Source organism: Coloeus monedula (genome assembly GCF_965178545.1).
Source record: "Coloeus monedula genome assembly, chromosome: Z".
NCBI lineage: Eukaryota > Metazoa > Chordata > Aves > Passeriformes > Corvidae > Coloeus > Coloeus monedula.
In genome coordinates this window covers 84,880,777-84,949,724 of record NC_138822.1, presented here as the reverse complement: position 1 = coordinate 84,949,724, position 68,948 = coordinate 84,880,777, and the positions used below count along the sequence as shown (strand labels likewise).

The 68,948-nt window shown below is 50.0% G+C and overlaps 5 protein-coding genes across 5 annotated transcripts in view; 3 read left to right on the top strand and 2 right to left on the bottom strand.

The window, feature by feature from the left end:
• Positions 1-1,549: 1,549 nt before the first annotated feature.
• LOC309585192 (phospholipid-transporting ATPase IC-like) lies at positions 1,550-14,220 on the top strand (the record flags this gene model as incomplete). The annotated part of the gene is made up of 15 exons (XM_082301725.1): positions 1,550-1,730; positions 3,843-3,940; positions 4,236-4,349; positions 7,052-7,242; positions 7,326-7,534; positions 8,016-8,059; positions 8,198-8,354; positions 8,929-9,117; positions 9,357-9,469; positions 9,701-9,865; positions 10,814-11,099; positions 11,708-11,931; positions 12,343-12,426; positions 12,761-12,952; positions 13,990-14,220. The coding sequence occupies 15 exons, from the start codon at positions 1,550-1,552 to the stop codon at positions 14,218-14,220; spliced, it is 2,478 nt and encodes an 825-aa protein (XP_082157851.1).
• A 1,153-nt stretch (positions 14,221-15,373) lies between these two features.
• On the top strand, positions 15,374-23,000 carry LOC309585349 (asparagine--tRNA ligase, cytoplasmic). Its single transcript, XM_082302016.1, has 15 exons — positions 15,374-15,431; positions 16,070-16,152; positions 16,337-16,402; positions 16,510-16,602; positions 16,775-16,864; positions 17,020-17,098; positions 17,443-17,513; positions 17,775-17,861; positions 18,703-18,924; positions 19,029-19,228; positions 19,400-19,535; positions 20,478-20,591; positions 21,049-21,180; positions 21,373-21,504; positions 21,650-23,000. Exons 1-15 carry the CDS (start codon positions 15,389-15,391, stop codon positions 21,779-21,781), a joined length of 1,680 nt encoding a protein of 559 aa, XP_082158142.1. The 5' UTR covers positions 15,374-15,388; the 3' UTR covers positions 21,782-23,000.
• A 1,694-nt stretch (positions 23,001-24,694) lies between these two features.
• On the top strand, positions 24,695-37,587 carry LOC309585213 (ferrochelatase, mitochondrial). The gene is made up of 11 exons (XM_082301813.1): positions 24,695-24,797; positions 26,554-26,659; positions 27,769-27,888; positions 28,242-28,390; positions 31,246-31,380; positions 31,635-31,741; positions 32,452-32,550; positions 32,662-32,769; positions 33,107-33,271; positions 33,677-33,736; positions 34,008-37,587. The coding sequence occupies exons 1-11, from the start codon at positions 24,749-24,751 to the stop codon at positions 34,140-34,142; spliced, it is 1,233 nt and encodes a 410-aa protein (XP_082157939.1). The 5' UTR covers positions 24,695-24,748; the 3' UTR covers positions 34,143-37,587.
• Positions 37,588-49,954: 12,367 nt separating this feature from the next.
• LOC309584890 (one cut domain family member 2-like) lies at positions 49,955-60,918 on the bottom strand (the record flags this gene model as incomplete). The annotated part of the gene is made up of 2 exons (XM_082301206.1): positions 49,955-50,241; positions 59,757-60,918. 2 exons carry the CDS (start codon positions 60,916-60,918, stop codon positions 49,955-49,957), a joined length of 1,449 nt encoding a protein of 482 aa, XP_082157332.1.
• Positions 60,919-68,301: 7,383 nt separating this feature from the next.
• LOC309585419 (alpha-N-acetylneuraminate alpha-2,8-sialyltransferase ST8SIA3) overlaps positions 68,302-68,948 on the bottom strand; it is a gene marked incomplete at both ends in the record, with an annotated part of 3,724 nt that continues 3,077 nt past the window's right edge. Inside the window, 2 exons of the mRNA XM_082302124.1 lie at positions 68,302-68,584; positions 68,795-68,948. The exon at positions 68,795-68,948 is cut by the window's right edge and continues 404 nt beyond it. Coding sequence (XP_082158250.1) covers positions 68,302-68,584; positions 68,795-68,948 — 437 coding nt within the window. The remainder of the gene's footprint in view (positions 68,585-68,794) is intronic.

The following is a 68,948-nucleotide window of genomic DNA, read 5'->3' as shown; positions in this document are numbered from 1 at the left end:
CGCATCTGTAATGCAAAGCAAAAGCAGCATGTTTTTGATATCTCATCTAACCTTTCGCATGACTAATTAGTTCATTAATCATTAAGCAGTTAATCAGTAAAGATTAATAGACTGACAGCTGAATCTCTGTGTGCCAGGGATATGAGCTTGTTTTGGTTGCTGTAGAGTGAGAGCCAATCAAAGATCTGACGGCATTTTGTGTTCTAGGGACTGTGCATGTGAGGAACTTGTTTCCCTCAGCAGTCTCCATGAGAGGTGTTAGCAGGACAGAAAGAGCTAAAGAGCCAAAAAGAGGAGAAATAAACCAAAATATCACAGTGAGGTATTCAGGGGCCTGAGTTGGAGCTTGAGATGTATTCCCTAACTCCAAGGCTATTTAGGAAAACATGATCTGTCACAGAAGTCTCAGGTTCCACACCTCTGTTAGTGACCTGCTGTCATACTTCTGGCTAATTCCATCAGGGAGAAGCCTCCAACAGCTTGGGTGGGTCTTGGGAGAAGTTGTGTGGATTCCTGTAAACTCAGCCTGGTGAGTTTGGTGTATTTTGTGGGCTGTCAGTCTGTGCTGGGCGGGCCCTGCAGCGCTGTGGCTTGGGAGCATGGCCTGCCTTGGGCTCCTGCCAGCAGCCTGTCACCGGAGCAGCACAGTCAGTGCTCATGGAATATTCATCTCACTCTTATAGGAGATATTAGGGAGGGGAGACGATTCAGCTTTGCAAAACCAGAGGCTGCGGGGGATGTCAGCAGGTTTGGTGCTGGCCCTGCTGGTTGCTGAGTTTGTTAGCAAAGGCAACGCCACGGTGGTGAGGCAGGTCGAGGGGCAAGCTGGGGAGCTGATGTGTAGTTCAGGATTAGGATCACACCCAGTGATGGCTGGAGATGTCCAGAGTAGAGGCACAGCAGAAGGGCACACGGGCATGGCCACAGCTCAGCTGGAGACCATCCCTCCTCTGATACAGCTCAGGGCTGAGCCAAAATGTCTCCATGTTGTCCTCGGGTGTTCGGACACCCAAAGTGTGGGATCTTTCAGTGACAAACACTGATGTTCAGCCCATGGGAAGAGAGAGGAAGCGAGGCTGATTTGGGTGAGGCTGGGCAGGCTGGAATGAAGGACCAGCTGTGTGACCCGAACCCTGGATGTCTGACCTGGTGCTCGGTGCCCGGCTCTGTGTCCCAACTGTGGCCAAGCAGAGCTCCAGCTCCTGTGGCTCCTCAGGCCATGCTGTAATGGCCACTGGGAGGCACGTGTTTGTGGGCTCCCCAATTCCTATGTCCTGTATTGGGAGCACAGGGTGTTCCTGGGGCTGCAGCGTGTAATTACACGTAGCAGAACAGTAATGAAGGGCTGGCTAGAACAAGAACTGCCCTCTGACTCTGGTCTGTGCTGGAAAACCGAGCCTGTGCCCTGTGCTGTTCTGGGCAAACTGGTTTCACATGTGGGGTTTGGTGACCAGCACCAGCAGAGTAAAATTAGAGATGTGGTTTCCAGCACTTGCTACGTGAGCTCTTTTTCCTAACTTGTCCAAAATGCTGGCAGGGTGCTAGCAGCATGATCTTGGAAAGGGATTCAGAGACCACCTTCGAGGAGGATTCCCAGCCCAACGATGAGGTGGTGCCGTACAGTGATGATGAAACAGAGGATGAGTTGGATGGTCGGCAGCCTGGGGCTGAACCAGGACTGAACCAAACCAGCAGGGATGCCGAGGAGAGCCGAGATCCTGGGAAAAAAGGTAACATCATGAACTTGATTTGGTGTGTACATGATCCTGGATGCAGAGGCTAAGCCTCAGGGAGTGATTGGACTTCTGTGCTTATTTGTCAGGTAGGGTTTGGAATGGCCTATCTGACTCTGGAAGAGTAATTGATGGCAATTCAGTTTAACAAATGTCAGAACGAAACTCAGCTTCATTCCAACCTGCAGCCCAGTTCTGTGCCACTGCTCCTTGCATAATGAGCTCCATGGTGACCGCCTCTTAATTAAGGCAGGCCCTGGATGTACACGGCCTTTGGTCTGGGAACTGTTCAGACAGACCTTCAGGTACTTGTTGACCCAATCTTCTGGAAACAGGCTCCAGCGCAAGCATTTTGCTGTGCTCAGTCGGTGTTTTCCCTGGATTTCTGCTTGTGCAGAGCAGATTTCCACCTCACTGCACATTTTGTAGCCTCATGAGTTTCCTGAAAGGTAAAAAGTGAGTAGGAGGAGCTCAAAGGAACCGGCAGGTACAGGCTGTGGCTGCCGCCAGCGTAGCAACATCAGTGGGAGGAGCCTTTCTGGCATCCCTGTTCTGAACCTCTGCCCAAGAAACATCTGTAGCTCCCTTAAATTCCCTTTTCTCAGTGCTGCAACATGAGTATTTTCAATGTAACCAGAGCCTGTTTAATTTATACAGATTTCTTCCTGTTTGTGTGGGAACAGTTGATCACCTCTCGTTTCATAACCACCTGTTATGTGTTTTCATTTTACAAGCGCCTGTCACATGTTTAGTCTAAGGGGTTTTTTTTATAATGAAATCCTTTAAAGTTGATGAATTACCAAAGCAGCTTGCCAAATATTAGGTGCTAGCACTACAGTTTAAGGTAGTTTTGAGGCGCTTCCTTCCTGCAGGTTTTACCTCAGACCTAATTTGCCAGTTTTCCATCATTTTTATCAACACTGCAATGTTTATGGAATGTGGTAAAGAAATGTTTATTCAGACTTTATGTTTTCTTTCATGCCCTGTCGTTTTGACAAAATTTAGTAACTTTCTCAATTCATGCTTATAATCTTTTAACTTAAAACCTGGTTATTCAAGATAAATATTTCTCTATTTTCTTCTGGGCTTGTAACCAAGGTGCTGGAAATGAAAGTTGTGTAGTCACAGGAAAGGTCCAGATACGTCAGTCCAGAATTTACTCTGTGGTGGGTGGAAAATAAAAAGTCTTTGCACTTGAATTTGGGTTTTGAAGTGTTAGTCACAGCCGTGCCAGGCCCCACGCCTCTGCCGCTGGGAGTTTCACCCCATCCATGGGTGAAGAGGATGCCGTGAAACCAGGAAGAGCACCCATTAAGGACAATCACTGTGGGCTGGAGGAAAGGGGGAGATGCTTGGCCGATGAGTCAGGAAAGCTGCATTTCGAAATCCTGCCTGCTTCATCCTTCCCAGGCAGGCAGAGCTCCTGGGAGCCGGCTTCGAAACGTGGGGAATGAGATCCCTGGATGTGGGCAGGGCCCGAGTGTGGCTGTGAGTAGCAGGGTGTCTGTGCTGCAGGCTTGAGGGAATGGGAGCTGAAGGATCTGGGAGGGAAAGGAGTGGCCTGTGAAAGAGCGGGCACAGAAAATTACATGATGGATGCAATTCCTGTTCCTGGGTTTTCTCACAATCAAACAAAACTGGTGGCTGAATAAATAAAAGGAGCACTTCAGATTTGTACTTTTTTATGGGTGTGAATGAAAACCATGGCACAGCGTGGTTAAATCAAATAAAAAGGTGAACTGAGCTCTTCGTTTCCGGAAAGACAGACATCCGGGTTGGAGTGCTTAGCGCTTCGCTGGTGTCACAGAAGCAAACCAAAGGAGGGGAGAGAAGGGAATTCAGCGTGAATAAATGTTACTCTGCAGGCTTCCCACAGAACTTTCATATGTTAAGCAATGCTTCTTCCTACCTCTGAATATACTTGAGTTGCTAATAAAGACAAACAGCCCGGAAATGTCTTGAAAAGTTTTTCTTGGGGATATGTAAGCAGGTACCAGCCTTGGTTCAGTTGAAAGTACCTTTAAAAGATGGAATTGAGAGAAAACCTGAAAGTGGCAGATTTGTTCCCTCATGTTTATAACAGTTTTTGACCCCTTTTGTCCCTTCCAGACTGCAGCTGGCAAGTTAAAGCAAACGATCAGCGCTTCTATGACCAGCCGGGCTTCAAGAGAACAATCTTCCTGTGCTTCAAGAAAAGCAAATACGCGGTAAATTGTCTTATCCCAATGAGGTGCTAATTGTCGGGTGAATGTTTCCTTAATCCCCGTAAGATCTTTGGGACGGCTGGTGAGTGGTGTAAAAGCCACCGTTCACAATTCCTCAGTGTTTCCAGCAGAGGTGGGGGGGAGAATAACTGGGTTGGGGTTTTGGAATGGAAAATCAAGGTATCAAGAGACGTATTTAAGGTGAGATGGAGAATTAGGATCTTAAAAATATGCACTGTACATTTGTGTTGGAAGGAGAAGCTCTGCTGTGTGACTTACGTTTGGATTTCTCCCACAGGGAAATGCAATTAAGACATACAAGTACAACCCCATCACTTTTTTACCTCTGAATCTGTTTGAACAGTTTAAGAGAGCAGCCAACTTCTACTTCCTTGTTCTTCTCATATTGCAGGTAAGCAAGATGGAGAATACTCACTGTGAAGGGAATTTGAGCTCAATAATATTTATGACACAATTCAGTGCTGTCCTGTCAGGGAATTGAGGGGCACTGTCTGAACTGCTGCAGAGATCAAACCCATCATAACAGAAACCTGCAACAAATATGGATTAGCTGGGATGAGCTATGGCAGAGTTCTGGGATGAGCAAGTTGCACAGTATTAGAATGAACTCGTTGTAGAGCTCATGAATTTCATGAGGAAAAGATGTTTCTTGAGTTCATGTCATAAATCAGAAACACCAACGTAATATATGAGCCAGTGCAATTGTTAAAGGGAAGCTGATTCCAAGGTAGGGTAACAGCCAAACTCTTCCCACAGAATTTTGTTCATATTCACAACCTGACGTAAAATTCTCTCTGATATGTTGTTTTTTTTCTCTAGTCAGATCACTTTGAAATATCCCTGAATTAAGTTTGATTGATGATCCTGTACTGAACTGATTTTATTGGTCTTTTGTAGTCGATTCCCCAAATAACTACCTTGTCATGGTACACAACACTGGTGCCCTTGCTCTTGGTGCTGGGAATAACTGCAGTCAAAGACCTGGCAGATGACATTGTAAGAACCATGTTCTGTTACTATAAAAAGCAAAACCCACTCAGTGTAGCTCATTTCTCCTGACACAGAGCAGGGAATACATTCTTTGCTCTGGTTTCAGGCTCGTCACAGGATGGACAATGAGGTCAATAACAGGAAATGTGATGTCATCAAGGATGGAAGGTTTGTGTGTTCCCCCCTGAGCTCTGTAAGTGATGATCGTTGCCCTGTTGCTAAGCTTTGTCACAGCTCTGAAGCTGTAGATGATAGGAAAGGTTCAGCTCTGTTCTCCACTGCCTACCTGAAAATCTAACTGAAGCTGGAAGAGAATTGCTTAAAGGAGTAATTTAAAGTTACTTCTCTGGCACTAAATCCGTGCTAAGAGCAACTTCTTTGGAGAGAAGGACAGGAATTCATAACTAGGTGAAGTGGGAAGAGAAGAGGTAGGTTGACTCCTGAGCTGTACACCCTCAACTAAATTGCAGTTTCCCAAAAGCAAACCCACAGCATACCAAGAGGCCAGTTTTTTTCTCCTAAGGGGAGTTTGGTATTTTAAGGTTTATAGAGTGCACAGTGTTCTAGATTAAAGAGTAATAATTATTAAACTATCTTGATATTAGGTTCAAAACCACAAAATGGAAAGATATTAAAGTTGGTGATGTCATTCGTCTGAAGAAAAATACTTTCATTCCTGTAAGTGCTTCAGATATATTTGTTTTATGTTTCTGGAGACTTCTGTAGGAATCTTGACCTGGCTTTCTTTGATGTCTATTTATTTGTTTTCTAGGCTGATATTTTGCTGCTGTCCAGCTCAGAACCAAACAGTCTGTGCTACGTGGAGACAGCTGAACTGGATGGGTAAGGTTCTACTTAAGCATGTCTTGGAGTTAATTTGGGCTGACTAGGAAAAGAGCAAGGATTGTGTACGTCAGAGTCTGCTTGTTAAGCCACACCTGGGGAACTGTATTCAGCTCCTGATTCCCACAATTCAAGAATCATTAAAAATTGTCCACTGGAGTGCTACAGACACATCAAAACTGTTGGAGAATGTGACATAGGAAGAAAGGGGGAAGGACATGGATTTATTTTTACTTTAGTATAGGTTGTCCAGAGAAGTAGTGGTACCTTAGGTTAATTGTTTTTAAACTTCTCTCCTGTATCCATGGTTTTAATAAAATCACCTTTTTATCCTTTCTTCTTAGTGAGACTAACTTAAAATTCAAAATGGCCCTAGAGGTGACACACAGACACCTTCAGGAAGAAAGTGCCTTGGCAGACTTTGATGGTTGGTACAGTTCTACACCTAACGCTCTTAAAACATAGCTCAGATTGTTTGCAAGTCAATAAAAGTAAAGCTACTTCTATAGTGGGTACAAATCAATGCATTTGGATTTAACTTGTACATTAAACACATTCTCCTTTAAATTTTCTAGGTCTGGTTGAATGTGAAGAACCCAATAACCGGCTGGATAAGTTTACAGGAACATTATCTTGGAGAGACTCAAATTATTCCCTTGATGCTGACAAGATTTTGTTGCGTGGCTGTAAGATCAGGAATACGGACTTCTGCCATGGAATGGTCATATTTGCAGGTATGTAATATTTCTGCATTAAAAGCACACCTGTAGAGTGAAAAAGAATCTTCATCCTATAGACATCAACTGTATTTCATGTCCCACTTTGGTAAAACTGTAATACCGACGTGTTTGCTTATTCTATCTTTCCCTTTTTTAAATTTTTCACTCTTTATTTTTAGGTGCTGACACAAAAATAATGAAAAATAGTGGAAAGACAAGATTTAAAAGGACAAAAATTGACTCCCTTATGAACTACATGGTTTATACTGTAAGCCTTTTTGTTTAAAATTCACATTTTAAGTGAAGAGCGAATGAAAAGTTAGGCAGCTTCTTCCTGTGTGTGTGTAATAAATATGTTTCAACATGTTCTGGCCTGCTGAGCTGGGATGGAGTAGGAGGAAATCTAAAAGGTGCCTTTGTGGGAAAGGTTTGCTCCATTTCTCCTCACAAATACCTGTCATATTCCATTTGGAGCATGGGGATTGGGATTTAAGTCAAGCAAATGTTTCTGAAGTGTGAGAGGCCTCTCTGTGCCCTGTAGATCATCGTGGTCCTTATCCTTCTGTCGGCTGGGCTGGCCATCGGACACACCTACTGGGAGCAGCAGATTGGAAACTCCTCCTGGTACCTCTACGACGCACAGGACTTAAGCCCTGCCTACCGGGGCTTCCTCAACTTCTGGGGATACATCATTGTCCTCAACACCATGGTTCCCATTTCCCTCTATGTCAGGTAGGGCAATACCTGAGGAGGTGTCATTGTGTGGAACTGTGAGCTGCAGCTGGGAGTGAGAACATTCCTCCTCTTTCATTTAGTGTGGAAGTGATTCGCTTTGGCCAAAGCTATTTCATCAACTGGGACCTGCAGATGTACTACGCTGAGAAGGACACGGCTGCCAAGGCCAGGACCACCACGCTGAATGAGCAGCTGGGGCAGATCCAGTACATCTTCTCTGACAAGACTGGAACCCTTACACAGAACATCATGACCTTTAAAAAGTGTTGCATAAATGGGCAAAGATACGGTAAGTCTGTGCAAAGCCTGTGCAAAGAAGGAGGAGGAGAAATTTTAATGCCTGTCGGAGATCAGGTGCATACAAGTTCTCTTAGTTCCAACTGAACTTCCGCAATTCAGACCTGGCACATAGGGTTGAATTGTTGGGGTTTTCCCACTTACAAAGTGGAAATTGAGGAACTTTAGTGGGAACTTCCCAGTTTTCAGAAAAACTGAAAATCAGTAATTGGCACAATTTTTTGTGCAAATTATTTTATTATTTATTTATTTTTATTATTTATTTAATATTTTTTTATTATTATTTTTTACTTTCACTAGAAATGCTTTGGGGACAAAGTCTAGAAACAGACAAGGAGATTTTAGTAAGAGCAGCAGTTTGTCCTTTTCCTTTCCTTCCAGTCCTAGGGCCATACATGTTCTAGACATGTTTTACTTTGTGGTGAAAGCTTTGTTGTGCCTGGTCCCCCTGACTGTGGGTGCTTGCCTTGCAGGAGACTGCCGGGATGCAGCGGGGCAGCTCCAGAGCCACCCCGAGGTAAGTTCATCCGAGCCACCGCTGCATCCCGGTCTGTGGAATGGGAACATTCCCTTGCCAAGGTGCGGAGAGGTGCAAGTGGGAACAAAGCAATGGCACCATGGTAACTCAAACTCTCTCCCCCTGTTTTCTAAGCAGCAAGTAGATTTCAGCTGGAATGTGTATGCAGATGGAAAGTTCTTGTTCTATGATCACTATCTGATAGAGCAAATAAAGTCTGGAAAGGAGCCAGAAATCCAGAAGTTCTTTTTTCTGCTTGCTATTTGTCACACAGTCATGGCTGACACTTCTGATGGTGAGTATTGTTTTCCCTGTGTAGCAGGAAACAGTAATTCAAAACCAGTTCCACAAGGGAGAGATCCACAACTAATGCTGATCCCATAAGGGAGGAGTGTTAGGCCGCCCTTTTAAATGAAACAAAACTAAATGCAGAGGTAATCAGCTATTGAATTCATGGATATGAAACAGAGGGTTGGAAGATTCGATTAAAACACGGAATATTAATATTGCTTTACTCCCATCTTTGTAAAATCTCTGTGAAACCAACAGTGTCCTGTCCTTTCTTGCTCCTAATGTTTTTGGGGTTGTTTCCACTCATTGCATTGGTGTCTCTGGCCAAGGATTTGTCTTTTCGATCTTCTTTTGAAAATATTTAAATGACTGGACTAAGAAATTAAGATATTGAGGCAGAAAATGCGGAGTTTTTGCTTTAATCCGTGGAGGGAAGCAGGCTGAGGACTGGTCCCGTTTGGGAAGTACATGTAACAGAATGGGGGGGTCCACGGTCCCTGTTCTTTTGTGCACTGCTGTCGGGTGCTGCAGCAGTGTCCAGCTGTTTCCTCAGGTGTGTCCTGGCTGCAATCCTACAGGTCAGCTCAATTACCAGGCAGCTTCCCCGGACGAGGGGGCCCTGGTGACGGCCGCCCGGAACTTCGGGTACGTTTTCCTCTCCCGAACACAGAACACCATCACGATAAGTGAGATGGGGGTCAAGAGGACCTACGATGTCCTGGCCATACTGGATTTCAACAGCGACAGGAAGCGGATGTCTGTCATTGGTAAGCTGATTGCCACCAGCCTGCATGGAGAAAGTCACTTGTATTTCAGGGATGAAAAGGGACGTGCAAGGGAAGCTGGAGTCAAGAACTAACAGCTGTGTGACAGTCCTGGGACGCACTTGAGTCCACTGAAGAAGAAATGCCATCTTGTACTTTTGGTTCTTGGCAGTTGGCTGAAAAATCCAATCTGAAATTACTCCTTTATGTAAGTGTGCCACCTCTGCTGTTTCCCTCCACAGTAAGAGAATCTGGTGGCAATATCAGGCTGTATTGCAAAGGGGCTGATACGGTGATTTACGAGAGGCTGCACCCCAGGAATCCAAAGAGAGAAGCCACAGAAGAAGCACTCGATGTATGTTTGTATTTTGTATGCTGTTTTTAAAACAAAAATGGTTTATTTCTGACAATAGTGTTATTAATTTCCTTTTCCTAAGATATTAACACAAATGAAAACCTGCAGTTGGTTCTGAAAGTTGGACTTGTTCTGTCACACTTGTCAAATGCTCATGCTCTTACTCTCATGTTTGGATTGCAAATGAAGAGTTTTCTTTTGTGGGTATGTGTGGTTTTAATGATTTTTCAGGTCTTTGCAAATGAAACTCTCAGGACACTCTGCCTGTGCTATAGAGACATAAGCCAGGATGAATTTGAAGTGTGGAATAAAAAATTTGTGGAGGCCAGTTTAGCTACAAGTCACCGAGATGAAGCTCTGGACAAAGTGTATGAGGAAATAGAAAAAAACTTGATTGTAAGGAGCTGTACATTTTTAGTACATTTCAATTCTTATATTGAAAGAAACATATTTCAATGCTACTAACCACCTGTATTTCAAATCCCTTCCAGCTGCTTGGTGCAACGGCTATTGAAGACAAACTACAGGATGGAGTTCCAGAAACTATCTCCAGACTCTCCAAAGCAGACATTAAAATCTGGGTGCTTACTGGTGACAAAAAAGGTGGGGTTGCTTACAGCCAAAGAGCTAAAAACAGGATTTTTTTTCATGTTCGTCTACACTGTGGTATTGAAAGGGAATTCTCATACTGAAATGTAAATTGAAAATTACTTAAGAGCACTTGAGGTGCTTCTAGCTGCTCCCAACAATTACTTGTGACAGAACTTTCAGTAAATACTTTCTTCTCTTAATTTTTTTTGTAGAAACTGCTGAAAATATTGGATTTTCTTGTGAACTCTTAACAGAGGAAACAGCCATCTGCTATGGAGAAGAGACCAGGCAAGTGAAAACACAGAGGAGTTCATTTTCAGGATTTTCAGTCTGGGACTGACCTAGCTTAAAGTTTATCTTTGACTTTTCTGTAATAGTTTCCCCCTCTCTTCCAGTGCTCTCCTTCAAACGAGGCTGGAAAACCAGAGGAACAGGGCTGGATCCAGTCCACATTCCTCTCTCAGAATGAACGAGCCCTTCTTCCAGGGCAGCAGAGATCGGGCTCTAATCATCACTGGCTCCTGGCTGGTATGTACAAAGGCTGTTCTCCTGAGTGTTTGAGATTTTGGGGCACCACCAGGATACAGTGTCCCTCACTGAGGACTCTGTTCCATTGTCTGCACGAGCAGTTCATTAAAATGCCAGAAATGGATGCTGGGAGCATAATGACCTCAGGTGTGTTGTTAGGCAGTGCCTGGAGTAGGACTGGAAATGGTGCAGAAGGGAACATAGTAAGTTTTTTTTCCCCCACAGAATGAAATCCTACTGGAGAAGAAAAAGAAGAAAAAGAAACTTAAACTGAAATTCCCCAGAACAGCAGAAGAGAAGAAAAAGCAAACTGAGAAAAGGAGAAGGGCAGAGGCCTACAAGGAGCAGCAGCAGAAGAACTTTGTGGATCTGGCCTGTGAGTGCAGGGCTGTGATCTGCTGCCGCGTGACGCCCAAGCAGAAGGCCATGGTGGTGGAACTGGTGAAGAAGTACAAGAAGGCCATCACCCTGGCCATCGGGGACGGGGCCAATGACGTGAACATGATCAAAAGTAAGGCAGCTATGGAGCTCTCTCGCTAGGACAGATCTCCTCTGGCCTGCTCCTGCGGTCTCTACACTGTCCCTCTCTGTCAGAAGACTCTTCCATCTGCTTTGCTGCCATGGGGCTTTTAGCTTCTGTGCCTGTTTCCCTTTCTGAGGAAGAACTTTAGGAAATGGTTAGTGGTTTTTCTGATCTATTTTATTTTTTTCCGTAGACATTCCCTGAGCAGGGACTCAAATCCTGTCTGTTCTCATGCTGTGCGTTACAGAAGTGTAATATAAAGACCAAAGCAGTAGCTTGGCTGCCCCTTGCCTGGTGGCATTAGCCACCCTGGATGGTACCTGCTACTCTTTGAACAGCTTCCCAAGAGATCCCAGTGAGAAAAAAAACATCTGGGATAGGGTTTATGTCCTGAGGGTGTTTGTAAACTGCCTGGCCAGTTTGTTTAGGACTTTACTTACTCTGTCTCACTGCTTGGTTCTCCTTTGGTTGAATTTCCCAGGTGCATTCTGACAGAACAAGCACTGAGAGAATCCAGGTGACATAGAGATGTGGCCCCAGTCATGTTCCTGTCCCTTTGTCCAACCTAGTGTGTGGTGTTTGTCTCCTTCACCCAGCTGCCCACATTGGAGTTGGGATCAGTGGCCAGGAGGGGATGCAGGCTGTCATGTCCAGTGACTACTCCTTCGGACAGTTCCGCTACCTCCAGCGGCTGCTGCTGGTCCATGGGCGCTGGTCGTACATCAGGATGTGCAAGTTTCTGAGATACTTCTTCTACAAAAACTTTGCTTTCACACTAGTCCACATCTGGTACTCGTTCTTCAATGGCTTCTCTGCCCAGGTAGGAAGGTGTGCTTGTGTGGGATAACAACAAGCAGATGCTTTTGTCACTGTGGAACAGCAAAGGCTTAACCTGCAAAGTGTCAGGAACGTGAAGTTGTCACCAGTGATTTCTGCAGGAGGATGTGATGAGCACTGAGCGAGTTAGTTACAAGCAGTTGGGTTTGATTCCAGAGCACTAGAGTCAGGATTGTGGTTGTATGGGGAGGAAGGTTTGGAAGGAGTGGGGCAGCTTCTCACAGACTAAAGAGTTTCAGCAGAGCCTTGAGCCAAGGTGCTGCTGCCTTTGGGTGAACACCAAGACAGGGAACTTAGAGCTGTAGTAGAGCACATGTGAGTTTTCTCAGGAACTGGAGGGGAAGGATGTAATAAAATGAAATCACTAAGTCCTGCAATTCCCCCTCTGTTGCAGACAGCCTATGAGGACTGGTTCATCACGCTGTACAACGTGCTGTATTCCAGTCTCCCGGTCCTGCTTGTCGGCTTGCTCGACCAGGTATCCCCACGTTGTTAAAACAGATGAATCCAAAGGCATCTACCACCAGGTCTTTAAATTACACTGGTTGCCTTGTCCATGAAACAAGAGGGGCTTGGTTTTGTGGCTTTTAAGAATGCTTTCCTTTTGTGCTACTCTGTGCACATCAGTGCTATTGGAAAGAGAAAGGGATCTGTCATTCCCGTTGGGACACTGTATAGTTCAGCTTCTCACTCTTCAAAGCTCATGTTGAGAATAACAATTCACAACAACTTCCTTTTGCTTTTTCCTCTTTATTAAGGACGTGAGCGACAAACTGAGCCTTCGGTTCCCCAGACTTTATGTTTTGGGCCAGAGAGATTTGCTTTTCAACTACAAGAAGTTCTTTTTAAGTTTGCTCCATGGAGCTGTAACTTCACTGATCATCTTCTTCATCCCATACGGAGCCTACCTTAAATCTATGGGGCAAGATGGAGAAGCCCCTGCAGATTATCAGTCCTTTGCTGTCACAGCAGCATCCTCTCTGATATTTGTCGTCAATTTTCAGGCAAGTAAGCTTGGTTTCCTGAGCTATGGTGCTCTGAGAACGCTTTCTGCTCACTGTTCTAAATTTCTCTGCTATAAAGGTAACAACATGCAGAAAGTAGTTGACATTATTTGGAATTAATGAACTCATTTGGCATTTTTGTTTGCTTTTAGATTGGCCTGGATACATCTTACTGGACTTTCGTTAATGCTTTTTCAGTATTTGGGAGTATTGCACTTTACTTTGGGATCACATTTGACTTTCACAGTGCTGGAATCCACGTTCTCTTCCCTTCTGGCTTTCAGTTCACAGGTCAGTCCTGGTGGTTTGTGGTTCTCAGTCCTGCCTCATGTAGCTTTCTCATAAACTTTTATGTTTAAGACATATAACTTTTGCTCCTTTTATTCCCAGGAACTGCTCCGAATGCTCTGCGACAGCCATACCTTTGGCTTACCATGATTTTATCCATTGCTATTTGCTTACTGCCTGTAGTGGCACAGCGCTTCTTATCCATGACAATCTGGCCTTTGGAGAGCGATAAAGTGAGTGAAATCTGTGTCATTTGGATGAATGGGGCAGGTGCTTATTTACAGGGGCTGGTGTCAGTGCTAAGGTGTAGGCTAGTGGAAGGTATCCTTGCCCATGGCAGCGGTGGGATGAGATGGGCTTTAAGGTCCCCTCCAATCCAAGCCATTCTGGGATTTTATGATAATGTTAGAGACAAGTAAGTGATGGTGGGAGAGCGACACAAGCCTGGCTTGGGTCCTGTGGGTGGAGGAGTGGCGCAGGGCTGGCCAGAGCTCAGTGGGGACTGTTTCCTTGCGTGCCTGGCTGAGACCCAGTGACCCCACCGAGACCCCGTGAGGCTGCTGAGGGCCCCAGTCTGGGTTTAATTTAGGCTGGGCTGGAGGGCCAGGGTTACATGTCAGAGTGTAGGGGATAGGTTTGGCTGTTTCTGCTCTGCTTTAGCCAGCACGCAGCACACAGGTATGAAAACAGGTCAAGCTGTGGTGATGTTGTCCTAATGCATGACCCGATGTGTGATTGCGTGCGTGCAGATCCAGAGGAACCGTCGGAAGTACCTGCTGGAAGAGCTGCAGTGGAAGCGGCGGCAGAGCGCGTTCCGCCGCGGTGTCTCCGCCCGCCGCTCCGCCTACGCCTTCTCCCACCAGCGCGGCTACGCCGACCTGATCGCCTCGGGGCGCAGCATCCGCAAGCGGCGCGCCCCGCTGGACGCCGTGCTGGCCGGCAGCGGCACGGGCTCCGGGGACACGCGGGAGACAAGCTGATGGACTGCCTGGTGGGGAGGAGCTGTTCGTCCCAGCGATTGCACAAAACTGTTCTAAACAAACTCAGGATCAGGATCTTCTTTAACCACGTGGCATAAGGATGTGAAGATTTTTATGTTTTATCGCAGAAGTTTCTGGGTTAGGACATGGGAACACAGAAAGGCCAAGAAGTTCTCCGTGGAGCTACCGATCCTTGTGTGACTGCTCTGTGTGACAGTGAAGGATACATGTGCTGGGAATGGAAACCCAGCAGTGTCGCTTTTTAGTGATACCTGGAATTGCAGACTTTTCACTTTTTAATACTATGTTGGTATAAAACTGCATCTACATTTCATATTTGTCTCTGAAAGCAATTTCCCTTGTGTGCTCCATTTCATTAACTTCTCAGACAGGATGGCACATGGGGTGTTCAGCCCTGGAGAGGGCCCTGGATGCTCCCATCCGAGCTGTCACAGCTGAGCTGAGGAGATCTCTGGCAATAAACTCCAGCCAGTGTCAGATTATATTAGGAATCAGGATAGATCTGGGCTCTGGAAGCTGCCCCTGGAGCTGGCATAAGGTATTCATTTCAGTTCTGGGTAGAGTCAGTGATGGATAACTAGAAATCAGTCACTTTCATTGGAATGTATTTCACTTGCTGGTGCCTCAGTTCTTACAGTGTAAAAAGTGTTTTTATGAGTCTCCTTACATTTGCACATTCTTTACTCAAGTTGAGGTGTCTGAATGTTTCACTTTTATCTACTTCCCCCTCCCGAACTAAAGCTAATTATTGAAATGGTTTTATAGTAAAAATCATGACCTACAGCTCTCGTTCAATGGAATGTACATTTCAAAAGTGTAATGCTAATAAATATCCTAAAGTCTACGGCTTCCCTTGCAGTGAGTCCGGGGGTTAAACTCGACCGCGCCGGCGTGTCAGCACCTCCGGGGGAGGAATGGCCCGGCCTGCGCCCATGGGAAGGGAAGGGAAGGGAAGGGAAGGGAAGGGAAGGGAAGGGAAGGGAAGGGAAGGGAAGGGAAGGGAAGGGAAGGGAAGGGAAGGGAAGGGAAGGGAAGGGAAGGGAAGGGAAGGGAAGGGAAGGGAAGGGAAGGGAAGGGAAGGCTGGCTGACGCAAGGCGGCGGCGGGTTGGCTCAGCGGGCCCGTGATGCAGTTCCGGCGCCGCGGCCATGGCGGGGGATGTGCTGGGCAGGATGGCGACGCTGGCCTTCGGTGAGAGCCCGGGCGGCCCCGGTCCCCGCACCCCGGCACCCCCGCGTCCCCCTCATCCCCGCATCCGCCGCGCCCCCCGCCTGTGCCGGTGCCCCGGGGGAGCCGTGCGGGGCCGGGCGGGCGGGGCCGGGCGCTGCGGCTGGCGGGGCGCACCGGGAGCGGCCGCAGCGCCGCCGGGCTCGCCGGGCCGGGCCTTTCCCGGGCACGGGCAGGGTCGCTGCGCTTCTCATTTCGGTTCCGGCCGTGGCCGAGCCGAGCGCTGCCCTGGCTGGTCCCCAGGCCCTCTCTCCCTGCTTCCCTGCACAAAGCTGTTCCCAGGAAGGGCTGCTCCTTCTGGTTCCCGATGTGCAGCCAGTGGATCCCGAGGGTTCGGTACCTCGGGAGCCCTTGAGCCTTTAGCGAACGCACTGCATGGATTGATTTTTTTAAAGTGAAAGATATTAAATAATTCTTATCCTGACTGACCAGATGGTGCCTTTGAAGGTTTATCACTGCTGATAACCATCAAGATTTGGTATAATAGAAAGGTTTGTGTCGGGTTGGAAGAGGCCTTTAAAGGTCATCTCATCCAGCCGCCTGCAGTGAGTAATTCTCAAAAATTTTTTTGAGTAATTGCTCTTATTTATCATGTATCCCAGAAGAGCTGTATGTGTCTGAACGAGAGGGCAGCGACTCCACCGGTGATGGGACGCAAAAGAAGCCATTCAAGACTGTGTTGAAGGTGAGTGTGGAAAACACCTGCTTTGTTTGGAAGTGTGGAATGTGCTTTGGGGCAAGTGACGGCCCTTGTATTTTTAAATGTGAATTCCATACCCATTTTTGCAACCTGAGCAGAAGCAGGATGCCTGCTTAGGCTCTGTAAGGATGACTTTGGCTCACTTTGATTATTTTCCCCCCCTTTTTAGGCATTGATGACAGCAGGAAAAGAGCCATTTCCTACAATTTATGTGGATTCCCAAAAAGAAAATGAGGTGCTGTGGCATTGAAGGGTTTCCTAGTGGGAATTATTTTAGTGTTTCTTGATGTGAAGTAACACAATGTAATCTGCTGTGCTTTGGTCTCTCCTTGAATTCTTTAGAGATGGGCCATCATTTCCAAATCACAGATGAAGAATGTCAAAAAGCTATGGCACAGGGAGCAGATGAAAAATGAAGCTAAGGAGAAGAAGGAGGTAGGCTGCAGAAGGAACAGAGCACCTTTGTTTTCTAAAAATATTATAGTGTTATCATCATTCTTGCCCCTCCAAAAAAGCCTCAGCTTGTTCCTCACTGGTGCTGTTGTTTCACTTGTTATTTACAACTGGCCTGGTCACAGCTACTTAATAAATTACTTTTTCAAACCAGGCAGAAGATCTTTTGAGAAGAGAGAAGAACCTGGAGGAAGCTAAGAAGGTTGTTATCAAGAATGATCCCAGTCTTCCAGAACCCAAGTGTGTGAGTATGATCCTGTGCCTTGGCACATGGCCTGTGCTAGGGCATCTGGTCAGCACAGAGACTGTGCTACTCTGGGATGGGGTCTGGATGAGCTCTGTGCCTAGGAGGTGGTGAACCATTCCCCTATTTGATGGCTTTTATTCCCTGCCTCACAGGTGAAGATCAGTGCTCTGGAGGCTTACAGAGGGCAGAGGGTGAAGATTTTTGGCTGGATCCATAGGTTACGGAGGCAAGGTAAAGCACGAGCACTGTTGAGCCTGTGCCGGGAGATAGAACAAGTACAGTGTCCTTCCAAATTTGGACACAGAATGAGTCTGACAGCACCTGGTCTCAAAATTTTAAACCATCGGTTAGGTGCCCTCTCTGGTTGATCTCCATGGTCACTGCAGCAGTGACAGGTACCCCTGATGTGTGGGCATACAGACATTTTTTAGTTCAAATCCTACAGGATTTTCAGTTTGGAGGCTAGTCCTGCGGAATTTCCTCAACTTGTTCTGTGTTTTAAGCTAATCCTGCCAAATGAGGAGCTAACCAGTACCTGCTCATAGTGAAACCAAATTCCTTCTCTTTTTAACTAGGGAAAAATCTGATGTTTATTGTCTTGAGAGATGGCACAGGGTTTCTTCAGTGTGTCCTTTCTGATGAGCTGGTAAGTTGTGATGATTCTGTTTTGTCATTAATTGAAGAGTTCATAACTTAACTGGTGTTCTCTTACATAGATGTTGTTAAGTTCTCCTCAACCTACTGACTCAGTTGTGTTACTGTTAACTTGTATGTCCTCCCAGTGCAGTTTGTCAATGTGAGAACTGTTTAGAAGTGACTGTGAGCTAATCTGTGACTCCAGCAGATGCGGTAGGAAAGTTAGGAATAAAAACTTAACTCACCTGTGCCTTTGTGTGTCTCGCTGCAGTGCCAGTGCTACAACGGGCTGGTGCTGTCCACGGAGAGCAGCGTGGTGGTGTACGGCACGCTGAACCTCCTGCCCCAGGGCAAGCAGGTACAGGAGCTCATCTGGCTTCTCCTCTCTCACGGGTCATCGGTGTCCTGAGGGAAGCAGAGGTAGAAAGAATCATTGGATTATTTCAGATGGAATTAGGGCTAGAGAAAGAGCAAAGCTCCCAAAGCTGTGCTGTCACCCACCATTCGGTGTGAGACACTGCCTGAAACGATTTTCCACTGATAGACAATTCCTAGAGTATAATGTGCAGAACTATGTTAAATAAATGACATGGCTTCATTTTCCTTAGCAGGTTTATTCAGTTTTTATTTTGTGAGGCTGAGAATTTTTTCACGTCTCTTTTACTGAGATGTGTTTATAGGATTGACCCAAGGCTAGGTAATGTGAGCATGCACCATTACATTTTGGTAAAAATCTGTGGGTTAGCCTTTGAAAGAAATCCGCATTTCTACCCTGAAAATGCCCTGACTGAACTAAAAATGCCATTTGTCAGGGGCGGAAGGCAGCTGTGACCCACACGGGGGAGCTGGTGAGAGCAGAACTCAGTCACAGACTCTTTGGGTTCGAAGGACCTTATAGCTCATCCAGTCCCACCCCCTGCCATGGGCAGGGACCCCTTCCGCTGTCCCAGGCTGCTCCAAGCCCCGTCCAGCCTGGCCTTGCACATTTCGGGGGGTGAGGCAGCCACAGCTGCTCTGGGCAGCCTGTGCCAGGGCCTCCCCACCCTCACAGGGAAGAATTTCTTCCTAATACCCCATCTACCCTCCCCTCTGTCTGTGGGAAGCCATTCCCCCATGTCCCATCACTCCAGGCCCTTGTGAAAAGACATCCAAGGGGCAAGCAGTGGACTTTTTCCCCAGTGTTTCTCTCCCACTGGCAGGCTCCAGGAGGCCACGAGCTGAGCTGTGATTACTGGGAGCTCATTGGCCTGGCCCCGGCAGGAGGGGCTGACAATCTGCTCAATGAGGACTCAGAGGTTGATGTGCAGCTCAACAACAGGCACATGATGATTCGAGGCGAGAACATGTCCAAAATCTTCAAGGTGCGCTCCATGGTCGTGCAGGCCTTCAGGGATCACTTCTTTGCCAACGGATACTATGAAGTAAGTGTGTGTTCCCTGGTCAGCAGGTGACTGCTCTAGTGCCCTGAGTCTCATCCATGTCCTCAGTTCTTCACTCAAGCAGTGACAGCCCTGCTCTCCAACAGGTCACACCACCAACCTTAGTGCAGACGCAGGTGGAGGGAGGCTCCACCCTGTTCAAGCTGGATTACTTTGGTGAAGAGGCATACCTGACCCAGTCATCCCAGCTCTACCTGGAGACCTGCCTGCCAGCTCTGGGAGATGTCTTCTGTATTGCTCAGTCCTACAGAGCAGAGCAGTCCAGGACCCGCAGGCACTTGGCAGAGTATGGACAGTTGTCCTTGTTTTTTTTAAACAGCTTGATTTCCTTTACAGTGTGGGAGTAAAAGGGGGTCAAAAGTGTGTGTTTGGGTTGTGGGTTTTTTAAATGGGTTTGTTTCATAGCTAAAGACGTGTTGCTTGTATGTGACTTTGCGATGGTGTGGCTCTGTTTCAGGTACACTCACATTGAAGCGGAATGTCCTTTTATAAGTTTTGAGGACTTGTTGGACCGCCTGGAGAACTTGGTGTGTGATGTCGTAGACAGAATCCTGAAATCACCTGCAGCGAGCTTACTGTATGACCTCAACCCGGTAGGTAGCAATGGGAATAGCCAAGAAAATAGGATCTTAAACCTTTGCTACTCAGCACATTCCTTTGGGAGATGCAGGGCATGGCAGTGAGCTTAGTTACTATTTGTAATGATAAGAATATGAAACATAGTAAGAATGAAAAATCTGCAAGGCTGGTAATGATGAAAGCAGGGAACTGTGGGGGAAGATGTTCCTTGCTAGCACGCTCCAGGAGCCAACAGTGTGCCAGGATTTATGGAAGTGTGTGCTGTGCCAGTGGAATAAAAACCTCCACCCCAGAGATCGTGTATCGACCAGCTGGTGCTTGCTGATGGAGCATGAGGGAACAATGAAACAAGTGGGGTTTCAGTTCCTCCCTTGGAACATGGAGCCCTGAAGCTGCTCTCATGTGTAGGGCCCTTTTGTCTTCTGCCTTTGCAGAGAAGATTTGGCTTTGAAAGACACCTGATCTCCATTACGGAGCACGCAAACTCGCTCATCCCTGGGGTTTTGGCCTGTTTCCTGATAAACACTGTGGAATGTTCAGTTTTAGATTTGGGCTGAGATGGGTCAGGAGGTGGGATGTAGCAGAAGCACACCTCACAGAGGAGGGTTCTAAAGCCATTCTTGAGCACCGGGAAGAGAAAATGTCCTGTTGTGGCTCTGCTCATGTAACCTTTGCTAGCAGCTCAGTTTGGAATACCTCCATGGGCAATGAATTCATACAGAACAGGAATCAGTTCTGGAAATACTTTCTCCCTTATCTTTCCTGCCAGCTGATCTGTGAGATTTATTGGGCTTGGAACAGTTGTGTTTGGTTCTAATGTTGTAGTACTGTAGTACTTTGATCATTTGATAATTTGATGATGTGCAAGCTGGGAAGGGTTGTGGACGTGCTGATCAGCTAGAAAAGTACCCCTTTTAAAATGGTGCTCCTCCACCTGTCTTTGCTCTTATCCACAGGGTTTCCAGCCCCCCAGACGTCCCTTCCGACGCATGAACTACGCTGAAGCCATCGAGTGGCTGAAGGAACATGATGTGAAGAAGGAAGATGGCACTTACTATGAGTTTGGGGAGGTAACGTCCTGCTGGGAGGTGGAGTAATGTCATCTAGGAATGCAGCTGTGGGCTGGGAATTGACCTGATGTCCTTAAACACTGGAATAAAAACCTGTGTTGTCACCTGTCATCAGTTCCCTGGCCACACTTCTCCAGCATGTGAGACAGTTGTTTGAAGGAGCTCAGGAGAACCTGACAGCATAGCCAGGATTTTTTTTCCCCTCAGTTTTCTGTCTCATATACTGGGGAGACTTAGATTTTAATTGAACAGATTTTTTTTCCCCCAGACATGTGTGTTTTTATATATAAATGTATTTCTTCTAAAATAAGTTTGTTTTAAGAATTTAGGTACATTAGGATGAAAGTGTGGACACGTGCAGTCTGAACCTGTCTTCCTTTTATGCCTGCTTCATGTGGGACTCAAGTATGGGAGTTGTTTTGGTGCTGCATATTAATAAAGCCTTCTCTAACTGTAGGATATTCCCGAGGCTCCTGAGAGACTGATGACAGACACCATTAACGAGCCCATCCTGCTGTGCCGGTTTCCTGCAGAGATCAAGTCTTTCTACATGCAGCGCTGCAGCGATGACTCGCGCCTCACCGAGTCTGTGAGTTGTTTTACCTGCGGGGGTAGCTTGGAGCACTGGGGGGATGCTGCTGGGCACGAGTGCTCCAGGAAACTCCTTGGAGAATCCTTGCCAGGTTTTGTTCGGGGTGCCTTGGCGTGGCTGGCTCGGGCTGTGTGTGCTCCCCTGCTGTGGCAGCGTTGCTGTAAGCGGATGTGCTGTGGTGCCTTGCAGGTGGATGTGCTGATGCCCAACGTGGGTGAGATCGTCGGGGGCTCCATGCGCACCTGGGACAGCGAGGAGCTGCTCGAGGGCTACAAGAGAGAGGGCATCGATCCCACACCGTACTACTGGTACACGGATCAGGTCAGTACAGCACACGTGCTGCTTGTCTGAGACTAGAGTTGGGGCTTTTCCCCTCTTGCAGGGCCTGGTTGGTTTGTTTCTGGTGGTATTAGTGCAACTATAAATGACAAGGAAACGTGTAATATCCCCTTCCTGAATTTCACAGAGAAAATACGGTACATGCCCTCATGGAGGATACGGTTTGGGATTGGAGCGGTTCCTGACCTGGATTCTGAACAGACACCATATCCGAGATGTCTGTCTCTATCCACGCTTTGTCCAGCGCTGCAAACCTTAGCCATCCTTGGGAAAAAGTCCTGGAAAACTGAGCATCTGATGCTTGGGAAAGAATGATACACACTGCTGTACTACAGCCTATCTGACAACAAGACTTCCTGCAACCTGTTGCTAATTCAAATACCAATTTAGGATGTGAAAAGGAAAAAAAAACTCTTTAAAAAAAATGCTAGCAATTAACTGGAAGAAGCCTTAGAAAAATTGTTTAGGTGCATTTATGCTCTTGAGTCATCACAAAACAAAGATCCTGGTAAGCTGTCATTTAAAAAACAAGATACACTTCTGCTTTTAATTTCTGTGACTTAAAATATGCTGGGAATTTGATCATTTTATTTTTAAATTTGCTTTAATTTTAATCTATTTTCTCTTGGGGTTTCTTGTTGGGGAAGTCAGGAGTTCAGGCTGTTGAAATCCCCTAAGACTGCCCTCTGAGAATGGTATGGAGAGACATGAGCAAAAGATAAAAATGGGAATAAGTATCTTGAGGGTTGCACGTTTTTATTTCCTGCTGATTTTAATGAGGGTTCCCTGAGTTGATTCAGTAGCAAGGTGTGTAGTGCAGCGCACAGAATTCCACTGCGAGAGAGGTGGGTTGGGTCTGGGGCTTTGGGGTTTTTTCCCAATTATTTATTGCTCAGCAGTGCTGAGGCTTCTGGCGAGGCAGGCTTTGCTCCCTTTCCCAAGAGCTGTGGATGAAGCGCTGCCGTGGGTCCATGCACACCCAGCTGGGCGTGTCTGATGGCTCCTGGGCATGGGGGGGTTGTGGTACCTTTTGCTCCCTGTTTGCAACCAGAAATGGCTGACTGAGACCCAGAGGAATGGTAACTGAAACACGCTGGATTTTCAGACTGTAGTCCCAGCAGTGCTTTCCCACGTCACGCTGAGGTGTGTTCATAGAGCAGCTCCCTGTTCCCTTGTGCTACTGCGGCTGAGCAGCTTCCCTGGCTGTAATCAACTTAGCGAATAGGGGTAGTGGAATACTTCATGTGTTGAGTCGTCTGTATGGTTTCTAGTCATAAAGCAACTCCTTTACCGAGAGAATAAAAGAGGTATGTGCATCATCTGGCACCTGCACTGAGACTTGGGCTGGATTTGCCATTCACTCCTGGAATTGTTGAGCTGTGGATATCCATATTTTTGTAATAAGTGATTGGTTTTCTTCATCTTGCATGTTATATAAACTGGTCTAAATCAGTAACCAATAAATTATGGCAACAGAAGCTGGTGTGCAAGACAGTACTTGACATTAATGCCTGTTCCTTTTACTGAGTCTTTGGAGCTTGTTGCTTGATACAGTGTGTACAAAAACCCAGGAAAAGGGAATTTTCAAGTGCAGTAAACATATCCCAAGAACTGCCATGAGTTTTTTTTCCTTTTTAAAGTAAATCCCCGTTAATTAACTTAAAAGTATGAATTTTTCTAATTTGGAGGGACCACCTCAGCTGCCCAGTGAAACATCCTGGAAAGAATAAATGAGAATAAATGTGTTGCTGAGTAAGAGGTTCCTGAGGCAGTAGTGCTGCGGGAAGCAGCCTGAACTTCTGGCACCAGGTAAAGAACTTTATAAAATACTTCCCTTCTAGTGCCTGAAGTGATGGGAAGGAAGTGTTGGGAATAGATGCTTTTGAAAAACATCACTTGTTTGGGATGAGTTTTCAGTCCTGAAACTTGACAGGGCTGAGCTGCTCTGAAAAGGTTAAAGATCTCCTTATCAGGGGAGCTACTAGAGGAAGGACTGAGGACTTAAGAAGTGCTCATGGAAGAGGCAGATCAGATAAGGAGCTTAAAAGGTGACTGGAATGAAAGATGCTGTGGAACTTACCAGAGACTGCTGTGCAATTCCCTTGGCAGCTGGTGGAGAGAGGTGGGGTGGGATCTGGGAAAGATGCTGCAACTGCTTGGAGCACAAGAGAACTTGGGGGTTTTTTTATTAGGAAGGAAAAACAAGCCTGCCAAAGAGAAGAAAATGTGCAATCAGAACTTGGATTTCTCATCTCACTTTCATTTTTCTTCACAGTGTCTCCACACAGTCAGATTGGTAATTGGATTGGGAACTGGTAAACTGGACTGCCAGCACTGGCTCCAGGACCTTTCATCCTTGTCCCTAGCAGCTTTGGGATGACTGTCCTGTAGCTTTGATTAGATTACCTCTCCTTACATGTACTATTTTATATTTATCTATGTTCAAGCTTACCTTGACCTGCTTTGTAAGGCACTTTTGGGGAGAACACATTGCTGCCAGCCTTCGGCACCAAGAGCTGGCTCTGCTGCTGTCCAAAACTGCTGCTGAAGAAGCTTGGGATGCAAACCACCCACATGTGCAGGATAACTGCTGTGGTGTTTGTTCCTTTGTGTTTAAATGATAGTATCATTATCATAGAATCATCAAGTGCAACCACCAACCTAGCGCTACCTCTGGAATTCCTAAACCACTTAACCACATCACACAGTGCCAGATCCATATGCCTCTTGAACACCTCCGGGGATGGTGACTCCACCAACTCCCTGGGCAACCTTTTCCAATGCCTGAATTCCAGTGCTGAGTCTCTACCGGGAATGGAGGTTACCAGGCAAGCTCTGTGCTCCTGCATCAATGTGTCTGATGGGACGCAGAAGTCGAACCCTCATCTCTCATGAGGCGCCCGCTGAGAAAGACCCCAGCATTTTTTACAAAAACATTTTAAATCTCTTTTAAAAGATTTTGCAGTTTTAAAACGTTTTGCAGTTTAGAGCGTCACTTCAAACCGGGAATCGCTCGCCCTTGCTCCGTGGGAGTCCACGGGGACTATGGAGCGGAGCCGGGGCAGGGCCACCTACGGGACACCCGCCTCGGGACCGCCGCCAGCCCTCCCCGGATCGCCCCCGCTGCCGTCGGGTGCCGGGGCGGTGCCGGGGCGGTGCCGGGGCGGTCCCGGGGCGGTGCCGGGGCGGTGTAACGCGAGGGGCGGTGGCGCGGCTGTCTGAGGGAATGCGGGCGGCCAAGATGGCCGCTGCTGCCGCCGCTGCCGGGCGTCACTGTGAGTGTGGGGGCGCCGCCGCGATGGCGGGAACGGGGGGCCGGGGGCGGCGGGCGGCCTGAGGGCTGCCCGGACACCGCGGGCGCTGCGCGGGCGGGAGCGCGGCGGCGCCGCCGGCAGCGCCGGCACCGCGTTACACAACGCCCGAGAGGCGCCTTTCGTAACGCTGACCCGCGTTTGGGCCGGCGGGGCTGCTGCGGCGGGCGCCCCGGGGGCCGTGCGGCCGGCTGGCTTACCGGGCAGGACGATGGCGGTCTCCCGCCCAGTGCGCCGCGGGGTCTCCTCAGCCGCGCGCGGGGTCTCCTCAGCCGCGGGCTGCGATGCTCAGGGTCTCTCCACCCGAGGCAGACGTGCCCCTTGCTCCTGTCGGGCTCAGCTTCTCGTTGATTTTCTGTATTGTTATATATTTTACCCTCTGTGGAATTCAGTTTGAAACGAGCCGCTCTCCCGTTTGAAAGCGTTTGTGTGGAAATGCTGCCTGTGTCGCAGTTCGCCGCAGGTGCGGTGGGAGGTGTGAGCCCTGGGCGCAGGGCAGGGTCACCGCTGTCCTCCCGCTGCTCACCCCTGCAGCGCTCACATCGTGTCCCTACCGAGAGGCACCTGTGTGCTTACCCACCCCAGTTTTCGCTCTAGAGTTTAATATCGTAATGCCACTTCTAAAACATACGAAAGAACACTTACTAATGTTCCGTCGAGCTGGGATCATCCTCGTTGTACATCCCGTTCTGCACTATGTCCTTCATGATGCAGATGGAAACGTGCATAAACCTCACTTTAAATTATCAATTGCAGAATGTCCTAGGTTGGAAGGGACTCCTGGTCATTGATTCAGCTCCTGGCCCTGCACGGGACACCCCAACAATCCCACCCTGTGCCTGAGAGCATTGTCCAAATGCTCCTGGAGGTCTGGCAGCCTTGGGGCTGTGCCTGTTCCCTGGGGAGCCTGGGCAGTGCCCCAGCCCCCTCTGGGGCAAGAACAAATGCGTTGTTACAGTGCAGAAGTATCAATGCAGCCATTGAAACTTCTGAACTTATTGTTTTCTATAATTAGCATATAGTGTCAGCCCTTCAGAAAGTAATAACCTAAGAACTGGAAGTAAAAAATAATATTTGAAAAGACTCTTTCAGGCATCAGTGATGCTTGAAGTTCTTTAGTTTGCAGCTTTTTGTATAAGTGCAGATGCAGGCATCCACATCTATGTACTCGTAATCCCGAGTAAGAGGCTGGATTTGCAGGATGTGTTTCGTTGCCATTGATTTCAGCAGGTTTTGAGTCTGTTCAGCATCCGTTCAGGAGGTTATTAGAGAACTGTGAGCTGTAAGATGCTCTTCCCAGAGGGTGGGTCGGCTGCTGAGGGACTCTGTGCTATTGTGTCTGGGGTGTGCCCAGGTGTGTCTGACCCACGAGGAGTTACACAGTCTGATGCTTATTCCTTAGTGTCAGCCCCTTGTTTCTGCTCTGTTGTCACCAGTTATTTTGGAGTTATGATTGGAACTCACAGATTAGCGAGGCTTTGGTTCGCTTTTTGGTTGCTGCCTGATATCTGCAGAGCTGTAAGTATAACAAGTGCTCAAAGGAAGGCAGAAGCTTGCGATTTCCTGACTTTCTTTGATTTCAGGACCTGGCGCTTGAGTGAGAAAATGCTGAGCTCGCGGTGCTGTGAGTGGGTTTGTGTGGCTGTGGAGGGATTAGCACTGTGCTGGCGAGGGGCCCCTCGGCCTGGCGCAGGTTATCAGAGCTGTTATCTCTCCGCAGTGCTGAGGAGCTGCAGCCAGCTGCGGGTGCCAGTGCGATGGAGAGGCCAGGCCACGGCCGCCGTGGTGACGGAGAGCACCAAGCCCCAGATCCAGCCCCAGGAGCGGTAGGTGTGCGCAGCAGGGCGGGGGCTCTGTGCCCGCTGCCTCTTCCTGATAGAAGCAGGGCAGCCACGGGGCTTGGTCTGCTTTGTGAGTGTGTGATTGTTTATCTGCCTGGCTGCACTCACCCAGCCCTGTGTTCTCCGTTCCACAGGGCAAGGACAGCCTTGTTCCTGCAGAGCTCCGTGAGCCCGGGGCCCATGTAAGGCCTGAGGCAGTGTAGGAGCAATGGAAGGACATTCATTATCATTATTATTCGAAGTTCTGGTTCTTGCTTCCTGGGTTTTATTCAGCAGCCTTCTGATAAACACTCCAGCAGAAAGGGACTAGAAGCTGAGGTCCTGAAACACTGGCGCAGGCCTGGGCTCCTCTCAGTGCCCTGTTGTGAGACTTTGGCTTTAATGAGAGGAGGGCAAAGCTCCCTGTGCAACCTAAACCATCTGCTTGGGAAGTGAGAGATCCTGGTCTGTGGGCTCCCTTGGGCAGGGGAAACAATTCCATGGGGAAATTGGGTGAGAGTTGTGATCAGCAGCCATTCTGTAAATGCTGATACCACCATCTGTGCTGCTGTGCCGTATGGGACGTCATCCTTACAACAGTGTGCCAGACCTGCACCTGGATAGAAAAGCCACTGTGGAAAAACCCAACCCAAACACAACTGGCCCTGCATGAATTTATGTGTAGAAAGGCTTCTTGCTGCTGTCACTGCTGCAGGAGATGAGATGTGTCCCCACAGTAATGAAGACAAAGACTTGTGCGACTGGCTCATCTGTTATCCAGGGAAGCTGCTGCTTGGTTTGGTAGGAATCCACAGCTGAGACCCTGTTTTATAACCTCCCTTAGAGCCTGCAGCTGCAAGACAGCTTTTTTAGCTCGTTTCCAGCTAAAGTCTGTTACAAAGCGGTTACTTTTTAAAAAAGCAAAGATCGTGTAGATACTTGTGTCTGTCTATTCCTGTTGGTAAACCAAGCGTTTACATAAGCAGGCGGAGCCTCTGAATAGGAGCTGCCTTTGCAAAAGGCAAATGCAGGGAGGATAAACTGGATGTTTTGTCATAATAATAAAAATAAAAGCAGTAGGTCCCTAGGATTTGAAACCTCTCTTGATTCCACAGGAAACCTAAAACCGGAATCTTGATGTTGAACATGGGAGGCCCGGAGCGGCTGGATGATGTCCACGATTTCTTACTGCGTCTCTTCCTGGACAGAGACCTAATGACCCTTCCGGCTCAAAAGTGAGGAGCACTGGGATCTCCCGTGGTACAGGCGGTGTTGGGTGTTGCTGTCTGAGCTGTAGGCTGTGATATTTACCTTCTGTAGAGAGCAGCATTCCCTAAGACTACTTCATCTTGGGAGCAGTCAGTGCAAGAGGCAGTGCTAGAACGCTCTGGAAGTATGTTTGCCATGGTTGTTCTCTTCTAATTGCAGATTGAGGTGTGGGCAGGGTGGTGGAATATAACATCAAACAAACCATGCTGCTTTGCTGTAATTTGCGGAGATTGCCGCAGAAAACCTGCTGCAGCAGAGCGCTGGGGAAGGGCTGGTGGTTTGGGTTGTGCTATTAACACGTCCCTCTTGAATGCTTCAGTCAATTAGCACCGCTCATTGCCAAGCGCCGCACCCCAAAAATCCAGGAGCAGTACAGCAGGATCGGCGGGGGCTCCCCCATCAAGAAGTGGACAGCGGTGCAGGGAGAGGGCATGGTGAAGCTGCTGGACAGCATGTCTCCTCGCACTGGTACTGCTCTGCTCAGCCTCCTACGGGCTGCCTTTGCTCTCTGTCTTGGAACTGTTTGCTTGCAAAGCAGCTTTGGCTTCTTGGTTTTCATTGTGGGGTGCTGTGGATCTCAGCCCTGCTGGGAGGTCATGGCAAAGACAGTGCAGGAGGGATTCCATTCACTGTAAGGTCGTTATTGAGGGCTGGGCTCAGGGAGTCACCTCTCTGTCTCTCCTGTGCTCATGGGAAGATGACTGTGATAGACAAAGTGTGTTATTTTCAGGTGTCCAAAGGCAGGTGCCAGGAGTCTCCCTTAGTGTGTGGCACTGCAAAGCCACACCTGCCCTGTAAGCCCTGCTTGAGCCTGAGGAAGCCTGCACTGAAGACAAGTGGTTGAGGCTTAGATGGGAAAAAAGGGGAATGTATTTCATGTGAACAACTAAGGCAGGTGTGGCAGGAGGGGTTCAGAGTGGCGTTCTCAGCAGCTGTTTCAGGGCTGAAAGGAGGACAGTTGGAGAAAAGACAAGGCTTTGTAGATGAGCACTGCAGGGCATGGCTGAGCGATAGCAGTGAGCCCCGCCCGGGGACACAGCAGGAGATAAGGCTGGACAGTTTGGCTGAGGTGGAAGGAGATGCTCTCTGCCAGTCCTTCATGATGAGAAAACTTCAGACATGAATACAGCCTCCCTCCCCTCTCTCTGGATCACAGAATCCCTCTAAACCTCACTCCCTCCCAGCAAGGAGTGCTGACTGGTATGGGGTAGCCTGTGCCACTCTGCCCAGTAGCCTGAGTGTGATGGGAAATGGGTGCAGATGCTTCTGGGAATGTCCTTCCACGCAGGGCTATTTTGTAGCTTTTTGTGGCACTTGCCTCAGGCTTGGCTAGAAAAGGGCTAGAGGAAAAGGACTACTACAAGGGTCTGGAAGGTGAAAAGCAACATTCTTGGAAGGCTAGAACTAAATTTATTTCATCCATTCAGAATGCAGTGTGTCACTGGTGCCTTCATTCAGGTGATGTTCAAACCTTTCTCCACAGATGTGACTCCCTAGCTTAGTTCGAGCTGTCCCTCGAAGTACAGTCCCTGCAAGTACAGTCAGAGCCTGAGGCCTGCTGTGTCACCCAAGGCAGGAGTGATCTTGGAGCAGGAGCCCCTGAAGGGTCAGGCTTGCAGGAGGTTCTGGAGCTAAAACTTGGACGGTTTATCTGCTATTCCCAGTGTCCCACTCCCACTTGCTTTTGTTTGATGACCACTCTCTGTGCAGTCACACCCTTCTCTGGGCATCTCTCCCACCTGATAAGTCCTTTGGAGACTCCTTTTTTACTTGACAGCAGCTGCAGTTTAACAATAGAATGTGCTGAGCACTGCCAGCCACTTCCTTCATCATCCCAAGTGACCTTGCAGAGCACTGTGTTCCTTCCGAACAGCTTGGAACAGCTGGATGTGCTTCCAGACAGCATTTGGGAATGTGGTGTGCTCACAGGTAGCACTTTGGGAGTGCTGAGCCCTCTTAATGAGTAACTGGCAGGAGGTGCTGGTACCATGTGAAACGTGGCAAAAAAGAAATAATTTCAGGGTCATTTTGCCTTGATCTGGTCTGGGCAGCAACTGAAACCTCAGTGTGTCAGGAAAACTGCTCTCCTCCTAAATTCAGACACAGCACTGTACCAGCTCCTAGGAGGGGAACTAACTATCCAAGCCAAAATCAGGACAGGATGTCACTCTTATTTAAGTTGTCTGTATACAGACACCAGCATCTCCCTTTTGCTGCCCATGGTTCTGAATAAAACCTGACACTGTGAGGGTATTGCTTCCAGGTTGGCAATGTTTTGAATGTCCTTTCCCAGGTTAAACTCCTACAGTCCCTGCTGTGGTTAGTCAGACTTTTGTCTTCAATGCCATTCAAAGATGTTAATGAGGTTACTGGCTCAAGGGCTCCCGAAGTTGGGTCATTATTTGCTGCTGCTCCCAGCTGGGAGCTCTCATGCCTCCTGCAGAGAACTGGGGCTGTCTAAACCTGTTTTCTGAATCCTGCATAAATGTATGGAGTGGAGCCCAAGCACGGGACATCTGCTTCCTTCAGAAACCTGCTAAATGTTATTTCAGAGCCACTGACCCGGAAACCCTGAAAAAGAAACTTTGCTTTTGTTCTCCTAAGAACCTCTGTCCTCCACTTAAAAAAACAAAACAGCAAACCTCCCCTGCCTGCCCCCCGTCCCCTAACCAAGCCGTGCTCCCAAAGCTGACACCCAAAAGATTAGAGACAGAAAATGGAGAAACCTGAGATGTCCTCGGGGAGAATCATATTGCCTCCAAAATTAGGTGTTAAAGCCATGAAGCTTTTTATAAAACTCCTCCAAAGTTAGAATGGGAGAGCATTTATCCCTGATTCACTGCTCTGCTGCCCCAGACAATAGTGCTGGTCCTTGGGGTTTTGGTGCCCTGGGAGCAGGCGTGCTGGGCAGGGAAGGCAGCTGGAGCTGAGGACTGTGAGGACATTGGGGTGTTCATTTAGCTTTTTGTAGTGACACTTTTTTATCATTACATCATTAAAATTAGGACTTGCCCAGTGAGACATGAGGGCTCTGTCCAGGCTGGGACCCATGTCTCTGCTAAATGCAGGAGAAGCAGGCAAGTGATGTTCCTGCAGAAGCAAACCATGATATAAATCACTTTTAAATTCTAATTACAGCCAAGTGAGGTACCAGAAAATTGCTTGGCCAAAGAAAGGGTTTAGAAAAGTAGCCAGAAAATTATCGACAAGTTTACTTCAGCAGTTTCAGCCTGCCTGTTCTTGTCTATTTGAAATATTAATGATGTGTTACTGTGAGTTCTCACCTTTTCCTGCACTTTCTCTTCCTGTGCTTGGGCTGGCAGCGCCTCACAAGTACTACATCGGCTTCCGGTACGTGCATCCCCTGACAGAGGAGGCCATTGAGCAGATGGAGAAGGATGGCATTGAGAGGGCTGTTGCCTTCACCCAGTACCCCCAGTACAGCTGCTCCACCACAGGTGAGCCCCCGAGCAGAGCAGGGGTGCTGTAGGCACGTGGCTGTGAACGTGGATAAATCATCTGAACTTTGATCAGACTGGTGCATTGTATGAGCTTGGATATAATTGTTCCCATTGGAGACTCTCAGCTCTGATTTACAATTGCATTTTAATTATGTAGCATTTAAAATATGGTAATAGCTTGCTGCAAGGCTGTTTCAATCTGACAGGTTGCTGATGGCCTGGCTGAACTTGTGTTGTCAATTCTGTTTCAGGAAGCAGTTTAAATGCCATTTATCGCTACTATAACGAGAAAGGGGAGAAGCCAAAGATGAAGTGGAGCATAATTGACCGATGGCCCACACATCCCCTTCTTATTCAGGTGTGGATCTGAAGCCTTTGGGGTTTATATATTTTCTTTTAAAATATAGAAAAAAATACTGAGGAAGGATAACAGGAAGGCTTCAATCTGAGGGTGCATTTTAGTTGTGCGATGAAATGAGTCTTGTCTACCATGTCTGAAATTACAGGAGAAGGAGGGTTATTTCATGCCAGATGCTTTGGCAAGATAAGGTGTGAAAGTGACCATTGTGCACATCCTGTTTTAAAAGCTGAATGATGTTACCCTAATGGTGGTGGCTGGAAGGAACCTCTACAGGCCATTAGTCCAAATTTCTGCTCAGAGCACGTCTGTGATCAGCGCACACAGAGATCATGTTGGTTTGGCAATTCCCCTCCGGCAGCAAAGAGTAATTCCTGGCTGTGGCAGGAGCAATGAGGGAGAAGCCTTGCTGCTTTCTTTTCAGAGAAAATGGCCCTTTGGTCTTTATCAGGGAGCTTCTCCTTTTGTGTGGGTTTGCAGTTTCTCTGGTGTGCTGAGCAGATGAAAAAAACACTGAAGGCAGGCAAGGTGGAACTGCCTGTGCTGGGTGACATTCCCTGGACACACTGCCTGAGTGTTGTGCACACTGAAGGGAATTTGGGAGTTCTTAAGGCAACAAGAAACATGGGAGCTGCCTGTCTGGATCACTAAGAGCAGGAATGTCTCCCAGTGTTCCTGATTCAGGTCTTTGTTTCTGTTTCTCTGAGCAGTGCTTTGCTGATCACATCCAGAAGGAACTGAACCTGTTCCCACCAGACAAAAGGAAAGATGTGGTCATTCTCTTCTCGGCCCACTCGCTGCCCATGTCTGTGAGTTACCTCAGGGAAGGGTGTGGGGACAGCTGTGGAAGTGCCAGGCAAATCTGGTCCTTCCCCAGAGTGTTCACTGGATGACAGAGGTGCGGTGTGTTCGTGGTGCAGGTGGTGAATCGCGGCGATCCGTATCCTCAAGAAGTGGGAGCTACTGTCCAGAGAGTCATGGAGAAGCTCAACTACTCCAACCCTTACAGGCTTGTGTGGCAGTCCAAGGTACGTGCTCAGGGAAGCTGAGCAGGTAAACCCTGTGCAGGGTTTTACTGAACTGAAAAAAATACTCCTTTATTTGCATTTTCAGTTATTTTAATCAGTCTAGTTCAGGCCGGCCCAGGTTCTGTTCCTTTGAGGTGTAATGGTGGGAAGTGTGTCTCCATTCATTAAACAATTAATGGAGAAAGTGAGAAGTACAACCAAAAGCAGGGAAATACAAATAGCTGTTTCCATCCCATCCATAATCTGGTCTCTGTCATCCTGCCTAAGGAAATGTGGGTGTTCTTTGTAAGAATGATTTAATGAGTGTTTTTCCTTTATTTCCCCTTTCTTCTTCCAGGTTGGACCAATGCCTTGGCTTGGTCCCCAGACAGATGAGACCATTAAAGGACTGTGCCAGCGAGGAAAGAAGAACATGTTGTTGGTCCCAATAGCATTTACGAGTGACCACATTGAAACACTGTATGAGCTGGATATCGAGTATGCCCAGGTTTTAGCCAACGAGGTGAATGCTCTGTGGGTTTGGTCTTGTTTGGGTAGTGCTGCTCTGAAATTATTTCTCCTGGGGTGCAATTTGGTTTGTAGTTGCTTCTTGCAATATGATTTGGGATGAGCTTTATTTTCCTGTAAATCAAAAATTAATCTGAACTGGCTTAACCACAACACAGGTGCAAGTTTGTCTTTCTGGTATAAAGACCATTACAATTATTGCTGAAAAAGAATGACTTTTGGCAGCAAAACAAAATGTTGCCCCATCGTAATTTTTGCTATACTAAAAACCATGATACTGCATTTAATCCTGTCATTTTGGGGCAACTTCTGAATGAAGTAGGAAGATTTTGAAGGCTACCCAGTGAAGGATCTAGCAGATTTAACAGATCTAACTTTTTCCTCCTTACTTTTGATTCAGTGTGGAGTAGAAAACATCAGAAGAGCAGAGTCTCTCAATGGAAATCCACTCTTCTCCAAGGTATCTGCTATGTTGCAGTGGCTGTAAAGGTTTGCAGTTGTGTTTCCTGCTGAGCATGGATGTTTTCAGGTCGTTTTAACGTATTTTGAGTTTAAGAACAGAAATGGAGCCCCGCGTACCTCATCTGTCTAGCGCAGAGGGGTTTCCTGTACCGCAGTTGGTGTGTTTTTGTCAGAAGGGGGCACAGGCTCAGCAGCCCCGTGCCGGGGCTAGGGCGGGGGGTTTGCACAGCTGGATTTGCTCCCTCTGACCTTTGCCACCTGCCCTGCAGGCCCTGGCAGACCTGGTGTGCTCCCACCTGCAGTCCAACGAGGTGTGCTCCCGCCAGCTGACCCTGTGCTGCCCGCTCTGCGTCAACCCCGTGTGCAGGGAGACCAAGGCGTTCTTCACCAGCCAGCCCCTGTGAGCCCGGGAGCCGCCTGCATCCCTCGGAGCCGCCTGCGGAGGGACACTGCCCCGGACCAGCCCTCCCGGCACACACCCACAGGCTGGTGCTCTCAGTGCTGTTATCGCCCACAACAGCACAGAGAACTTGACTTTGGTTTAATTTTTCTTATGTTTTCTTTGTTTGAGAAGAGTTGTAGGAAGTAGGGAAATGAGGGCGTTTACGCTGTCAGGCGTGAGGAGATCTCGTGTCATCCGACCCCGATCGGACTTGGCGTGAGCCTGGCAGTGCGCACTGAAAAACTTACACAGCTTTTTTACAATTAGCTTCTATTTCTATGCAGGGATTTATTTGTATGCAGGGTGGTCATGAGTGCATTAACTTGCCAAGTCAAAGGTACAATTATTTTGGTTTTGCTTAAGGTGCAGTCTGACCAGCACAGTCTGTTGTCTGTTCTGAGAGGGACTTTGCAGATGGCTTTGGAGACTTTGGAGATCAAGTGGCTTCTAATGCTTTTTAATAATGTGTGTATACATATATATATATATATATATATATATATTTTTTTTTTTTTTTTTTTTTAGAACATAAAGATAAGGCTTTGTTTTGTTTTGGTTTTCTCCTGCCAGAAACTTCCAGTGAAAGCTTAGCTGGGATAGTAGAACGCACAAAACTTGTTTACATTTTTTAGAAAAAACATTTTCATTATCTGCAGGAAAGCATTTGAAGAGCATAAATTGAAAGGAATTAGCCTGCTTAGGTGATACTGGAGAATTTGATCCTTTGAAACTGTGTGTTTCAAGCCTAGCAGGAGCATGTGTGGAAACATGTTGGCTTATCTTAAGCAGAATGGCTTTTTAAATTATTATTATTTTTATTAAAAAGGGCTTTCTCTGTTTGGTGAAGTAAATTTAGGAAGTCAGGCTTGTTCTCCAGGAGGTCTATAGATCCACTCTGTGCTTTCTACTGTGCCACAGTACTGTGTTTTTGTGGGATACCTCTGGAGTGCCATAGGTAGGATTGATATGGCTTCATTGCTGTTATTTAAATGGAGATGATCAGCCAGGAGTAATTTACAGTTTTACATTGCAGATGCCTGAGAACAGGCTGCCCCGTGCTGGGGCTCTCCTGAAAGGCTGCCAGCCCACAGCAGAGCTGAGCTGGGCAGGGCCCTGGCACTGAGTGTCCCCCTGGGGAGGCACAGGGGCCCCTCCTGCCACCGGGGCGGGAGCAGAGCTGTGACCGTGTCCCGTGGCACTGAGCTGTCCGTGTGGTGGCCCAGCTGGCACCTCCTCGGGGGCACACGTTTACTTGATGTCTTTAGCACTGAAACGCCAGGACCTGGGCACTGCAGGCTGGTTCTTGGGAATTGCTGGTGTCTGGGAAGCAGATGCCACGCTTCTCAGCCATGTTGATCTGCTCAGGTAACCATGAGGCATGAGTAGTTTGGACCTCTGATCTTTTGAAAACAGGGTGTTTAAAGAGAGAAAAGGCCTCTTGTGGTATATCAGGGGTTTGTCTTGTTCTGTTTTGTTGGAAGAAGTAAAGGTGGGGTACCAAAGGAATGGATGGATGCTGTGTTGAGCACCTGTGGAGTGGTGTAAATCCCTAATACCTCTGGAGAGTTGCTTGCTCCACTGCCATACCTGCTTCCCAGGGTGAGACAGACTGAGATTCCTTCAGTGCCAGAACCTCCTGCAGCACCCTGTTCCTCGCAGAAAGAAGTCTTCCTTGACCCTTCATGCCTGTGCCTGTTTCAGTGGCAGGGAGCCAGAAGCTTCTCTTCTCCCTCTTCTCCCTCCCCTTGGTCTCTGCTCGCTGCCTTGGCAGCAGAAAGCACATTATATCTGGGAACACTGGCCTTACGTCTCTTGTTGGACAAAGAACTTTCTCTGTTCCACTTCTCTGCGTGACACTTCGGGGTCAGTGGAAAACAATCTGGTCTGTCAAATCTTCCAACTCACTCCTGTATCCTCACAGCTGACCTTCAGGTGGTCCAGGCTGTGACCACCACATTGACAAAGTGTGGAAAGCAGAGGTTAATTTCCTATGAACTTTGTGGTATTATAAATACAGATGGCTTTTCATTTTCATACTGGAGAGAGTCCTAAAAATCCTAGCTGGCACTGATTCTGAGGCATTACGTTTGTCCCCAGTAATAAAAGGTACTTAAAATTCACTTTTGAGTGTTCTAACCACAAGTGGGATAATTACTCTGTTGCTGCTATTAGACCATAATGTAGAAATCACTTAATTTTCCAGCTTTTAGCAGATGGGGCCTGTCTCACGGAGCTGGTGGTACTGGTTGCTGTCAAAGGGTATTTTCATAGAGGTTTCTGAGGAGTTCCTCATCTCTCAAGCCAATGCCCAGCGGGTTGGGTGAGTGTCTGCCCCAAGGAGAGATGAATCCCATGGTGCATGTGCCTTCCTGAGCCCTCCTCAGTGCCATGTCCTGCTGAGTTTGCAGCTCCTCTGCCCCGTAGCTGTTCCGAGTGCCCCTCTGGTGGGCTGGAAACCTCTGGTGCTACCGGCTCTGGGCCTGGTGTGCCCGGATCTGGGAGGCTCTGGTCCCTGGACAGCAATCCAGCTGGGTTGTTCTTATCAGTGACACTCCTCTTGCAGCACTGCAGTCACAAGTGTTGCTCATGCACATATCCCTGACAAGAACAGGCAGTGGGAAGCTAGCCTGTGGGATGTGAGGCAGCGCTGCATCCCAAGGTTTCCTTGGTGAGAGCTGAGTCCTCAGGCTGGGCTGGAGCTGTGGGGGGCTTTGGGGATGGCAGGGGGTCACTGTCCTCCTGCCCCAGCTGGGGTGGCACCTAAGTGCAGGAGTGAGCTGGGCAGGGGATCTGCCCACCAGAGCTGCCAGCACTGTGGAGCTCTGGCCTCAGGATATCGACTGGAAATTGAGGAGTTAGGAACAGCCTGTGGTGTCCTGAGGGAAGAAATGGGAAGTAGTGGGGTAAGGTTGTTTTCCTGCTTTTACACTCTGCAGTTTGGCTTATTTTTTCATTACTGAGTGAATTTTTCTCTTTTGAATTTCTTTCTAACCTGTCCCTTGGTCCTAGCTGCATTTCAGAGAAGGTGGAAGCTTCCAAAAGGTGCTGTGGCACCAAAAGGTGTGTGGATGGTGTCGGAGCTGGCCTTCTGCCATCCCCTGGAGAGGAGGATGGCATAGCTGAGTTCAGTGGGGCTAGGGTTTCCCTAGGAATACCTAAAAGTTCAGTGAATTCTCCCTTTCCACCATGGACAGAGAGCTGGGGATCACCATGAAGTGTATGCTGCAAGAGAGAGCAGCTCCTTTGATTTTGTTAATGCCAGATGTGTACAGACCCTTGCTTTTAGCCCAACATATGCATTTCAGATTGACCAAGGACTTCCATTTGATGTAACACAGCGAATTTGGATAATCTTACTGTGTGTCATTTGCCATAAGGATGGAATTCCAATTAAAGGTTTTTTTAAGAAATAACGGAGCTGTGTGTCTTTGTAAGAGCCCTTTATGCTGGTGTTTGGGGTTCTCTGCACCTCTGGTGTCAGGCTGAGGTGAGTTACACCCCCTAAAAAGGCTGGAGAAGATGGTGAATCAGGTATTTGCCCTGGTTTGGGATCCCACCTGTGATGGATATTTTATTCTGTTCCCTGTTAGCGGTCTCTGGGCAGCTCCTTCCTGATCTTACTAATTAAGTGCTTGATTGATTATTTTCTAGAGCAGGGATTGGAGCTGTTGGATACTTAAGCTGATCCATTAGTGAGCTCTTGTGAGCTGGGTTGTGACAGGGGAGAGAGCAAGATGCAAAACCAACACAATGGAAGGTGGGATAAATGGAGGAGAGCAGTGATAATTCTTTTCCTGTGGAATCTCTGGCCAAGCTCTGCTGGTTTACTGTCGAGTGGGGATTTGGCTGTGTGAGTGTGGCAGAACTTCAGCAATGTCATATTTGAATCCAAAACCGTGTCTAACATTGTGGAAGCACTTTTCCTTCCTCCTTCTTTCCAAAGGGCTCACTCTCCACCTGCTTTCCTGCTTGGCAGTGTTTCTCTCATCCCATTTAGAAGTACTTGTCTCCAGCAGCACAACCTGGGGCAGCGCAAGGGATTTATTTGTAAATCAGCAATTTCAAGCCCTCAGGAGCAGGTTCTGCTCCTGCCTGTAGAGCATGGGGATTTGCAAATTTGGACCAGGTCTAAAACCTGCCTTCTATTTTCCTGCTGAATTTGTTCTCAGCAGTAATTGCCGGGAAAAGGTTATTTAATTTGAGTCCATTGGCCTGGCTGATGGGCATCCTTCCCATGACTGCACAGAGATGGATTGTCTGTCCAGAGAGGGATGAGCTCCGAGACGTGCGGCCTTTGATCCTCTGGGCTCAGAGGTTGCTCCAGGAGCGGCTGCCCGGTGACATCTGAGCTCCAAAGGCCAATAGAGCACAAGGCCACAAAGTGGGGAGGAAGTGCTCCTTCCCATCACTGGAGCTGTTCAGAACCAGGCTTGGAGCACTGGTCTAGTGGAAGGTGTCCCTGCCTTCCAACCTAAAGCAGTCTGGGATCCTGTGAGTCACTAGAGGTGTTGCCTGTGATCCCATTGCTCACGGGGCAGGGAAAGGGACCGTGGAACTGAAGCCTGGCAGTTCCCAGAATGATGGAGAGGGAGCTGTCACGGGGAATCCAGAGCACTCCATTCTTCTCCTGTCATTTTTAAGGATGATCCATAATGTGTGAACATCACCCGCAATCGAGGCCTAATTGTGTTTCTCCAGCGAGCAGGCAGCACTTCCAAGGAAGCTTAAACGAGCACTTAAGGGATAATGCTCGGAGCAGGTCCGGGGGGGCTCCGTGCCCTGGCCCGGCTCCTCACAGCCAAATCCCCCAGCGCTTTTATCCTGGAGTTATTGAGCCATTATGGGCTATGGTTGTCTTTTACAGCCTTGGATTTCTTGTGCTGTCAGGCGGGAGGGGAGGGATGTGTAACATGACCCAAAGTGGTCTTGTTTGTTTTAATCTGCTGGTTTAATATCTTATGGCTTCCTGCCATTATCCCTTTCGGAGCCGGACCCTGGAGTCGCTCCTGGAGGTTTGCTGTGTGCAGAGACTGAAGGCAGCTTCCAGTGGGTGCAGCTTGTGGCTGGCAGAGCTGGCCTTGGCTTGTTCTCTGTGTGTGGGGGCACTGGTGACAGCTGTTCCCACCTGATGATCCCACTGTGGTGTCCTGCCACACTGCCTATCCCAAGGCTCTTTCCTCCTGGTTGTTCTCTTTCAGCACCTCCATCCCACATGTGCTGAAAATCAGTGGCATTGCAAAAGCTCCTGCTGTTTTCCTCCAAAAGAAACCCACCTCCCTCACCCTGACCTGCTGTTGGTGTGCAGCTTTCCCTGCAGGCTGCATCCCAGGCTGTTTCCTGAGGGAGTTCCCGCAGGGTTTCAAGTGGTGCGGAGTGTCTGGATCAGAAGAGCTGCCAGCACTTCATCTGCAGTCAGGAGGGACCCGCGCCGTGATCGCTGCGGGTCCCACACGGCACATCATTACTGTCAAGTTCATCCTGACGGATGCACTGCCGTTCCCAGCACTGCCGTTCCCAGCACTGCCCGAGGAGCGGGAGGAGGAGGATGGGAGTGTGGTGTCTGCTCCTTGGGGCTGGGCTGCTCTGAGGGTGAGTGCTCCCTCCGGGGAGCAGGGACACCATCCAGCCTGGCTGCCACGGGCTGTCCCTGCATCCCTGGGATGGAAGGGCTGTTTTGGTGCTTCATTTTTTATCATTGCTGACAAAACTGAGGGGGTTTTATAGCATTTTAACCTGGAATAATTGTGATTCTTGGCAGGGTTGGGAAACAGTGAGTTGAGTGGAATTCACAGGAGTGAGCTCCATGGGTATAGAGTTGGCCCTGGACCTGAGCGCAGGGGGCATGGCCTAGCATTGGGAAAAGCTGATGTTGATACAGCATCCCAGCCCAGCTGCAATCCTGCCACACACCCAGCTCATCCTTCAGCTTTTTCGGCAGCTTAATGAAATGGTCCCATTTCCTTCTTCCAGCTGTGCCCACTGCTAAGTGCCTGGAAAATGCATTCCCGGGGGAACAATCCTGCAAGTGAGATGGAAATGACCTGCCGCGGCTGCATTAGTCTTGGTGTCATCGCTTTTGCCTCTTTGCTGTTTGAGTGGTTTTTCCCTTTCCATGCTCAGCAGCCATCCTGGTGGCACTGGCTCCTGTGGTCCTCACCACCTCCCTGCATGGGAAGGGGGCTTAGGAAAACACTCCTCACCCAGCCTGTTTGCTCTGGCTCAGCCCCGCGCCCAGGGGCTGCTCAGGGGGCACGGAGGGCTCAGGGCCCCCCTCCTGTTCCCTGGGAGCACCTTGCACACCCCAGCCAGGGGAGAAGGAAAGGAGGCTGGAAGAGCCACGTTCTGGGCTCTGTGATACACAGTGCTGAGGAGGCAGCTCTGCCTTTATCTGCACCCGTGGCCACTCAGCAAAGTGAAATGAAGCAGCGTAAATTTAATTAATGGCAGAATCTGGCCCAGTGTCGAGAGAGGGACACGAAGAGAATGAGCATGAAAACAAATTTTTCAGTGAGCTTATTAACCCCAAGGTTAGGCACTGGTGCCAAGGTTAGATCCTAGACAATAAACCCCCAGTGCCTTGTTACTGTTCTGGGGCTGGGACATGGTGCTGCTTGGGGCTCTGAGGTCCTCCCGTGCCCTCCCCAAGCTGACCCTCCTCCAGCTGGGCAGAGAGGGATGGCAGCTGGAGAGAGGGCAGGAAAGGGCTGCTTTTGTTTGGTTTTTTAAGAGAGAAACACAGGAAAGTGTTTTTCTTGTGCACTTTGTTTTGTTTTTTTTCACAGAGACAAAACAAACAAGACTTGCCCACAGCTAGGGTAACTGACTAAATGAATGAATGAATGAAGGCAAACCTGCTACATCCTCCTTGCCATCGAATTTCAGCTCCAGGAACCTCCTGCCTCCTCCCGTAGAGCTGCTTCAGGGAATGAAAGTGCAATTAATTACAAAATTTTATAATTTTATGGTAATTACATTGCATCATGTAATTCTATAACTTACATAAATACAAAGTGATTTATCCTTTAATATCACAGCTACACGAGCTGTGCTCATGGGAGAAGGTGCCAGATCTTTTTCCAAGTACTTTTTGCTCACACTTGGCCAGGCCCTCAGTCCCAGGTAGCACTTTTGGGACATGGTCCTACACTGGGTCCTGCATTAGTCTGGCTGTGCTCAGCTCTCCTCACCCCTCCCTATCTCTGAGAGAGCTGTAGCAGCCCGAGCCCCTGTTTGGCTCCACTCCCCCCCTTGGTGTGGGATTGGGCCATGGTGGAAAAAACCCTGGGAAAAAACAGGAACTTTTGATTGCACAAGGAAGCAAAAGCATTGTTTTCCTCCTTTATTGAACTTTGGCAAATAATATGTGTGTGTGGGTTTTACATCAATAGCTATAAATAAAACTTTGAAAGCAATGTAATACTTGTCATTGAGATAAAGGACATCTATTGGCACAAATCAGTGAGTAAAAACCCTTTAATGATAAAATAACATTCACTCTTTAGCTACTTTATTTGTCTGAAAAACTCAGCTTACACTCAGTTCAACATATCACCTTCCACAAAGTTAAAAAATGACATAAAATGACATAATAAAATAGACCTTAAATTTCATAATACAAGTACCTTGGCAAATTCCAGCCAGCTGGAGCAGCTCGTGCCGGCCCCGCTGTGCCCTTGCCATGGCCTCACATACCCCTTGTTGCCTCTGGACTGAGGAATGCAGGTGTACTCAGCGCCTGGTTTTACAACAACTGCGTGTCGGTGAGGAGTGGTGGCATCTGCCAGCAGGGCTCTGCCGAAACATCCCGGCTCTGCTTATTGCGGAAGAACGTGGAAAGCTTTCTGGAAGATTAACCACTGTTACAATCATCAACTGTCTTACAAAAACCCCTATTTAAAGTTCTTGTATCTGTTACTGTCTTTGGCAGAGAAATCAGGAAAAAACCCCCCCGACTATATTACACAGCTTTCATTATTATCACAACCTACCGAGTAAGGCCAAATAAAAACGTCTCCTTGCACTAATGAAAGCACATCTCTAATATACCCTTAATGACAGACGATATCAACACTCTACCGACGGGACTCAGAGGTCTCCTCAGAAGACTGCGACTCCCCCCTCCCCAAGCCACCTCTTCCACGCAGAGTAAAGGGTACGGAGCAGTTGGTTTGGCTTTATGTCCAGTACGGCCCAGGATCTGGGGGACATCGGGGCTCCAAAGCTGGACCCGGAGAGAAAACACAACCCATTCTTAACTGGGGGAGCTGGGGCTCGAGCGTGAATCCGGCTTGTGACACGAGGGAGAAATCAAAGGGGGGATAAAGCACCTTAACAAACCTGGCGCCGGGACAGGGGGTGGGCAAGGGGCTGCCGGAGCCGGGGCTGCCCAACAGGCAGGAGCAGCACGGGACACAGCTGGACTGCTCAGATGGACACCCAGGCCAGCGACGGGACAGGTGACACGGCTGGGAGAGCGCTGCTGACCCCAGCTCGTGTGTCCTGCCCGTGCTGGCACAACAGCTGGGATGGCTGGGCCGGGCAGGAGCGCAGGTGAGGTGAGGGGTGGTCCCTGAGCACCCACCCCGGCCGGTCCCCTGCTGTGCCCAGGGCCTGCCATAAAGCCAAAGGAACTCCTGATCCCGGGAAAAAACGCACAGTTGGCTCCGTAGCGAGCAGGATGCGTATTGCCATGTGACGGAATGAATCAAATCGCTGTCAAGAAGCTGCCAGTTGGACAAACTTCTCCTCAAATGGCAATTTCATTGGAACTGAATTTGGGTCTGTTTAACACAGGGACAGACCAGAGCTGGCCTGGACACCTGCCCTGAGCAGTGCTGAGCTGCACGGGGCGAAACTGGGCGTGATTTCCCAGCGTAAATGCAAACACAACTGTGCCACAACTGCGAACAGCTAACAGGCTCCATGCATAAATAAATACCATCAACCCAAAGACCTCGTCCCAAACCCAAAGGAAGAAGTTGCCATTAAGAACCACGATGCATCACACTGCTAAGGGTTTGCCTCATGCATAAACATGGGAGCGCTGATTGGCAGTTGCTAATCATAATACTACACCGTCACACAGGACAATCAGCTCTTCAGACCAAGTAGCACAAATGTAGAAAATAATCTTTTTTTTTCTCTTTTTTTTTTCTTTCTTTTTTTTTTTTTTTTCCCAACAGAGCAAATGAACACAGATTGTTTCTTCAGCAAAATATGAAACTGTAAACTTTGGGCTCATTCTGCAACTTCTCCCCGATCCATAATGACAAAAAAAAACCCAACGGGAAGAAATACTGACATACATTTTTAAGCGCACCTTCTCCGTCTAGTACAAAAGCACAACCTAAAACGTATAAAGCTTCTTTTTTTTTTTTCTCTTAAATCACAGTTACCAAAAAGAAACAGTGAATAATTTATTACATACGCTATAATAACATTACGCTAAACAGCTATTCTCTATGAGGTATATCTGAGAAAATTCTGTAAGGGATTGCACGGTCTGCGTTGCCAACATGCCCAGTTCGTAATAAAGCTTTGGAACCATGGAGAAAAGAGAGATAGGGGAGAGGGGGGAGGAGGAGGAGGAGGAGAAAGAGAGCCTTTGGTATTATCAGGAGTCTGTTCTTTGCAGGGCTGCATTGCAAAGCACCACAGTACAAAAGCCCACCAGGTACAATTCGGCGGCCCAGTTGAAGCTGAGGTATTCACAGGAAGAATAAAAAAAAGCACAGAGAGGTCTAGACTGGCAAAATCGTTGCTTTGGTTCAAGCAAGGCACTCGTCCCGTGGTAACGTCACTCTTTGCAAGTGAAGCAGGAGTCGGGGGGGCTGCGGGGACCCTGCCAGCTCTGGGGACTGTCTGTGTCCGAGGGCACAGGGACAATCGGCTCCCCCCGCCCAGAAGGCATCCTGAGAATTATTATAGCTTTGTATTGAAGGAACACAGAGAGAGAGAGAAAAGCACACTTGTCAAGTCCTACCGTTTCCAACGCAGACTTAAACCCCCAAAGAAATACAAAATAAAAGGCAACACTTAATTAAAGCGGAGCGTTTGTGTTGAGCTGTTGGTAACCTCTGTGAATCCAAGGGCATGGCTCAGGCAGATTCCTTAGGGAAAGGCCTGGGCCCTGCAGCAGCTGTCCCAGCCTGCGCTGGGGCTCAGGGGAGCTTGGGGGAGTGAGCAGTGCCCAGGGGTGGGTTCGGCTCCTCAGAGTGTTGCTTCAGTCCTATAAACAGCATAAAACAGGCTCAAAACCCAAGTGCCAGAGGGCACCACTAATTCCCCAACCAAACAACCAAACAACTTGGAAGTAATCACTCAGGAACGTGATGCTAATGGAGCTTAATGTAGCCTCGCTTCATTGCTAACTCGAGAAAAGTAATTAATTGATTTTTATCTGAAAACTGTAATTGTAAACAACAAGAAAAGGTGAGGAGGAGGGAGCAGCTCCTGGATCTGTGCAAGGCCGCCTGCGCAGGGGGCACGAGCAGGAGAACCCCACACCAGCCCCTGGGCTCTGCTCAAGCATGAGAATAATAATAATTAGCAATGCTAATTGCTGCTGCAAACACACCCGACACAGGCCCAGGCAGCACCTGCAGAGCCTTTCCCCAGGGAATGTGTGGATGGACAAACCCCAGAGTCACCTCCAGGTCCACACGACCGCTCCATCAGCGGGACCTGGAGTGGGAGCGGGCTCCACGTCTCCAGACGGTTTTGGCTGGGAGGAAGGAGTAAGGAACACAGAAAAGGGCGTCACCAGAACTGGCAGCTTCCAGGGAAGCGTTTCTTTGGGAATCTGGGCTCTGCTGGACATTTCTGGGTGTAGGAGAGAACGGTGGGAGTTATCAGAGAGCACAAGCAGAATGCAGACCGCACAGAGAAAGAAATCTTTGGTATCTTTGGTATCATCAACACGATTAAAATTACAAATGGAAAAGTCAGTGAGGTAGCCTCTTTGGTTCTCACTAGAAATAGAAAGTTTTTTCTGTTTTTTTTCTTTTTTCCTGTTTTTTTTTCCTTTTTCTTTTTTTTCCACACACAGAAGTTCATTCTTGGAAGCAGCTAGTTTAAGGGTTTCTCTCTTTTTCTTGACATGGATTAATTTCCCTCCAGCTTAAGTTTTAAGAAGCCACAAAGTTCAGGCAAAGTATCCCAGTATCTTTTTTTCCCCCCTATTTTTCTGAACGCACAGTTTTAGGTTGAATATTCATTGCTTGTCCTCAAAGTTTGCTCTGCTGTTCTTAGAGGAAATCAGCTGTAGTGCTTTATAGATAATTCTAAATAAAAAATAAAAACTCTACAAGGGCATCCCTGGGTGATGATGAATAAGTTAAATAAATAAGTTATATTATGAAGGCTTAGTGTGCCATAATAAAGGTATGTTGCGTTTTCTAATCAGGAGGGAAGAAATTAACTTAAATAATTCAAACTTTGATATTTAAACAATCAAAATTAATTAAAAGAAGGAATTAAAACTAGACCTCTGTTATATGGAATGAGTTGTTCATCCCCTGTCTGACAGAACCTGGCTGCTCTACAAAGCAATACCAACTCTGAAGTGTATTTACTAACAGGCTTCGCATCCCTGATGCGCTACAAGAGTCCTATGGATAAATAAGCAAAATTACTCCCAAATTAATTCACAAAAGGCTGAATTAAATAGATACAAATAGGTACCATCAGAGCCTGACCCTGCTGCCTGCATTCAGGCAAAACTCCCACTAAATTCAAAAGCTAAACTGAAACATAATGGGATTCAGACTGAACAGAGATCTCAGGACCTGCCCTAAGACTAAATCAAATAAATTACATTATCAATAGATAATATATTGGGTTAAAACCCACAAGTGTCTGGAAAAAAATAAAACTATTTTAAGCTTTTCCTTCTTAAAAAATTTAAACAATAAAAATTTCCCATAATAAATAGGAAGGAGGCCAAGTAGAAAGTTTCCCCATATCTTAAAAATACTTAGGAATTGTGACAAGCAAGGGAAGCATTGGCCGTGTCCGAAGCCAGCACACTCTTTGCAATACCGTGTCGTTCCCGTGCCTTCCTTCAGGAGAGGAGATCCCCTTCCCTCCCGCGGGGCTGAGTGAGGTTTGCTGGTTGAGTCCTTCGCAGGTCTTTGGATTCAGCTGTAGGTAAGAGAAATCCACAATAAAGCTTTGCAACCGAAGTCAGCGAGCACATTCTTTGTTCCTGCATGGGAGATCCAGATATCCAAGGTTTCTTGAAAGTTGAATTCATCTTGGCTGTGCCCAAGGTTGTGACTCCAAGTTCCTGGTCGGGAAGATGCTGGGATACTCTCTGTACACACGAGTCTTTCGCAGCGCAATAAATAAAGCAACAAGTTACACTACACAGCTCTATAGATTCATCAATACACGGTATAGAGACGGAACACAGCTGCTTGGGTTTGGTGTGGTGTGGGCAGAGCACAGCACAGACTCTGCCACATGGACAAATATCTCCACCACAGTCTCTGGCTCCGACGCTCCTCGTCTGAGGGAGCTGCTACATAAAAGCCGACGAGAGTGGACAGTGAAATGGAAGACGTCACACAGGGCCATGAGAGATGCAGGGATAAAAATTGCAGCAGGATTTTTGGGTGAAAATGGCTTGTGACTGTTGATAGATTTGAGGCCCCAGCCCAGAGAAGCCTCATGTGTGTTGCTACTCGGCTGTAATGTTGCATAACAAACACTTCCACAGTTTGGAGAGAACTTCGCTGAGGAGAAATCTGTAAGTAATTCAGTACCTGATCTAAACTCCCTTTGTTGGGGCTATTGGATGAGCGCTGAGCAGGAGCAAAAAGCCCAGGTCTTTGCTCCCAGGCTTCACCAGAAGCTGTGGGCAGCTCCTCTCTGCCTCTGGGGAAGGTGGCTATCTGGATGTCCCTCAGGTGAGTGCCTCTCAGGTGAGATGAGCTTCAGTGAGGTGTCCCACAGCCAAGCACATGCTCAGAGATGCCTGGGGCTCATTCCCTGTGGGATACAATGCAGTTCCTTGCCCCGTCACTGCAGGAAGGGGAGGTGAGGAATGAGCACTGGGGTTTTCACTGGTCCTGTGTCATCCCCTGCCACTGCAGATTGCAGGGGGACACTTCCAGCACAAGACACCTCCCCTGAGGGCAATGCCAAGTTCAAAATGCACCAGGGGCTGATTTGATGGACACTTGGATGGGAATGAAGGTGAAACTTCAATATGACCACACCACCTCAGCTGGGCCCTGCTCCACAGCCTGCTGGCTCCAAACTCCCCACTCAGATATCTGGTATTTGGGTGAGGAGCCCTCAGAACACATCAGTCCAGATTGGGACCATTTTTGGCAGCTTTATTCCATGTCTGACTACAAGGATTCTCCAAATCTCTTTGGGATCTGCCTGGAAATCTCTGCCGAAGGATGCTTTGATTCCCAGAGCTGGCACATGCTGTCAGTTCAGCTGTGAGGATCCTGAATTTGCTTTCCAGAAACTTTTCCTGTCCTGAGCAGACGAGGCTTCTTGGATTTTTTCCTATTTTAAGTGCAGTCATTGGAAAATGACTGCAGTGGTTCTGTGAAGCAGTTAAAATGAAGCCCTTGTTTAAAGGCAGAGAGGAGCAAGATGCGCTCTGGCTCTGAGAATAAATTTGGACATGTCATGATTTGGATCATCATGACCTGGATCAAAGAACATTACAAGGCTAATATGTCAGAAGCAACTCCTGAACTGCCCCACGGACTCCTGAATACTTGGGTTTGGTTCAGGTGGAGGTTTGGAGCCGGGCTGTGGTGCTGCTCAGCACTCACAGTGACAGGGATGGGAACACACATATTGCAAGTTTTATCCCTGGGGAAGGGAAAGAAGGGTGGAGGTCACTCGACCGATGTCATGCACAGGAGGGTGGCTGTTCACAGCTCCAGACACACAGGAGACCAACACACAAGTCACACCCAACCCACAAGTGTTTCCTGGAGGGAGGAGACGTACCAGCGTAGTATCCCAACATCTTGCACTTGGAGCCCATGCAGCTCTTGGAGAGATGGGAAACAGGGAAAGGGCGGAAACAGGGAAAACATAAACAAACACACCCTTTTGGTTGCGCAAAGACTCACAAGTGGTTACCTGTCCAGAGACCAGTGGGGCTATGTGCATTAGTCGTGCAAGAGGAGAAACGAACTGAAACACAAGTAATGAGAATCCTCATCTTTGGTATTGTAGCTGTTGAGGTTTTGGTTGCTCTGTTCCTTGTTCTTTTGAAAAAACTGCATAGGCACAAATTAAAGACAATCTTCAACTTTAAGATGACTTGAGTTGTCAAATGAAGCAGCAATCGTACTGGCTTTGCTTTGTTCTCATTCTCATCAACCCTTTCTTTGAGATCTGCTTCCGAAAATGTCCAAGATGTCTGTAGAACACAGTGTGGTACTCGTTTGCTTCCTGACATGCTTCCTTGGTTTTTTTTAATTTTTATTTTATCTTTCAATGGAACAGTTTGTTGCAGAAGTAGGTGCAGAAAATGTTTCTTTGGTTTCGATTAAGTAGTACATAAAAAAAGTCTCAAGTGTCTCTAGCGGAGCACAGCCGCACCGGGCCGGTCACCAGCCAGCGGCCGTTCCGCCACCGCCGGGGAGGCTCCGCTGCACGGAGCTGGAGAGAGGGCTCGGAGCTTGCCAGGCTTCCCCAGCGCCAGCCAACCACCCGCACCAGCGATGACAAAGAGAAATGACAAGTTATAAACATCTTTGGCTTGCAGAAATCCTGTCTCTTTGGTGTGCTGTGTTCCTGCCAGCTCGGGGAGCTGGCAGGGAAAAGGAACTTAGGGATGCAATAGAGCTAAACGCGGCACATCTGAAACGGTCCATGGTATCTGAAGGGCTTGTTTCTGGTTCTTTTCCTGCTTGAAAGTACCATAAAATATTGAAAAAATGAACAAAAATACATTGAACACTAAAAAGGTTTCGGTAACACAGCTGTTGCCGAGGAGAAACTGGATTCCTGGAAACTAAAAAGGATGTAATAATGTAAATAAATCTGGATCTTCCAAAACATTGTGTTGCTCCATGAACTGTAGCAGTTCCATCGACCTCCTGAGTGTGCATTAGGTACAAACACAGAGCTTGTGAGGAACTGCCAGCTGTGCTTGAGGCTCGTGCCATCTCCGTGGTGTTCCCGGGATGTCAGGCTGCAGCTGGCACAGCTGCCCTGGGCAGCCCAGAGCCGGACCATGGCTGTAGCTACCGGCTTTGTGCTTGATACTTTGAGCTCAAGAAAACTGAATTTTTCTGATCCAAGAACAAGCTGATTCAATCAAAATAAAAAACCAACCAAAAAAACCCTAAATCTGATTTTTTTTTCCCCTAAAACACTTAACAAAACCATGCCTGAGTTTAAAAACAGGGTCTTGGGTTTTTAGTATCTGACTTTGTGCTCCGTTGCCATGTGGCCGCAGGGTGGTGTGGCCAGCACACGGCAGGCGCTGGGCACGGGAGGCTGCCGGGCTGGCAGCGGCTCCCGCCGGCCACGGAAACCTGGGGCTCAGGAGAAACCTGCCTCAAGAACGACTCCCCTACGTTTCAGACCTGCTTCGCCTGTCCTGAGCATAGTTTTGTGTGGAGAGAGGTTAAAGTGGAGCCTGCGCCTGCTAAGACTGACGAGAAGCTGTAGGAATGTCCTCGGGAACAGCTGGGCTGGGGTTGGTTGCAGGGGGATTGTGCTTTAAGTCACCAGCGAGGGACCCTGCTGCGAGGCCGCTCTCTCTGCGCTGTGCCGGCCGTGCCGCGCCCCTCACGCCTTGGTGCAGGTGCTGGGGGCCGAGGAGGAGCCCCCGGAGCTCAGGTCGTCCTGCCACTTCTCCAGGCTGCGCCGGCGGGCGTTCATGAAGAAGTTGCTGACGGTGGTGAGCTCCAGGCCCAGCTGCTGGGAGATGGTGATCTGCATTTCTTTGGAGGGACGCTTGTTCTCCTTGAAGATGGCGAAAAGCGTTCGGCGCTGGAGGTCCGTGAAAACCAGTCGGGATTTCTTCTGGGAGTTGTTCCGCTCTTTGTTGGGCTCTTGCTCTTTGCGTTTGCAGGCTGGGAAGGGGTGGCAGAGACAGAGAGAAAGTGTCAGGGTGGTGCCCACAGACCCGGACGGCCACCGCAGTGGCAGGCACTGACACACGGTGAGCGCAAGTGTCACCAGCTGAGCCAGCACCGCTCTGGCACATGGAACCTGAGGGCTCCCAGAGGAGTCCAGTGGGCTGCATTGCTTTTACATCCTCAATACCTCTCAATAGCTAGGAGTAACAGTTGCACATAAGTTTAATCCCTTTAAACAGCCCAAACCCCCATCAAAGCTCCAGTAGCAGCAACTTTGTGTGACCACCAAGGGGAAAAACCGCCATGGACTCGCTTGGCCTCCCAGCACAGAGGGTCAGGCACTGGCTCACCCTACTCGTCCCCTGCAGCCTGACTCCTGCAGTGCCACCACCCCAGGGCACTGCTCCCATTGCCAGTCCTCCTTCCTGGGGCATGTCCCAAGAGTGAAGCCAGGCAGAAGCTCCTGTCAGAGCTCAGGTCAGGCAGGGCAGCAGTGCTGGACCATCGCTGCACTGAGCGATGCTAATGGATCCTAAAACCCATCTGTATTAATAGCTGCTCTGTATTTATTAGCAGAGAGAGAACAGCAAGTGCTGAAACCAATACTGCTGCCGGAGCACACCCACACTTAAAAATAGCCTGCCCAGGCTGTCTGTGCTGGGCACAGGGAGAAAATCCATATGTTGACATGGTTAGGTAATGTGTCGGGACAAAATGAGCCCAGAGAATTGATAAGTGGGTGGGTTTTAAGCAGCCCTGTTAAATAATTCTGCAGGTCTGGAATGTGAAATGAAGCTGGCCCAAAAGTAAAAGTCGGACTGTGGCAATGCCTGTAATTAAACCAGTCACAGCTGTACCTGTGTGGAGCCTGGCTCAGCCACTGTGGCACCGACTGCCTCCTTCTGTGCAGGGCCAGGATCTCACAGCATTTCTGCAGGAAACTGGAGTATTTTGTTGGAGTGCCTGACCCTGACCCCTCTCAGCTGCCAAACTGCAGTGGCTGCAGCAGAGCTGCCTCTGGGAGGGAGGTCAAGGTCAGGCCTCAAAACATCCCAAAGTATAAGAGGAGGATGGTCCTGAGAGTCGGGTTGAGACCCAGACAGGGTTGTGTGGGTGAATGTTCCCAGCACAGCCCTCCCAGAGCAGTGACACCAGCACAGGGCTCCGGCTGGAGCCACGGCAGCAGGAAGCAGCATGGATGCTCCTGCCTGGACATGCCAGAGGCATCAGGGGGAGCTGGCACCTGTGTCCCAATGGCCAGGCTCGCCCTCTCCAAGGGCATTATCCCAGAGGCAGCAGGAGGGAAGAATTTGGGCTCTCTGACTGCACCTCTGACACCACACAGATAATATCCTACTGCCTGCCTGAGCTGAAAAAGCAGATTTTAAGCTGAGTTTACTTTGCCAAGTGTCCGGAATCCATGCCGTGATGTCCCCGGTGCTGGGGACATGATGAGCACAAGCATCTTTGCTGCAGCTTCTAATCGGTTCCGGGACACTGGGATGAGTGGAGTGTTTCCTACCATCACTAATTTATGTCCAGAGATACTCTGCGTTTTACAGTTATTGGTATCTGATAATAAATAATGCAGAGGTATGTGCTTTTTGATGCATTCAGTAAATACTTTCCTTGAACTGTTGAGTTTGCTCTTGAAAAGGCCCCACAAAGGCAAACGCTGCACCTGACGTGCATCTCTCAGCAGAGAAAAATGGGGTGAGCACTCTAATAAAATCAAGTGATTTTCCAGGAAGAAAGAGAAAGGTTTTAACAGCAGAGGGAAGGGAAGAGACCGTCTGGATTCTAAGCACAATTTGATTTATTAGCTGCGGTTAAACCTGAACATATCCTATGGAAGAAAACGGACAACTGGCACGTACTGAAAGCCATAACTGTGGGAAAAAAAAAAATACAAAAGCTTCCTTTTTCTTCTGCACTGGACTAAAGATGCTCTTCCACAGAAACAATATAGGAATTGCTCAGAAACGGGGTCAGTGCTGCATCCCTTAACATGGACCAAAGAGGAGGCCTACAACTTGAAGAGCATTAAGAGGGTGCAGGGACCTGACGCTGCGCTGTGACACACTGAGGATCATCCCACTGAATTCCCCTACTAATAGTTCATTTGTCTGATTTTCTACAACAATCACTCTGATTTTTCATTTTCTTCCCCACAAGAGAGGAACCTAGCCAGCCCAGGCATTCCAAAAGCCAGAAATCTTGAAAAATATCTAGGAGCTCTAGTGCTCAGCTCAATCCCACCCTCTGAGCCCTCAGGCATGGGGCAGGGATGTTCCATGGCCTCCCTCCTTCCTCAGCTCCTGCACTTCTCCAGGAGGGAGACAGAGATGAAGACACAAAAGTCACCAGCATCAGAAGGAGGAGGAGGCCAGGGAGGAGTCCCAGGGGCCGGAGCAGTGCCTGAGAAGCCCCAGGAGAAGCTGAGCCACTTGCCAGGATACTGGAAATACCAACAACACAGCTCCTGTGCCTCTCTGGTTCTGGATGTTTTTACCGATGGCAAAAGTGGCTCTGCACCCATGAAACAAAGTGCAGGCATTAAGGAGGAGCCAAGCAGAGACCAATATTCCCTTAATCCGGCAGTAAGTCCTCAGTCTCCATCGTTCCTAAGGACAAGCCGTGAATATTGATCCCACCTATGTGGTTTGTGTGGGTGCAAAGTCACCCAAACCCAGTTATCTGTCTGATGGAACTAAAACTGCTCCTCAATTCGATTTTGGAGAGGACTCAATGTGAGGGAAATGTAATTACTCTGGTAATACTGAACACAATGAAATGACCACCAAAGCGTTTTCTAAAGATTTAAAATGTTTTTCTTTTGCTGTGATTCACTTAAAGCAAGCCCTGGTATATCCCTGTTACTACAATCTCTTAAAAACTAGGCCTCAGAAATCAATTTGATTACCTCTCTGAATTAAGTATGCACGAATGAGAGCGATTGAGATCAATACAAATTAGGTTAAGTACTCCGCTGTGTACAAAATCATTATGGAACAAGGAGCAATCAGAATGAAGATGCAAATAATCACATTGTCGGGGTGGGCATCCAGTGCTGCTCATCCCAGCTGCTGCATACACACCAAACCCCTAATTTTTGAAACCCTAGGAATGCCCTTGATGGCATTTATCCAGATAAACAGATTGGATGTGTAGCACAAAGTTAATTCTGTTCTTCCAGAGAAATTCTTCTTGCTCATCCATTGTAGTGGTGAGGTGTTCCCTGTTTGGAGATCCAGGGATTCCTGCAATGCTCCAAAAAAGAAGCTCACAGCCCAGCTGTTTCCAGCCAGGAAGGTGTTTTCTTGGTACTCCACCTGATTTTTCCCTGTCAATCCTGCACAATCCCCACAGAATGCCAGCCCTCTCCAAGCCCTGCATCCTGCAGCTCTCTGAGAAGAAAAGATGAATGGTTTTGGGGACATGGCTCCTTTATGTTTCTTCCTGGCACGCCACAGCTCTCAGGCTGTTTGTGTCCAGTCTCCTGTAAATCTGCTGGATGGCTGGAATTGGGCTGTAAATTCCGCTTCCTCCCTGCAGTGCTGCAGCACCCACCTCAGCACAGGATTTCTGACAGGAGCCTCTGGGTACCACTGGAACCTTCCAGCACAGCGCAACTCTGGATCCTTCTGGCTGCACTCTGAGAGTCCCACACGTCTAACACCTGGGAGATTTATGCTTCCTCTTGTTCTGGAGATTCTCCCTTTTGAATCCCCAAATAGTTTCCAGCTGAGTTATAACACTTGCCAGTGACAAGGATTTATATTCCCCTTGTCAGAGCACAGGGGTGAAGCCAGGCCTTCCCTGTGCTGAGTGCTCTGCCTGTTGGAGCAGCATCTCCAAGTGGTGCACCAGCACAACCCTGGAGGTACCCGAACACAGCTGTGACTGGAAGGACTTTGGGCACCTTTTCCAATGAAGGGCTGGGGATTTAAAGCTGAGGTGGGTAAGCAAGAGCTGAGCAAGAGCCTGAAATCTTACTGCAAGGGGAAGGACAGATCTAGTGGAACCTTGCTGTGTGCTCCAGTTTTCAGGAATTCTGACCCATGGGAGAAAGTAGGACATAAGCATTTCCTTTTACTGCCTGTTATCGATAGGGTGGAATTAGGAAGAACAGGAGAGGAAAGGACAGGAGCAAAGCTCTGCCAGGTTCTCCAGGAAAGCCAGACCTGTGCTGCCCTCCAAGCTCTCCTTGCACTTCAGCTGAACACACAAAGCAAGAGCAGCCCTGTTTCTCCACACATTCAGGTTCCCATTTCCTTCTTCCCAGGGGCTTAGGAAAGCTCAGCTTCAGCAGGAGAGGGTTCCTCCTGGCAGGCTCCAGAGAGGTGGAGGTGAGGAAGAGAGGGGAGAGGGGCCATGGATCCCACCATGCCCACAGGAAGGAGTGGGCAGGACAAGCCCACGGGAGAAGGAACACGGAGAAGAAGGTGTGTGGGAAGCTTTCTGAGGAAGACTTCCTTCTGCCCTTCCTTCCCCTCCTGCAGCTGAGTGCTGCTTGCCAAAGCTTAATGCCTCAGCACAGGCCCCATGCTCCCATCCCATTATGAGGGGATGAGAACTGCTGGAAAATCACCACTGCTCATAAATATGTTCCCTGCTTACTGAGAGATATTTTGGTCTCGGAGACAATTTGCGTTTTGGGAACCTGCCAGCCTCTATCGCTTGTCTAATAATTCCTCTGTGCAGCATTTACCAGTGGTTTGAGTCCCTTTTTTCACAATGGAGCAGTTTGATTTAATAGCTCAAAAACCCCAAACAACCCCAAAACTCTCCAATTTATTTTTTGATTGCATTTCTCTCTGCCATCAGCGAGTTGTCTGGCTGATGTTATCACCAAACCCATTTGAGATTAGTCTGTTTGGTATCATTTCTGTGTGCAAAACCCTCTATAAATCAGAGAGCCTTTTATGCAAAAGTCTGCAAGATTGATAGAGCTGGATACAAAATCTTTTACCTTGGAAAAAGAGATGTATTATCTTTCCCGTTGGATATAGTTCTTTCCTTGCATATTCATGGCCCAGGTATGATGGGCTTTTTCCAGAGAAGACAGGAGACAAGATGGGAGACTTAAATATAAATAGATTGCTATCAGAAGGAAGGGAGTGTTCTTTTTTGCTGTGTCTAGTGGGGATAAGATGAGAAGCAAAGGATTTAAAAGACAAAAAGTGAGATTAAGGCCAGTCATTAAGGGTTTTTTTGTACCTGTAAGCCCTGGAAGAGATCACTTAGGTAAAAAATCCCCCTCTGGAGATTCCTGAAGAAAGGGGCAGACTGTCAGGACAAGTGATGTCTGCAGTCCCTTTCAGCCCTGCTTTCCCTCTGAGATCCATTCTCCGTACACCTGCGGAGCCCCGTTTCCACTCTGAAGGCAGCTCCAGGGGAGCTGCTCTGATGAGAGGAGTCTGCTGCCTTTAGTGCTCGGAGGCTCGGCACAGCTGTGTTGGGTACTGCAGGAAGCTTGTCATCTCCCAGTAATGGCTAATTGGAAGGGAAGGAAAAGCTCCTGCAGCTGCTGGATGGCAGCAACATCCAGGACAAGGTTTCGTGAATAATACCAGGGAGGAGCACCAGGGATGAGCACCCAGGGCCACAGTGCAGAGCCAAAACGCCCCTACAGTGTGGGAAGAACCAACACCAGTCACTGGGAAATAATCCTGTTGGCAAAAATGTTCTCTCCTTTATGCATTCCTCGCCACAAATAAATTGTGGCAATTTTCAGCTGCAGAGGAATACTTGAGTTTGGGCTATTCCAGTTCAAATAGTGATGGGCAAGAGATACACAGAAAGAGATGCTGGGGGAAAAATCTGATAAGGAAATAGTGAAGAACAGCTTCAGAATGAGTAACACATGATGACCAATTAATTGTTTCTTTTAAAAAGTAGGGGGAACAATATAGAAATACATTTAATCATAAATGTACTCAGAACTAACTTTACCAAATAATCAAGAAACTGATAAAACTCATCTGCTTCGCCAAAACAGATTTCTGTGTGGCAGAAACGCCTTCAGAAATGATGTGGAACAAAGAGCTGCGGCAGGGTATTATTTCGGAAAGTTGGTACATGAGAAATATAATTTATCAGCCGGCACCACAATTTACCGCATGGATTGTTCAAACACAACCACTAATCTATAGCTGAAGAGAGCACCAATATTTCAAGCCACTAAGCGCCTTTCAAAAAACCTTTATGTACCTGTATATTTAGTTCTACATTAAGAAATAGTTTTATAAATAGGCAATGTGCCTGATACAGATGTTATCATGCCTTAATTTTTAGCTGGAGATACAGACAACAACATAGTCTCAAAATCCAGGGAAGAAGCATTTGGTAGGGCACAAAGAGGCAGGGGACAGGCAGACAACTGTCCACAGCCCATTCCTCACTGTGAGACCCCTCTCCTTGGCCTGGGGGACTTGGGGGTGCAGGGGCTCAGCCTGGGATGTGGCGCTGCCACCGCCCACTCCTGGTTCCGTCGCCCACGGCTCGCCGGCCCCGGGCGTCTCGTCTCGCTCCTGCTCCCGCTCTCCTCCTCCCTTCCCTCCTTCCCTGCTCTCATCCCTCTCCGCCGCTCTCCGTGGTACTGACGGGTCTGAGCACGGAGCGGGGGTCGGGCAGCTCTGCACGCATGAATCATTGATGGTGTTTTGGTACAAAAGTGTTAAATCATCAATAAGGCGATCCGGCACCGGAGAAGGTAAACAGGCGGCGGAGCGCTCTGCTGACCCCACAGAAATTTAGGGACTGTATGTCGGGGCCGCCGGGGCTTTCCGAGACCTTCCCGCGGCGGGGAGGGAGGGCAGGAAGGAGGGTTGGGAGCCCCGATCCCCCCGTCCCGAGGGCAGCCCCGCTCTCCCGGCGGGAAGCGGCGGGAGCGGGGGCACCAGCCCGCTTTGGGGGCGAGGTCCCGGGCTGATGCCGCCGCCGGGGGTGGTTTTGTGGGTAAAGCGTTTGTCCCACCCTCCCAAAGGCCCCGTCGTGCCCCGAGGGCAGCGCGGTGTCCCCGGGAGGGCACTCGCCGCTTCCCCGGCCCCAGCCGCAGCGAGACACGGTGACCCCAAAAGGGTGCTCTGCCCTCGGAGCTCCAGAGCACGCACGGAACTCCCCGTTCACAGCGGGTCCTGCCCGCACCCTCCCGCACAGAAACCCCCAGCACCGTCTCCTGACGGAGGAGTCTTAAAGACCCCCAAGAAGAGACAATAAGCAGAGAAATAATAGGATTAAATTAGATTAGGTTAGAATAGAATAGAATAGAATAGAACAGAAAAGAATAGAATAAACAGCACTATATATCTTCTGTAATAATAAGAAATACTAAGCACACCCACCCTGTTACTGCTCCCACAGGGAGAGGGGGATTTCCCTTCAAGGACAGTAGATTTTTGCCCCACTTGGGAAAAATTTCCAGGACTGTGGGGCAAATAGCTGGTGGGTTTGGTGGGTTTTTTTTCAAATAAACCTGAAATACTTGTGGCTTTTCCCCCATGCTCATAGGGATTTAAGCAAATGAGTAAAGGGGGAGAAGGAAGCACTGAGGCAATGGGGCCGCATATTCACACGTGGTAATAAAAGAAAATTAAAATAATCGATTTCCTGAAGGGAAAGGTAATTTGCAAAGGTCTTTCCCGCTCCATGGGGAATCCATGCCCACTCAGCACCTGAGCTCTCTCCAAACTTTACTCCTGGATGCAGAGGCATTCAGGGGGACTGGTAAAGCAGAGATCCAGAATTATACAGGCATAACTCTGCGTGCAGCTGTGATTCCTGATTTTCTGTTCTATATGTAGGGCTCCACGGGGAACCCCCACCCGGGACCAGTGCTGGGAAGGAAAAGCACCAGCCACGTTACTGGAAATGAGCCGGCTCAGGTTCCAGATCAATGAAAACTGGGTCCACGCGCTGATGCTCCTGTTGCCAGCATTAATGCTCTTTTAATCTTCTAAACATTATCTGCATCGATTTCCCTCTTGATACACGTTTGTGAAGGCGACACCACCGTGTGCTCGGCAAAAAACCCAAACCCCTTCTTGTCCCTCCAACGTCCCTGTCACAGACAGACCTCGGCACCTTCATTTGGCTGCAGAGAGGATGCCCGCGGGTGCTGGACGGGATGAGAGGAGTTTGCAGTTGCCGTTAGAGCCGAGGAGGGGATCAGCATCCCTCTCCCGACGGGCAGCACAGCCGGGACTGCCCCGCACCTCGGGAAAGCCCGAGCAGTCTCCGTGGGGATTTTGGAGACCCCAGGCCGTGGGTGTTTAACCCGCAGCAGCTCTGGTTAGGGGTCGGGCAGGGATTACGGCCATCAATCATCCATGGCTGCTCTTTGCCCTGCTCTGCCGCATCCCAGCCCCGCTCGGCAGCTGCTCCTCGTGCAAGGACTCTCTGTGCCCGTTTCCGTACCGCAGAGACCCCCGCGTCCCCTCAGCCCCCTCCGGGTGTGCCAGCAGAGCGGGCAGCCCTGGGGACAGCCTGCTGTGTCCCTGGCCACTGGGGACCAATCTGCCCGCGTCGGGATCAATTGAAATAAAAGAAGGACGGACTCGGTGGCACAAACATCCCCGGATTTTCGTCGCTGTCAGAGCGGAGCGGCCCGGTCCCTGGCCCCCGCCCCATGCCGCGGTCTGTCCCACGCGTTTCTGCCCGCGCCAGAGCCCCCCGTGTCCCTCTACACGCACGTCCACGGCCGTGCGGTTCCCGGGAAGCGGGGAGGCAGCCCCGGCCGTGCTCCGCGGCGGGGCCCTGCCCTCACTCCCGCGGGACCGACCGGCCGGCGACCCCCGGGCACCCACCGCGCCGCGGACGCACCCCGCACGGCCCCACGGCAGGGACAGCTCTCGCCGGGTGTGTCCCGCTCACCCCCGGTGCGGGCGCTGCTGGGGATCGCTACCGGGGGTCGGTACCGGGGGTCGGTACCGGGGTCGCTGCCCGCCGCCCCCCCCGCGGCCCCCGCAGAACAATGGGGGCTGCGGCGCCCCGTGACCGCGCCAGGGGGCGCCCGCGCGCCCTCCGCGGACAATGCGGCCGGGCCGGGGCTGCGGGGGCTGCGCGGGGTCCGGCCCCCGCCCGCTCCCACCGGCCCCGCCTGTCCCGGGACGCGGAGCCCCCTCCCGGCCCCCCCCCCCGCTGCTCCCGGCAGCGCCAGGAGGGATGCTCGCGGAGAGCGCGGTGCGGTGCGGAGTGCGCACCTTCAGCACCCGGCCCTGGAGAGCAGCCCCGGCCCCGCCACCGGGCAGCGGTAGCGGCAGCGGAGCGCTCCCCTCCGCCGGCCCCGAGCCCCGCACAGCCCCGCCGGACGGAGCCGAACTGCGCGGTGCCGGCGCTGCGGGAGGTGGGAACCGGCCGGCCCCGCACAGCCCCGTGGCTCACGGCGGAGCGCACAGCGGGGAAGCGGCCGGGCCGGGCCGGCGGAGGACGCACTGCGGGGCCGGCGGGGCAGCGCTGGGCTCCGGCGGTCGCGCTCCGCTCCCCGCAGGGCGCTGGCCCGCACCTACCTGCCAGCCGCAGGGCAGACATCCTCTGGAACTCCGGCTCCTGCAGCCACTTCCACATCCTGCGGAACGTCTCCCGGCCGGACTTCAGTTTACTCCAAGGCTTGGGGTTCCGCAGCAAGTCCGAGAGGGTCCCCTGGGAGCGGCACAGCACTCGTTGGGCGAAGATGGCCTGCGGGATGCTGTAGCGCTTCAGCTCCGCCGTGATCCTTTGTGCCACCTCCTTGGTGTTGATCTCCTCCAGCTGACCCGCGCCGCTCCCCTGCGGGCCGGCGGCGGGGGGCGGCCGCTCCCGGCCGGCGGGCAGCGCGGGGCCGTGCGGCGGCGGCGGCCCGGGGGGCGCGGAGTGGTGGGCGCCGTTCAGGGGCGGCAGCATGGCCGGGGGTGTCCCCAGCCCCCGGGGCAGGTGCTGCTCCCCACGCGCCAGCATCGCCGCGTGCGCCTCGAAGTTGGGGCTCAGCATCTTGTCGTGGCCGGGCGGCCCGTAGCTGTGGAGGCCCTGCTGGGCGCCGGGGAGCGGGCCCAGCCCGTTGCCCAGCGGCGAGAGGCTCTGCCCCACGGCCGGCACCTCCTTGTAGGGCCCGTAGAGGCTGTTGACGGCCGGCAGCCCGCGCTCGTCCCGCATGAGCGCGAAGCCACCGCCGGCGCTGCCCGGCAGGCGCTGGTGGTGGTGATGGTGGTGGTGGGCGTGCGGGTGGGCGTGCGGGTGGTGGAACTTGTCGGAGACGGCGGAGATCGGCGGCAGGGGCTGGAGCGGCGTCAGCGTGGTGTAGGTGCCGCTCATGCCCATGCCGGGGGGCGAGGCCTCGCAGGGCACGCTCATAGCGTGGTGCAGCGGGATGGAGAGCTCGGGCCGGTACTCGGCGGCGCCGTCCAGCAGCGAGGCCATGCTGGGCACCATGGCGGGCCGGGCGGCGGGGGGCAGCTCCTGGTGCGGCGGCGGCGGCGGCGGCGGCGGCGGTGGCGGCGGTGGGGGGGGGGGCGGCACCCGGAGCGGCCCCGCGCCGCGCCCGCCGTGGTGGGGGCTGGGGCTGCCCATCAGCTCCGGTTCGTGCCCCGCCGCCCCGTGCAGGCTGCCCAGCGGCTCCATCGCCAGCTCGGGGTTCATGGCGCAAGCACCCGGCTCCCCGCCCAGGCACCGCCGGCCGCCGCGCCCGCTCCTCATCCGCTCATCGGGGCGGCGGCCGCCGCGGCCCGGGGCCGCCCGCCCCGCGGGCAGCGGCGGCTCAGCCGGGCCCGCCGCGCCGGCCCCGCGCCATGTCCTCGCCTCGCCGCCGCCGCCGCCGTCTGCGGGCGGCGGGAGCTGTCCGGGGCCGCCCCGCCCCGGCCGCGCCCGCGGGGCCGGGCCTGCGCCGCGGGCGGGCGTGAGGGCGTGAGGGCGGCGGGGCAGCGCGGGAAAGGCGGAGCGCGCGGGGGCCGCCAATGGTCGCGCGCTGAGGGGCGGGGGGCGGGGCCTCCGTGAGGGGACCGCGGGGCCCTTAAAGCTGCCGCCGTCTTTGTAGCGTGAGGGGCGTACGGCGCCGCCGGGACCGGACCCGAACCGGCCCCGGGAGCGGCCAGGGCTACTCCCGCACTGCCGCCACGGCGATCTGTTGCCCTGGCGGCGCGGCGGCCGCGCAGCTCTCCTCCCGGCAGGCGGCCCAGCAAGCCCCGGTCCGGCAGCGGGGCTCCGCAGCCGGCTGCTCCAGGGGCCCCGCTGCACACAGCCGGCGCTGCTGCAAACCACGGTACAGCGCCGATCTGTGCTATTGGTTATTGGTTATCAGTTGCCTTAAATGCGGCTGAATTAGGGCTCATTAACAAGGTGTGATGGATGCGCGTCAGCCGGGCGTGGAAGGTGCAGTGCCAGGAGCCCCGCGTCCCCGTGCCACTCCGCTGGCACACGGCTGTGGGGTCCCGCTCACCGGTGCACACACGGACGGGCGTTCCCCCCTCTTCCCGAGGAAGGGCCGGTTCCCCAGGCCGCCCCTGAGTCCTCGCGGCTGGCAGGGGCAGCGCACAGCTCCGCAGGGCTCATGGCGAGGGGCTGGCACCGCGGCTCTGTGGGCACCCTCAGGACGGATGGAAGCGGACAGGGACGGGGAGCCAGGAGAGCGGCCGAGGAGCAGCGGACAGGATCCCAGTGGGCTCAGGGCCCGAGGGGACAGCGTCCTCTGGCATGGAGCTGGCAAAGTGGGGACTTGCCTGCTATGGCACAGCCCATGCAGGGCACCCGTGCCAAGACACATCGGGTTGGGCTGTGCCCGTTTCTCCCAGCTGTGCAGTTCACTACTTCTGCCCACTCCTTTAATTAGTAGCACAGTAGCAGCAACAGCAGTCTCGTCCTTGCGTTTTGTGTCATCCATATCTTGGCCCTGATAACCGTCTCTGTATTTGTGAGGGTACCACCTCCACTGGGTCTTTCCAGTAACTGAAAGGGGGGAAATGGGGAGAAATGTCACCTTTTGGACACTCCATCATCAGGCCACTCTCCAGAGCACCTGGAATCTCCTTGCAAACAGGTTGTGTATGACAGCATCCAGTTTCCCTACAGATTGGATCCCAAATGATAATTATCCGTTTCTCTCCATGCTGTCGTCTCGGCGTCTCTGGAACTCACAGTGTTTTCCGGGCTGCTTTTTGGCACTAATCAGGCCGGTATAAAGTGGAGCTCCCCCCGCCCCAGATACTCCTCCTGCTGTCAGCTTGTGGTGAAGAAGAAAAAAGAAAGAAAGACAAAAAAGAAAGCCCTGGCGTGAGGTGCCTTTGTTCAGGGCAAGTTATATGTGAAATCTTTTTGTTCTTCCTAAAGGAAGGCAAAAGTTGCAGTTGATTTGGGGAAAAGAGAGGCAAGTGCAGCGCTCCAGAGACGAAGGTGCCGCTGTGGGCAGGCGGGAGGGGGGCGGGTGGGCAGATCCTGATGGGAATCTGGTGCAGCACTTGTGCTGGTGTCCATGTCCTCTCTTTTCCTCCCTTTTCCTCCCTTTTCCTCCCTTTTCCTCCCTTTTCCTCCCTTTTCCTCCCTTTTCCTCTCTTTTCCTCTCTTTTCCTCTCTTTTCCTCTCTTTTCCTCTCTTTTCCTCTTGCTTTGCCTTGCCTTCTTCTTCTCCAACAAATTCATCAAGCCTGACTTTGACTTTTTCTTTCCAAACCTGCACCTGATGGCTGTGTCCCCCGAGGATGTTTTGTTACACACTGTAGTGCCTAATTCTGGTGTCTTTCCAAATTAGTGTCAAAATTTTCCTGGGTATCAACCTGCCAAGGTGAAACCATCCATGCATGGCGCAGTTGTACCCAAAGCAGAGGGCACATCCTGATGGGGCTGTGCCTGCCCTCAGAGGCAGGAGGGTGCTGGGTGTCCTTTGTCACCCAGGCAGGACAAGGCCCAGCCGAGCTGGCAGCTGGGCATGGTGGCAGGAGCAGTGCTGGAAGCCGGGTGTCTGCTGCTGCTTCCAGCCCAGCGAGCTTCAGCTGCCCAGCGGGACAGCGTTCCCTGCCTGCATGGCTGCCTTTGCCAGAGGCTTTCCCTCTGCTCTTGGGGGAGGGAGGAGGGAGTCTCTTTGTTAGCTTTCCTCCTCCTGTCTGCCTGCAGCCAGGGCTCCCCGTGCTGCAGCCAGGTGCTCTCACTCCCCCCAAATAGGCAGCAGTGGAGTGTCCAGGGATGGTGGGGTGGGACAAACCTGGGGGTTGACCTGGCCTGGCTGAGCTTTCTTGCCCAGCATGCTTCTGGTTTGGGCTGTGGCTCCCCTGGGAATATGAAGTTTAATTTCTCTCCTCTTTTGTTCTCTGGGGTTCGTCTCTGTAGTTTCCTGCAGCACCCACACCTGGCACCTGACCCAAACCACACAGGAAAGGGTGACTCCAGGGTGACACCTCGGTGCAGGACACAGGTGCAGTGAGTTCTCCTCTAAAACAGCCGTCACCAGCTGGCCAGGGCCTGCACATGTCATTTTCACCTGCTTTTACACAAACATTGCAAGTGTTTTCTTTGGCATTTTGAAACTGCTGTCACAATTCTCTGCAGAGGGAGCAGCTCCAGCCCCTCAGGACACCTTCCCAGGGATGGAGGCACAGCTGGACACAGGGCTGGGGGCTTCAACCCACACTGGCCACTGGCACCCTCCAGCCCTGGCACCAGTGGCCAGCAGAGCCTTCCTCACATTTACCAGTGGGAGAGGAAAGAAAGGATTTTTCCTATCCCATCCCCATACCCAAACTGGGTTGTGGGACTACAAACCCTGCCTCTCTGCCAGGATGGTCTCAAGGACAAATAGATGAGCTGTAGGGGATATTAGTGGTGGGAAGCACACAGATAGCACAGAGAGGATCTGGCATGGCTCTGCTCCTGTGCCTGCCAGCCTGAGGGACTCTATCCTGGGAGTTCATGTGAACTCCTAAAAACACACGGCAGAATTCCTGCCGGGAGCCACTGAGGACACTACACAGTGCTGGAGCAGCAGCAGCTGGAACAAGTCACCTGGAACAAGTAACAGCAGTGGGCTGTAAGGTGTTCTTGGGAATGTAATTTACCTTAATGAGCCAATCAGTGCCCAGATTCCCACGCTTTTTATCTCCACGTATTCCACGGGAGTGCAGAATTTGATCCATCACACCAAGCTTGTTGCACTGCATAATGAAATACAGGAAGCATTAAGCAACACCATTGGCAACTCCTCTGGTGAAGTTTTCCAGTAAAACCCTATCAGTGGCCCAGAGCAGTTCGGGAAATAATAAGGAAGAAGTGGAGGCAGCAGAGTTTTACAGACTCCCAATGCACAAGAAACCATTTTATTTAAAAACAATGCATTCAATATCGGGTTATGGCACATGAGTCAATGCTGCAGGCACATCACACCGCGGGATCACACTGAGAGCTCCCGAGCTCCCGATGCTCACGACGAGAACGCGGCACGGTCATGAGGGGAGCCAGGGCATGATATGCTGTGCAGCCACGCTCCAGCCCCGGGCTGGGGACACACACAGCCTGGTCCCAGCCCCCAGGCCCAGTCCCAAGGCTCTCCATGCTCGTGAGGCTGGAGCAGCTCCACTTGCAGCGTCCTTCCCACCACGGGCGGCTTTGCCGCTCACCTGAGACTTGCCCTGGCCCTTTATGAACATCAGCCATTGAAAAATAAACAATGCTTTTAAGTGTGGCCCTTAATAATGAAGCCTTTATTACAATTACGGCATTTTTTTTTCCTTTTTTTTTAAAACGTTTATCTTTTCTTATTGAAAACAACTCCATCAGGCATTGAACTGTAGAGCCATTGGAATAAAGACACATTCTTTTACAGAAAACCTGCTTTTTCCTATTCGCCCTGTTTTTGCAGCCTCCATTCACAGTTAGTTCTGTTCCACAAACTCTTGCTTTTTGGTTTAGTTCACAAATAAACCCGGTAGCCAAATGCCTGTTTTCACATGCCTCGCTACCATTCACCAAGGAGATGCAAGCAACAAAAACACAGACCCAAGATGTATAAAAGAAGAAAGGAAACATGTATTCCCAATCCTATGTACACCCCCAGCACCTTGGTACCCATCCTGTTGGCAGAGGGGCTGGAGTGGGATGTGCCTGCCACTGGACACTGTCCTGGCTGCCCAGGGCTGAGCAGGGTCTCCAAATGGAGGGAGCTGCTCAAGAGGACTTCTCTAGATTTTGGAACCTCAAATGTTTTGTACTTAACAGTTATTGATCACGCTGCATTAGCTCTGTTGGCTTGTCTAGACATTCAGTCATGGGAGGGAAAATTCTCCCCGAGCCATCAGCAATTCATGCAGGAAGGTTTGGGACCAAAGAGAGGGAAGGAAGAGCCCAGCTGAGGTGATGCCGCATGCAGGGGCCACTGGCTGTCCTGAGCAGGGAGGGCAGTCCCCAGCACCTTCCAAATAACAAATAAATAATTAAGATATTTGCTTATTAATGCAAAGGCATTTCTGCCAGAGAGAGGCAGCCCCAGAGAGCCTCTCCTCCTCAGCCACTGCCTTCTCCATCCCCTGCTGCCCTCACCTCTCCCTCAGACCCCACCAGGCAAAACAAAAGCTGCACACTTTGAGATGGTTTTCCACCTTGCACAAGCTCGGGCAAAAAAATATTGATACTAAGAAGCAATTTACTTTGGGCTGTGCTGTTTCATCGATCGTGGGGCAGAACTCCCCATCAAAATCAATGATTCTGAAATGTTCAGTGTGGGTCTGGAGCATCGATGGGGAGTTTTGCTTAAAAATCAATGATGTAATATGGCGCTCTGTCAATAATTTTTCTGTATTCCCGTTTCCAAATATTTGCAGTCAGTTTTGTGCTTCCTTCTCTGCGTTTGGTGCCCCTTTGTGCCTTTGGAAAGTTCTGGTGGTGATGCCAGGGCTGTCCCCAGGACTGACAGGGCCTTCTGTCCCTCTCCAGGACCAAGGGAGGTTCCAGGAGCTGCATGGAGCACCTTGCTCCCTGCTTTCATGCCAATATAATGATAATAGTTCTCATTTCTTTAATTTGCTGATGAGAAATAATGGGTCCCTACAGGAAACTGGTAAAATGCCTCTTGATAAAAATGTCTGGCATTAAGACAAGCCAACAAGGGTCACCCAGGGTTCAGAGTGACCCTTCTGCCCCGGTGGACTCTTTGCCATTAGGATTAGGGTTGCTGGGCACCTCTTTACCATGGACCCCAGTGACCAGAAATGACACCAGAAATGATTCAATCCTGCAATTCATTAACGAGCAGTACAGAGCTCTTCCTTCCCTGTGCAATTGCTGGTTTGGGGCTGAACAATCTGTGTGCTCCAGCACCTGGAGCAGTGTCCCTGCTGGCTTAGGCTGGGACCGGTGCTGCCCAGCCGCTGCCAGCCCCACAGCTCCCGGAGGCTGTGATCCCACAGCCCTTGCCGGCACTGGGGGGACTCAGTCCTTCCCTGGGGACACAGGCAGCAGGGAGGGACAGGGACAGCCTGTCCTTGTGCTCCGCGGGGTCTGTGCCCGGCACAGCCGATCTCCGCTGCTGGGGTCAGGCCCTCACGCACGATGACACCGATGAGAACATCGAGCACAGCTCCTGTGGCACCACACGGCACTGGCACATCACCACCACACCACGTGCAGCCCTGGGCAGGGGGCAGCGGGGGGGTGATCCCAGCCTCGCCACAGCCCTAAACAGCCTTTGGAAAAGCAAAGCTGGGAACTGTGGGATAATTCAAATGAAGGAGAAAGCCACCAGCTCTTTCTCCGTCCGGGGGCGTGGGGGAGAACTGTCCCAGCTGCGGGGGCCAGCAGAGCTGCGGTGCCACGGCGGGCACCAGGACATGCCCGGGCTGCTCAGGTTGGGTGTTGTGCTTGAGATCTCCTTCCTCATCTCCTATGTCGGCTTGTAGGTAAAGAAGCTGAGAAAAATTAACATGTGCCATTTTAAATATTGGATTTTGCATCTTTTTTCATTGTGGGGTCAGTTCTCACCCAGAATAGTAAAAAATGGTTGAATACCTGCCAGCATACTCACAAGAAACCCAGTTACTTCCCACGGTCCTTTATCCTGAGACAACTCTAAGTGACCCAATTGTTTGTCCTGTCCCCAAGCAGCCAAGGAAGCGTCTGCCCTGTCTGCCTTGGAGTGCTGTTGGTGACGGGAAAATGGGACCACTTCTCCAGCTGTCTGACTGGTGAGTTACAGACATACATGGGGAAATCTGGTAATGGCATTTCCTCTTCCCTGCACTCCAGCTCTGTTCACTTCCCTACAAAAACCAGTTTTAAAAATCCCAGCTCCTGGCTTCCATTTTTGCCCATCCTGCCAGTCCCTGCCCAAGCAGAGGGACAGGGTTTGGGGCTTTTCTCACCCAATATGCCTCCAGAGAAGCCTAATTCCATTTACCATGGTGGTTTAACTTTGAAACCAAATGACAGAACAGTATCAGATGGATGGGAATGAACATGCTTCAGCCTGTCTATCTGGACTAGGATCTGTCCCAAATGGAATTAAAACACTGAAGTATTCCAAGAGTGATATAAACACCTAGCTAAGGTACGAGCCACTTTGTGACCTTCTTCTTGTTATTCTTTAAAAAATGTAAAATTCAGTAAATACGAAAATACCCAAGCGGTGGAAATCAGGATCCACACTGAGGAACTCGTGTGTGACGCTGCACCGGAATCCCGAGTGGCTTCTTCCATCGGCCACGGCAACGCTGAGCTATTGAGAGCAACAGATACAAAAGAAGCAAAACCTTTTAAAAGTAGCATTTCTAGCTCTAATGGGAAGGAACAATAAAATGAAGAGATTTAGGGCGCTTAGTGGAACGCTAAAATATGAAGAGATATTAAAACATACTGAGTGGCTTATCTAGAAATGCAAAATGTTTCAACTTTGCAGCTGCACAAATCGCATCTACAGAATGTGATAAAAGCTTCTGCACTGCTAAATACGCTGAAACCCTTGGATGGGCAGTGGCTAAAAAGCATCTTTAAATTATGGAAAAGACTTTAGGGTGGGTTTGTTTCTTTTTTAGAATTCTATCTGAAGAATGTTTAATTTGGTTTTGGGCACTTTTTTAGACAATCATTTGGCACTTCAAGATTTAGGTTCTTAGGCACAATGCGACAAGGTGAGTTTGGCCAGTCCTTCACCGTGCATCCTGTAGAGCAGCTGGAACTCTGCAGGCAGCTGGTGGGACTCCTGCCACTTGGTCGTGAACTTGGTTCCCTTCTTGTCATAGTAGTGGTACGGGAGGTCCTCCCGTGTGTTGGGGTCGAAGCCGAAGGGCCAGAATCCATACAGGTGGATCTCATCACATATGGCCGAAGCCAGGGTGTACATGAGGATACCTGTGCTCAGCCGCTTCGGGGACAAGTGCTTGTTCCTCCAGTACCTGGGGAGACAAGCACGTGAGTCAGAACCAATCTGTTCAGAAATAACTGAAGAATGTTCTGAAGCAACAACAAAACTGCAGTGGCACTAAAAACAAGTGGTCCTGACTTGCCAGACTGTGCCTATCACGTCAGGCATGAGGGGAAAAATCAGTTAAGGGATGTATTTGTACAAAGAGATGTATTTGGCCAGTTAAACGCAAGGCACCCACCTGTTAACGTGCTGCATGATATTTCCTGGCCAAGCCAACTGGACCTTTAGCTGCCCTCTGTGCTCAACGAAGAAGTCAACCAGCGTTCTCGTGACTGTCGCTGACGTGTGGAAGAAAAAAGCAGGGATCCAAAGAATGGCCCCATCAAGCTTTT

Coding starts and splice junctions, on each gene's coding strand:
- LOC309585349 (XM_082302016.1), top strand. CDS start 15,389: ATGGCGGGGGATGTGCTGGGCAGGATGGCGACGCTGGCCTTCG. Junction 15,432..16,069: donor GATGGCGACGCTGGCCTTCG/GTGAGAGCCCGG, acceptor CATGTATCCCAG/AAGAGCTGTATGTGTCTGAA. Junction 17,514..17,774: donor GTGTCCTTTCTGATGAGCTG/GTAAGTTGTGAT, acceptor GTCTCGCTGCAG/TGCCAGTGCTACAACGGGCT.
- LOC309585213 (XM_082301813.1), top strand. CDS start 24,749: ATGCGGGCGGCCAAGATGGCCGCTGCTGCCGCCGCTGCCGGGCGTCAC. Junction 28,391..31,245: donor CAGCATGTCTCCTCGCACTG/GTACTGCTCTGC, acceptor TTGGGCTGGCAG/CGCCTCACAAGTACTACATC. Junction 31,381..31,634: donor GTACAGCTGCTCCACCACAG/GTGAGCCCCCGA, acceptor ATTCTGTTTCAG/GAAGCAGTTTAAATGCCATT.